The sequence below is a fragment of the Rosa rugosa genome, chromosome 1 (assembly GCF_958449725.1).
Source record: "Rosa rugosa chromosome 1, drRosRugo1.1, whole genome shotgun sequence".
In the NCBI taxonomy this organism is placed as follows: Eukaryota; Viridiplantae; Streptophyta; class Magnoliopsida; order Rosales; family Rosaceae; genus Rosa; species Rosa rugosa.
The window spans coordinates 46,567,582-46,638,689 of NC_084820.1; the positions used below are offsets into that span (position 1 = coordinate 46,567,582).

The 71,108-nt window shown below is 37.8% G+C and overlaps 6 protein-coding genes and 1 long non-coding RNA gene across 13 annotated transcripts in view; 4 read left to right on the top strand and 3 right to left on the bottom strand.

Annotated features, from left to right (window-relative positions):
• Positions 1 to 7,261: 7,261 nt before the first annotated feature.
• On the top strand, positions 7,262 to 9,590 carry LOC133739007 (uncharacterized). The gene is made up of 3 exons (XM_062166718.1): positions 7,262 to 7,519; positions 8,253 to 8,481; positions 9,105 to 9,590. Exons 1-3 carry the CDS (start codon positions 7,428 to 7,430, stop codon positions 9,369 to 9,371), a joined length of 588 nt encoding a protein of 195 aa, XP_062022702.1. The 5' UTR covers positions 7,262 to 7,427; the 3' UTR covers positions 9,372 to 9,590.
• Positions 9,591 to 10,999: 1,409 nt separating this feature from the next.
• On the top strand, positions 11,000 to 14,402 carry LOC133725133 (uncharacterized). Its single transcript, XM_062152263.1, has 3 exons — positions 11,000 to 12,165; positions 12,872 to 13,145; positions 14,231 to 14,402. Exons 1-3 carry the CDS (start codon positions 11,482 to 11,484, stop codon positions 14,284 to 14,286), a joined length of 1,014 nt encoding a protein of 337 aa, XP_062008247.1. The 5' UTR covers positions 11,000 to 11,481; the 3' UTR covers positions 14,287 to 14,402.
• A 3,860-nt stretch (positions 14,403 to 18,262) lies between these two features.
• LOC133739016 (uncharacterized) lies at positions 18,263 to 20,467 on the bottom strand. 5 transcript variants are annotated; one of them, XM_062166727.1, is made up of 2 exons: positions 19,490 to 20,467; positions 18,263 to 18,755 (listed from the first exon to the last, which is right to left on the bottom strand). In XM_062166727.1, exons 1-2 carry the CDS (start codon positions 20,127 to 20,129, stop codon positions 18,574 to 18,576), a joined length of 822 nt encoding a protein of 273 aa, XP_062022711.1. In that variant the 5' UTR covers positions 20,130 to 20,467; the 3' UTR covers positions 18,263 to 18,573. The 5 variants fall into 5 exon arrangements, with proteins under 5 accessions (XP_062022711.1, XP_062022736.1, XP_062022729.1 ...); XM_062166752.1 differs by having other exon boundaries at positions 18,670 to 18,791; XM_062166745.1 differs by having other exon boundaries at positions 18,688 to 18,824.
• A 2,971-nt stretch (positions 20,468 to 23,438) lies between these two features.
• LOC133729184 (uncharacterized) lies at positions 23,439 to 24,725 on the top strand. Its single transcript, XM_062156674.1, has 2 exons — positions 23,439 to 23,689; positions 24,257 to 24,725. The coding sequence occupies exons 1-2, from the start codon at positions 23,439 to 23,441 to the stop codon at positions 24,723 to 24,725; spliced, it is 720 nt and encodes a 239-aa protein (XP_062012658.1).
• A 12,313-nt stretch (positions 24,726 to 37,038) lies between these two features.
• Positions 37,039 to 41,711, top strand: LOC133739045 (uncharacterized). The gene is made up of 7 exons (XR_009860427.1): positions 37,039 to 37,535; positions 37,862 to 37,899; positions 38,010 to 38,077; positions 38,264 to 38,371; positions 38,474 to 38,529; positions 38,610 to 38,753; positions 41,387 to 41,711. It is a non-coding gene; the product is annotated as an uncharacterized LOC133739045 (long non-coding RNA).
• A 616-nt stretch (positions 41,712 to 42,327) lies between these two features.
• LOC133725134 (probable disease resistance protein At5g63020) lies at positions 42,328 to 51,536 on the bottom strand. 3 transcript variants are annotated; one of them, XM_062152266.1, is made up of 3 exons: positions 48,765 to 51,536; positions 48,471 to 48,685; positions 42,328 to 47,457 (listed from the first exon to the last, which is right to left on the bottom strand). In XM_062152266.1, exons 1-2 carry the CDS (start codon positions 51,469 to 51,471, stop codon positions 48,657 to 48,659), a joined length of 2,736 nt encoding a protein of 911 aa, XP_062008250.1. In that variant the 5' UTR covers positions 51,472 to 51,536; the 3' UTR covers positions 42,328 to 47,457; positions 48,471 to 48,656. The 3 variants fall into 3 exon arrangements, with proteins under 3 accessions (XP_062008250.1, XP_062008249.1, XP_062008248.1); XM_062152265.1 differs by having other exon boundaries at positions 42,328 to 42,961; positions 43,171 to 47,457; positions 48,471 to 51,536; XM_062152264.1 differs by having other exon boundaries at positions 48,471 to 51,536.
• Positions 51,537 to 68,850: 17,314 nt separating this feature from the next.
• Positions 68,851 to 71,108, bottom strand: part of LOC133729195 (uncharacterized) — a 3,090-nt gene continuing 832 nt past the window's right edge. Inside the window, exons 2-6 of the mRNA XM_062156684.1 lie at positions 71,067 to 71,108; positions 70,797 to 71,003; positions 69,667 to 70,651; positions 69,119 to 69,569; positions 68,851 to 69,022 (exon numbers count right to left, since the gene is read on the bottom strand). The exon at positions 71,067 to 71,108 is cut by the window's right edge and continues 469 nt beyond it. Coding sequence (XP_062012668.1) covers positions 68,851 to 69,022; positions 69,119 to 69,569; positions 69,667 to 70,651; positions 70,797 to 71,003; positions 71,067 to 71,108 — 1,857 coding nt within the window. The remainder of the gene's footprint in view (positions 69,023 to 69,118; positions 69,570 to 69,666; positions 70,652 to 70,796; positions 71,004 to 71,066) is intronic.

Below are 71,108 nucleotides of genomic sequence, written 5' to 3' on the forward strand. Positions count from 1 at the left end.
ATAAAATAGAAAAGACTAGTGGCAATTTGGCAATGGTAGTTTTAGCCACTGTAAATTGAAAAACAGTTCACTTTTCTCATGGTAAAATTGTCATACTATTTTTTGGGAGTGTTTGGGTCAGGGTCCTTGTCCCTTTTTTTAGAGATAAAGATGGGACGAGACAATTTGGAGGGAGATAAAAATCTTCAAATCAATGTCCCTTGTTTGGCACAATTTATCTAGGGGACTGCAAAGTGATGGGATTTTGACGTGGATCATATTCGAAATGAAAGGTATTCAAAGTTATGGAGATACATAAATTGTTAATCGTAGAGTGAATTGAAGTGCAATTTAACGCGGGATGTGAAAGAGTTTTTTGTTAAATATGTTCAACTAAATTTCAATCCTTGTCAAACACAAAACATAGCCATCAAACCTTGAGTACTTCCAAGAGGAGGCCTCCGAGCAATACGGAGCGACCTCGAGAGTGCGAAACCTAGGGTTTCGTGTGGCGGCGGCGACCGTGCGGTGTCCAGACCAGGGCGACAGCAAGAAGACGGAGCGGCAGGTTCTCTTTTGGCGACGTCGGGTTCTGGGGATTGTTCGAAGGCCCATTTCGAGGCGGCTTTCGGCTGAAGCATTCGAGGGTGTGCTGTGTTCGATCTAGTGGTGACGGGCTCTGATCGCGGCGGCTCAAGGCTATGGCGGTGGTTTAAGGCTTCAGGTTCAACAGATCGGATCCGTGGTGGTGCGGTGCTTGTTCTCGGAGGTTTACTGATTTACGGCGGAGGCTCCAAGGAGACGCCTTTGAGCGTCACCTGTTGATTCCAGGTCGGAGGTTAGGAGCTCTTCTCTCGTCTTCAACGATGGTGGAGGCCAAAGGGAGGCCGCCAGAACGCTGAGGTTGGGCTGCCCACCGGTTGGTCCTTCCGGCTGGATCTTTGGGGCCGAGTTGTGGGGTGTAGGATTGGCCTTGGGCCCCAGCTTCCCTGAGCTGCTGTCTGGTGGGCTGGTTCTTGTCTCCTTCTCTACCCTTTGGGTTTGGCTCGGTTTGGGCCAGTTAGGGGTAAGCCTAGTTTGTTTTTTTTGTTTTTTGTTCTGAATAAGTGCTCTTACCTTGTTCAGTCCTTGGTTTAGGGTTGGATAGGTGTAGGGTTTTATTTTCTGCATTTTTTTAGTTTTGGTTTAGTTTTTTAGATGGCTCTGCTTTATGCAGACTGAATTGTACTTTGCGATGTATTATGAAGGATTTTTGAATCCTTCTAGCTTGACGGAGAGACATCGTTAATATAATGGAACCTGATTCTGTTTCCCTAAAAAAAATTTCAATCCTTGTCCTTGTTCTTTTAAATTTATATGGTTTTGATAATAGAACTTTATCATATGACAAGGAAAACAACTCAACAAAGATGGTCTTGACCATGTTTTGAGAAGATCGACATTAACGCCAATAAAGGTGGTCGACGAGGAAGGCTTCGTCATGAATGTCTGTATTTCTCTAGTCTATTTTTTTTTTCAATTTTTCAGATTCTTTTTTCTTTGTATTGGATGGACGTGTAAATTTAATAGTTCCCAAAAAAAAAAAAACCTTTTTGGGATGTGCATCTATATAAGAAGGATGTACGTACAAATATAATCACTCTAATACGTTTGAAAAATCTGTACTTTTTGTTTATTCTTTATGAACCTTTTGTTTTTCCTAGTCACTCGTTGAGTAGGTGAAATTTCTTAGAGCTAAAACCAATTTACATCCATAAACTTTTGAAACCAAAACACCAAAACACATGATCAATACAAAGGAGATAGAAAAGTTGTAAAAACTACAAAAGCTAGAGAGAGAGAGGCGCCAAATAATCTTAAATTTGTTGAAACTCTTTGTTTCCATTTTTTTGATATAGATTGATTGAAGCTGCTCGCTTAAGGACAGTTTTTGATGGATTTTAAGGGACAAATTGGTAATACCGAAAATCGAATAATTGAATTTGGTAGAAATTATCAAATACCAAATATTTTGGTTGGCACATGGTAGCTCAATTTGAAACTGAAAATTTTGGTTTTAAAATTGGTAATGTCTATAACCGATTCGAACCATCCAAATGACAGCCTTAATAAAGAGTGATTTAGAAAATGAAAGATTTTCGATACGATAAGTTATCAAAGTTCGCACACCTAGCTCCATCCATTCCAGTCTTGTTATCAGTGGACAGTATCTGCATCCACACTCAAATCAACTCATAACCAGGTAAGCGTAGCAAGAGCTTCGACTACCTAGCTATACACACGAAACCGGGTCGTCATTGATCGAAATCATCGTTTGACCGGTGTAGCTAACCCTCTAGAGGTTAAGGGGATCAAACCCAAGGAAGTCAGTGACCACCCTTCACTCTCAAGCCATCAACAATCTCTCTCATGGAATGGTTAACTCGCATCATGGGCGTAGCTACATGGGTATTAGGATGGTCAATCGACCCTGCTTACCATCGATCTGGATTCTAATACTTATCTTTTCATATCATCAGAAGTCACGAACCTTTGGTTCCTCGAGTAATTGGAGTCCTTGATATTGAAATCAATCTACAACAGAATCCAAATCAGTAAGTTAACCTCTTGACGAAGAACACGACACTGGAAAAACTCCTCCCCTTTTTCTTCACTTTCTCAACAATTACTCAATTCTGCTACTAGAGTACTACCACCATCTATTCTCCCTCTTGTTGTGCTTTAAATGATTACTCGCAAGCGCACGAATTGATTGTAGTATAGTTTGCAAGAACGAGGTCGTTCCAACAAGGATTGAAACTCGAATTGATTCTAACTCAAATAACCAATTGAACACATAAATAAAAAACTATTTGGGAAGATTGTGATGATTGAAATTATAACTAGACAGCTAAGAATATAAACAAAAGAGTTCAGAGAGTTTTTCATAAGGTTGAAAACTATGAGAATTGAATGCTAAGACTTTCAATCCACCACCTAGTACTTCTACTCTATTAATAGCTGATAACCATTGAATTCCCTAGATTTCATGCTAAAGATTCTCATAGATAAGCCTTATTGATCCTGGACATATGGGAAAATTCTTCTAACTTATGAATTCCAACTTATTGATCCCGTATAGAGCTCAAGTATAGCTAAACTATAATTTACTTCACTTAATGATCTGGTTCAAGTAAACATGTTCAACTCTATTAAGCACAAAAGAACTAGGAAATCATGCAAACAAGAATATCAACTATGATCAAGCACTTGTATCCGTAATTTACAACTCTTTAATCACAAGATTGAATTATCTTTTGGCACCCTAGGAAACATCTACTCTTTGATCAAGCCTCATGTTCTCCAACCAAATAACTAGTAAACAAAACCTTGGTCTTATTGATCCTGAGCAAAGATTTTGAATAAAAGTTCTATTGAAACGGTGATTAAGAGTTTAACATAACAATCTAGAAATTTAATAGCAAACCAACTAAATAAATAAAATATTCATACTAGGGGTTTCATCTCAGCCCTAGCTTAGGAATTTAGCAAAAAGAAACGATAAAAATAACTAAGAAAAACATAGTGAACGAGAAATGAAGATGGATGTGACTCCTCTTGCTCTTATTGCGTCTCCAATCTACTCTCCAAGTCCCCTTTTTGCATCTCACGTTTCTGACCCTTTTATTTTGAGAGAAAGTCCTACCAACATAGCTTTCTTGGCTCTTACGTCTCTTTATCCAACTTGGAATAGGATTGCACTTTAATTGGAGAGAAATTCTCAAGATTCTTTTGGTACAAGAAGAAAACTCCTGATTGTATTCATCCACGTTTGTCTTGTTTCCATCGAATGCTAAGATCAATGGACTTGGGCCTCACAAATTGGATATCCGAAAAGATATGCAAAACTTGTCAGAATCTGCCTTCCCGAACTGGGTTCACTTAAATCATCATAACTTTCTCTAGAAGAATGCGAATGCACTTCCATAAAATTCCTTAGAAAGCTAACATCCGTGTCTTTCCAATAGTACATGTCTTGCCTGCTAGTTCCCTGTGAGAAGGTACAGTTTAATCCTCAAAGTTTATGCTCAGCAGAAGCAATTCTGGAAACTCAGGATAGCAAGCACACTTTCAACCCTGTGTTAGATTTTAAGCTCCAAATCTTTCTTTTCTCCTACTTAAACTACAAAACACAAAGACAAAGTAAATGACTCAAAAATGAAAAGAACTAAGCCTAGAATCTTACATTTAAGGGTATAAAAATATATGAAATTACGATGCTATCTGTTGTGAAATTTTAATTAAAACTCGCAAGCATACGAATCGTCGTTAGTATAGTGTGCAAGTACGAGGTCATTCCAATTGAAGATTGATAATTAATTTAAATCCTAACCTAATTAATCTAAACTAAGGACACATAAACACAATGAACAATCAAGAGAAAGAAGATATTGTTTTTAGATTTTCGAATAAAGAAATAATATGAAAATTCAAAAATTCTTCTATACACGGCAGTGCAAGTCCACACACACTAACTATGTAATCTCAGCCGTCCATATGTGGGGACCGTTATTTATCACTCAAAACAGTTCAATCTCAGTGGTGCGTGTATCTTCACGCCGTGTACCGAAGATTTTCCCGTGAAAATTAAAGAAACAAACAAACAAAATATAAGTTGAAAAGCAAAAATAATATAACCTAGGATTTTAGAATCAACCACTAACAATCCTATTTATGTTTCGATGCAATCAATAGATTCATTTGTTTCTCTAGATGATAATTCCCATATCTAAGTCCTTCTCAGGTACTCTAGACCATAGTTTTCCTTAAGTGTATGATGCTCTCCCTCTCAGGTAAAAGATCTTATAACCTAGCTATGTAGTCTATCCTTCTCAGGTATAAATTTAACATGCATGGATTCATTACGTTATAGAAAACAAGAGAATCAAGCAAACCGTTATTCTTTCTCAAGTTATGTAATTTACCACAATTAATCACAAGAAGCTGATCAAATTATATTGCATCTCTGCTTCAAATTTGTCTTCCAATTACTAAATGCAAAGCCCTAAGGTGATCAATCAAAAAACTTAAACATAAAGCATCAATTCAAATAGTGATTAAGCTTTCATCATAAAGAAACTATAAATCCATAAATATAACATCAAAGTACATAAACAATAATGATAGGGCATCATCCTAACCCTAGAAAAGGTTTAGCAAAATATATCTAAATAAAACATAGGAAAAACATAAAAATAATGTAAAGGGAAAAGAAGGGGAAAATAGATGAGTCGTCTCTACTCCTTCGGCGTCTACATTGTGCTCCCAAGACTCCTCCTCTTATGAAATTTGTGCTCTCTTATATAGAGAAGATTTCTACACATCTTTGGCTTCAAGTTTCCTTGTAAGGCTTGGATTAAAATTCTTTTCTTGATTTGGTATCAAAAAATCTTGAAATATCTCTTGTAGAAGTAGGAATACATGTGTTCTTTGCATCCTCATCTAAATCTTTGCCCTTGAAACACTAGGATTGATGATCTCGTGCCACGGAACTTGAGTTCTCCACAAACGTTTGTAAAATCCCGAGCAGGTTTCCTGTTCGACCTATCTTCACTCAAACAATCATAACTTTCTCTAAAGTGTCGAAATTGAGATTCGGAAAATTCTACATAAAGTAGACATCCGTAGCTTTCAATGCATATAGAGCTCATTGTCTGATTCGATCTGGTACGTTCCCAGTAATTCGGAGAAGTTGTATGTTCTACACTAGCAGATTCTAGGACTTGGGATTGCACATTGCCTTCAATCCTAGTTAGCTCATTCTAGTTTCTTTTCTTCTTTCTATGAAACAAACCTACAAAAACACTAAAAGATGTAAATGAATCATAAATAAGGAGGACTAAACATAAAAATAAAGATTAAGAGGCATAGAAATATAGAAAAATATGAGCACATCACTATCCCCTCTCATGTAGGTCAATCCGCCGCCGAAGATGCCCAAATTTGCTGAAGAACTGCTAGAAAAACGCAAAGCTTTTGGCCTCTGCTTCGTCGCCGTCTGTAGTCGATTGGTCACTCCAAAGCCACGGGTCGCCTCGTGCCGCCAAGGCGGTTCAATGGCCACCGGTTCGCCAACCTGAGATTGTCAGAATCGGAAGCCGAAGTTGGGTCGGTTCTCGACGTAGCTAGATCGTGGAATCGGTCGGAGACGCTGATGTCTCTCGAACAATCTGAATGAGTATGTTCATTAATCACAAATGAAGTGAATGAGCATGTTCATCCCATCCCCAGTAGCATCATAATTGTAAAAGATGTTACATAAAGGAAGTGTTCACCTAATGATAGCTATAGAAAGGATTGGATTGACCACCAAACCATGGCATTGGGTTTCTTTCTCAAAAAAAAAAAAAAAAAAAAACCATGGCATTGGGTTTCCTACAAACACAAACTACTAACGATCCTCAATTGCCTTAACAAGTATTTATTGACTAACGACAATTTCAATGTTGCTTGTGGTGTTTCAAATATTGATTAAAGAAGAAGAAAAAATAAAGCTAGATATGGGCTTTCATACCCAATTTTTGTTTCTGGGATTTTCAAATGATTATAGGTTCGTTTTGACGATGAATTATGTAATTGAGAAAGAAGTTTCGTATAGGCTTTTGGGTTCATTCGTTTCAAGATAAAAAGTTCAAAGATTAGCAAATTAAGTTTATGAGTTTGCTGTTGTGGTTTAGGGAATGTGGTTCGGTGCGGTGAGTGGTCGTTTGACTCATTTCCCCTAAAATATAAAATGATGCTAACATGCAAGCTGCTAATTTGGTGCAATTTTAAACATCAACATGGAGATGTAGTTTGGTTTCAAAGGATATGTCAATGGTTCAGGACAATTAGTCGGTGTTCAAGCAGGAATGCGATCCTTACTTATAGAATTTCGTTGTTACGCCAATTTAGCATCTCTGTTTAGAGAATGCTATGTCACATATTGTGTAAACTTCGGTCTTAATATATTATTATAATCTAAAACTAAAAAAGAAAAAAAAAACATTTTTACCTGTTTTTTCTGTTGGATATATATTTATATAAATTATTGTTCTGGTGTATTTTTTTTTTGTTGGGAGGTGATACATACACTCCATTAGTTTTTCAAAAATTACTATCCAACCTCTCTTTTGTATTCTATTTAACCACTAAAAGAGAGTGTGAGTAGTAATTCAAAATACAAAATGGAGTGTGAATATCACCTATATTGATAGGTAAAAGAGGTAACCATAGTGAAAAGAAAATAAAAGTTACCTCACATATGATTCGTGCAGTTGTGCTGCAAAAGAAGAAGAAGAAGAAGAAAAATTTTCAGTAGTGCCCCCGCGATAGCTTTCCGGGACCGCTCCGCCGCTTTCCGTCTACCTTTTCCCCCACTAGGCCCCGCCCTCTCTCTCTCTCTCTCTCTCTCTGAAAACCCATTTGCCATGGCCTCTTCAAGGAAATGGGCAACCACCATATCCTTCGCTGCTTCGTGTATCTATTTCACTGTCATCATCATTCAGATTCCTCTTTTCAGGTAAATCCCACCTTTTTGTCTTCTTTTCTCTTAATTGTCATCATTACACACCAATCTAATACACATTTTTATGCAATAAGCAAACCCAAATGCGCCTACATTCCTTTCCCAAATCCCATTTTCCAGGTCTCCGTAATGGGTTTACATTTTGATGAAACTGAACTGATATATATATGTAAATGTATGTAGTGCTCAGTTTGCTTTGCAAAGACCAGATGTGGGTTTTGTTCTGATTGGCCAAATTGTGCGAGCTGAGCTCATTTCTTTGTTATGATACAGGCCAAAGTGCTTTGTTTCCATTTGTGAGATCTGGGTTATACTCATTTTTTAAATTTATTGGTGCCATATGTGCTGTATGTGGTCAAATTAGCAGCTACTGAGAAATGATTTTAAAAGAGAAATTAAACTAGCTCCTGTTTTTTTTATTACTCAAGTGGGAACAGTACCATGTGCCCTTTTAAGTGCTTATATGGCAAATGTTGTTCTGCTTGCTAAGAATAAATTGGGTTAAAAGTGTGAGCATTGAGCACACATAAGTTGGTACCCAATGTTTAGTGGTCTATTTTGGTGGTTGTGGTATATTACTCATGCCAGCAGATTCTTCCTGCTTATTTCAGAAAGAACCAACAAAATGTAACAGACAAAGAATTGCCAATTTCATTTCCTGAAACTATGCTAGGCATTTACTATATTTCTTTATCAGAGTAAACATATTTATTTTCTATGTTTCCAGTGTCCCGTGTAGATCTGGAACATGTACATCACCAATAGCAGTCACAGCCCCTCAGCTGATGGCATGTGATCTGTTTCCTTTAGTTGCAATAAAAGCACTAGTCTACCCAGGTGCCATTGCAAATGCATTGGTGAAAAATGAAGCAATTCCAAGCTATAGTAACTTGAAGTTACATAACCCCTCTGCTGTAAAGGCAGCTGATGCAATTGCTGATCTCCAGCGCCTAGAGGTTAGTACGTTTATAACATTTCTCTCAACTGGATGTGATGTTGCTGAAAACTCTATTGTATCTGCTTTTCAGTACATAACTCTCACATTGAGCTTTCTAAGTCTTAGACTTGGTACATAAAATCTAAAGTGTTTCTAATCATTGTTAATTGGCTTTGAGTTTGCTATGCCAACCTTAACATAGTAACATCTGCCTGTCATGCCCAGCGTTCCGTGTCTGTGTATTAAATTCTTTGTCCTTCTCCACTCATGGCCTATTAGTTTTGAGTTTGGTGTTCCAACTTTTAACTTTTGATTAAATGACGTGCTAAAATTTGTAACAGGGTAACAATTTCAGCTCCACTGGTAATAAATTCTGAATTCTGAAGTATTAGAAATTGTTTCCAGTCCATTCTATCTATCATTCATCCTCTCTTCCTTATCTCTTTGATATCTTTGATCTCCTTTCGTATGCTCTCTTCAACAAAAAGAAAATGGAAAAAAGAGATGTTATCAACTGAACTTAAGAACAAAGTGAGTTATGGAGCATGCTGAATGAAACGGAAAAAAGAAGTGAGAGAGAGATAAAGTGCATGAACATTGCTTAAAGTCTGTAGTACTTGTTCTCACTCTGGCTTGCACCAGGTTCTGGTTGGAAGCTACCTGTCAGTCGCTGGAGCATTCTGTGGACTTATAAAACCATGGAGAATGAGCTTCTATGGAGTGCTTCTTATCCTATGGGGCCTTGTCAAGGAAATTATATTGAGCAAATCAGCTAGTCCAAATCTTATATACATCCACCCAGCAATGTCAATTGCCGTCTGTTCTGCCTTCTTGTCTCTAGCTAAGGATGTAAGGAGGATAATTCGAAGTTGCAGAGGTCTTCAGATTGTAAAAGAAAAACGTTTATGAGTACATGACGTCTTCAGAAATCATTAGTTTGTTTCGAACTCTTTTGACTAATTGTGTTTGAGGAAAGAAACCAATTTTGATGTAAAAAGTTCATCTTTCTTTACTCTAGTTCAAGAGAAAGGAACAGATCTACTCCTGTGATGCTAGCAAAACCAGTATTGTCGTTGAACTGACTGCATTTAGAGAGGAATTTTAATGGAGAGTTTTCTAAAGCTATTGGTTTAATATGCTGAGTAATCTATTACTAACATGTTTGCTTAACTTGGTGATCGTGCTTTCAATTTTCTTTGAATTTATAATTGCATTACATGTGTACTACTGCAGCTTCTGGGTTCCTCTTCTTTTCTTTTTGAACTATGACTATTCCTTATTGGAAAGGGAACAGAAATTATATATAATCTGGATTTTCCTCAGCTCAGTCTTTTTAAAATGGGTTACCCGGAGGTGAAGGAGTCTTAAGAGTTCTATGTAGGAAATGAGAAGTCACTGGTTTTCTTTTACGTATTTGTTTTGTATGAATCACTAGGTACAGATTACAGTTCACGCAGCATAAAGCCAAATCATATGGAAAACTTCTTTCTTGTTGGTTTTGGTTGTTTTCGAAGGCATAAACCATTATTTGAAGCAGAGCACAAATTGATACTTCTCTGGTTTTGTTGTCCGTTTTTCTTTGCTTTCTATTGTCTTAATGTCTGAACTATTATGACCTTGTAGGCTTACTGCTGGATTATTTTGTAATTCTATTTGAGATGCTTTTATTCTCAGTGGTCATTCGGTAGCATGCTTTCATTCTCAGTGGTCATTCGGTAGCATGCTTTCATTCTCACCTTACTTTTGCTTGCTCAGTCTTCTCTGTGATTTGTCCTACTTTGATCTTTGAGTGATTGATTTAGCGGGTTTTTGATTCCGCCGCAAAAATCCATTTTCTTTAACCGGCTGGCATGATCATGATGGATATGCATTAAGCTAGTTGAAACCAAACCCGCATAAAAAACCCCAAGTTTTCAAAGTGAAATTATTTCCAAAATTTACTGGATTTTTTCTCAGTGCTGTTGTAATTCAAGTAGTCCTTTTCCAATTCTCACTTGCACAGGAAGGTGAGTACATGTGGCCTCACTCATGCTCCATGATATGAAAATGTGGACCATATGCTGCTTGGCATCACTATATGTACATGGTTTTTGTGGATAAACTCACATGGAGGGTTCAAATACACAATCATATGCACATGACATCATCTGTAACTCTGGAACAACTTTGCAAAATCATATGTCATCCAGACATTGACTCCCCACCTTACTGTTAATTTTGTTGTTGTTATTAGTTGGTGTGATTCTTCTTTAAGATAGAAATTAAATAGAGTACTATGCCTCCAAGTTTATAACAGGGTAAGGACAGTCTAGGGTTTAGGTTATGAAAACACTCGAGCAATTAGTAAGGTAAAAAGAATCGAATTTTGACACCAGAATAAAGTGACCTCAGAAAGGATCCAATAAGGTGCAAATAATCCACATGCTGTTAATATTATTACAGTTAATTTGCATTCCTTTTCAAGTCCTGTTGGTCTGCTGGAACATGACAACATTTAGTGTCAAATTTGACACTATTTAGATCATTACAGGCACAAATATTTGTTCTCACTTCCTTGACTAATGGTCCATTGGTGAATTATATGTCTTTCTTGTAGGGCCATAAACTAAGACCATTAAGTGATTTATAATCCTCAAATCGTGAAAATTTCTACGCACTCACTCGCTTGCTCTACTTCTCCAGCTTTCTGATCGTGATTTTCATCTGTGTTCATGTTTTCTTCCTTGCATCTATCATAGAAATTAAGAATGATCTTGAGATTTCAGGTTTGGGGATTTGTGTAAGACTAGACAGGGAGAGTCTATGGATTTGGGAGTAATCTGTAGTTAAAGGATTGTATTTTGTTATGCTTGTTGACTGACGAAGCTGGGTTTCTGCACTGGACCCTCTGTGCAATTTTCATGTTACATGTTTATTTATTGAAAAATTTTATACTTTTTGGAGGCCAGTTGCAAAATTCAATAGTTTTTGCAGAGCTGTTTGCATGTAGGAGTGGTTTTGGTGTTGGTTTGATGGAAGTATGACAACTTCTTTCCACACTTTGAACTATCCTTTCCGCAAATTGGGCTTTGTAAATACACATAAAGCCCTCTACAAGACAAGGTGGAATCAGGGTTTAGCTCTAGCTCTATCCCCAGTTCTCTTACAAACTAGGAAGTTTCCAGAGTATAAGAAGAATTCGGGTTTGAGTACCGCCTGCAGCAATTCTTTTCTGGGTCTACCAAATACAATTGGTATAATTGGAGGGCAATCTGTCAATTCTACTGTTATTTTTCTGAAAAAACTAGTTCAGTGGAGTAAGAATGGAGAAAGTTGCCCTCCTTTTATTCTATGCTCTGATCCTGTGTTAAATAAAGAGCTGTTATTGACACAGAGAAGCTCCTTACCTTGGCTTGACAGTAAAAATAAACGGACTAAACTTGATCCTACTTCAGTTGTGGAGAATCTGAGGAGTAAGAGGATTTATCTTGAAAATTCTGGTGCTCGTTGCATAGTAATGCCTTGTCATATTTCACATTCTTGGCATAATGAAATATCTGATGGATGTTCTGTTCCTTTCCTCCATATGGGTGAGTGTGTTGCCAAGGGGCTCAAGGAAGCAAAGTTGAAGCCACTTGAAGCCAGGAGTCCTTTGCGGATTGGAGTGCTTGCCACTAATGCAACTTTGACAGCAGGATTCTATCAGGAGAAACTGAAAAGGGAGGTAATCTTCTGTTGAAGCTTTTGTTTCAGGTTATGTAGTGTTGTAGGCATAAATTAGTATCTAGTCCCCATATGTTTGTTAACTGAACTATGTTGAACAATACTGATGCAGAAGAAAATCTCAAGGTCATGAATAAATTTTAGATTTAAGGGAACTGGATATCCAACTTATTCTGTGTTACATCAGAAAATGAATGTGTTTCTTAGTTCCTCATTAAAATTTCATTGTGTTCACTAGTCCACTCACTCACACATACAAATTCTTCTGGTTGACAGCAAGCATGGTTCAGATTTATATCATTTCTCAGATACCTTAGATTGAAATGAAAAGACTTAGATTCCAGTTTTACATTGCATAGATGTTTTTGGTTACATCGCATAGCATTTTCAATAATGCAAACTTACACAACTTAACCAAGTCCTTGTGCTTGGGTAGATTACTTCCTTTGGGGGATTTTCACTATAGATTAACATGTCCCGCTCTATTAATATCTTTTTAGTTGGTGGTAACTTCATACAATTGCATTCTTTCCTGCCTGCTAAATATGAATTCCTTGGTGCACTAAAGTTGCAATCATGAGGCTTATAAGTTATAACTGAATACTATTAGCCTTGATTTATTTGTTACTGTGACACCTGGTTAGGGTATTCATACTAGCACTCGTTTTGTGACCAGAAAATATTACTCATTTTGATTGCAATTGCAGGGATTTGAGGTTGTGTTGCCAGATAAAGCGACCATGGAACACACTGTCATCCCTGCTATTGAAGCTTTTAATAGAAAAGACATAGAGGGGTCACAAAATCTTTTGAGGATTGCAATCCAGGTTCTCCTGGTGAGGGCTGTGAACTCTGTGATTCTTGCCTTTGATGATATGCATGATCTTCTTCCCCGAGATGATCCTCTTATTAAGAAATGCATTGACCCTATGGATGCATTGGCCTGGTCAACCATAAAATGGGCTACATCTGCTGAAAAAGGTACATGAAAATACAGTTCCTCGGGAATCTAAATCTGTATATCTATCATAAGACCTCCATTCTTAAAAATTGTATTATGTCAGGGAAATGTGTGTAGAATACTTTCCCCTGTATTCAATTGCTTATTTATTTATTCATATATTTATTTATTGCCAATTTAAGAAGCGTAGTGAGGAAAGAACTTCAGTAGAACTACCTCATTTTCCCCTGTATTCAATTGCTTATTTATTTATTCATATATTTATGTCATAGAAAATCATAATCTATCAACCATGGGTTTGGTGAAACATGGTATTTGACCACATTGCTGCAAGACAATATTGAGATTTGAGTATCCTTCATTTAGGTTATGTGGTATTCATGCTAGCTAGAAGAAATACCTAGAAAAATCCAGCATCTATTTTAGCCTCAATACTTTTAGTTTGACTCCAGAAATTCTTAATTCTATTTCGAGGATCAAAGAATGTCTTCCATATTCTAATGGGTACTTAGGTTTGCCCAGTATTGAGGTCTTAGAAAATCATGATATGTCACAGACTAAACTACGAGTAATGGCGAAAGCAACGAAAGTATTCTTAGGAGGGAGACATTTCCTTATGATCGTTGCCTTTGCTATCCTAGGTTTCCTTATGTCCTCTTTTCAATCTCCTCAAAGCTTTTGTCAGAAAGTCCAGTCTGTTATAGGCTTATAGCTCAGTTATGCTGGTTTCAGAAATGGTGAAGAAGGCAGGTTTCACAAGGGAAGCTAAACTATATCAACCTACCTTAAATACAAGGATGCTATGTAATTTAGTGATGTTGTAGAATTTAACAAAGCACTCTTGGTCAAGCTAGGGCCTTATGGGTGAAATTCCTAAAGGGATTTATACTTTTCACTGTCAAACTTTCCGAGGAAAACAAAAGCTCTAGAGCCTCTTTGCTTAGAGCAGTAGTGTCCTTGAAAAAAGAGATCCCATAGAGCATGGACTAGTGGCAGGTTTTGTTTCTTAGAAACATTAGATCATGGAATCTCACTCCCATCAAACATAATAACATATCATGTGCAATGTAGAAGCTTTTGCAATTGAGCCTATTGATTCCTGTAGGAACTATAAAGAAGAAAGACAGAGTAGCTGAGTCTCTGGAGAACAGACAGCGTTAAATCCCAAACCTTCAGAAGGAACTAGCCTCAGCTATGGCAATCATTCCAGCTTCATAACATTGAAATAAGCAGTAAACAGATAATAAATCTTATTGGCATACGACATATAGTACTTCTGTACAAGTAATATATTTCAAGTTTTATATCATGTACGCATAATACTCTATGGATTCTTATCAACCGATCGGAATACAAGATTCTGGGTAGTATTTAAAGCATTGGATGGAACAAAATGTCTAGTACAGCTTATTTGATTCCAAATGCACATGCAACTCCTTTTCTTGCAAGCAAGTAAAAAGATAGAACTAGCAATCAATGATTTTTGCAACTGTTGTAGCAGGTTCCAAAGTAGTTTTCCACATCAGATATACCTGCCACACAAGAAACAGCCACAATGAAATTTGGATGAAACTATATTGCAAAGGAAAAGTTTAAGTACGTAGCTTCTATTAGATACTCAGCTGAAGTAATCTGACATTAGGGCTTAACAGTCCCACACACATGTGACCCCTCTTTTTTGTGGTCATATGTATGAAACAAAGAAAAATAAATGGCCTCTTTTTGAGCGTCTACAAGTTCTTAGATGTCACATCTCGAATTTTTAGATTTTGGTCTCTAAATCTCTACTCTATAAGATTAACGGGTATTATCCAATACTCTATAGACTTCTCATCAGTGTCAAACTAGAGCTCAATTAAACATAAAAACAAGTACACGACATTTAAGTGAGAGAGATATGGAGTTAGGATTGGCTAGATAGGAAACTTACTGGTTGCAAAGTGCTTAAGGACTTTGTGTAACCAAATGTACTATAATATTGTTAATTTCTCATATAAGCAATTGGTTTAGAGTTGTGGGCCTTTTGATTGATGTTACCTCTGCTGGTAATTGGGCATATATATTATAGAAAGTGAAAATTTAATTGGCTTTTGATCTACTATTTTAGTTACATTACTCTTGTCATCTGATCAAAGCATAGGGCATTTTGTGATTGCTTGACCATCTGGAGGAAAGAAGGGTGGTTATACTGGTTCAAATTGTAATAACAGAGGTCAGTGATAGTGGTGTTCACAGTGATTGACTAAAGAATTTATGCTAAATCACCCCTAAATAACCGAGTTTTTTTTTTTTTTTTAAAAGATGATTAAATGATTTCACTCCTACCCCCATGGTAACTCGAACCCAAGACCTGGATCACCCCTAAATAACGGAGTTACTATAGTTCAATTTTATCTAAAAATAACTCCACCAATACTCTCAAAACTCATCTATCGATATGACAATCACCACCCAACTTCCCCACACATTTCTGTATATCAGAAAGTCACACACGCGTCAAGGTGCATAGAGTCAAGTGAAGATTTGTTCAACAAAAGAAAGAGGGACAATTATTAGGTTCACCCCTTAGGTGAATGAGCATATTCACCCTCTCTTGCGATTAAGGCATAATAACTTTATAATTTTCTAATCCGACCATTCATGTTGTATAAGTGTATAACGTAATACAAAGATTAGCTAAGTAAAAGTATGTTAATCGACGAGTTCTTAAACTTGAGAATTGTTCAAGAACTCGAAGATTTGTTCAACAAAAGAAAGAGTCAAGTGAAGAGTATTCCACTACCATAAAATAACGACCAATAAATATGGTAGCTCTTATTCTTTGCATCGTCTACATTAGCATTTTCAAAAAATATTACATCGCTTAGATTTATCCTTGCAATGCATGCATTATTCGTTCTGTTGCTCTTCAGATTTCAGGCCTAGAGAAATCTATATTCAAGGTAATAATGTAATATGTTTGTCTTCTACTTGAAATCGCTTTTTGCTCACACATCGCACTCTTTTTTTTTCTTTTTCTTTTTTTAATTTGTTGCAGGAAATCTAATATTTATGTGTCTAGTTCAAACAAGGTTACTTAGCCTAACTGTATTCTCGTAGATATCCTATTTATGAATATTAGCATTTCTCCACACATGCTCGATATGCAAGTTATTTTTTTTTTCTTCAGAAAATAAAAAAGAAAAGAGTTGGTTATTGCAGACAAAAGATTATGGGAGAGAGAAAAGTGGGTTGTGGTTACTTTTAAAAAAAAAAAATTAATAAAAATATATTTTGTAAATGTCTTAATTATCCTTGTGATTTAATTAATTCTCAAAATTTATTAATCTTTTAGGGTCAATTCTGTTAAAATTTTAAATTTTGGCTAACAAAGACTCTTCTCTTACTATTATTGATTCATTCTTTGCTTGTACTCCAAGAATATTGTACTTGGAATCCTCTATATATAGAGGCCCTCTATTATGAATGAATAACACAACAATAATCGCCTGAATGACTATGTATTTCACGTACGAAGATCTCTGTCGTATCGTGGAAATGAGAGCGGAAGATAAAAATAAAAGAAAGGCAAAGGCAACAGCACCATCCCCCTCTGTCAACCCACCGTCTGCTGTGAAGCCATGAATGATGCTTCAGATTATGGAATCGAGAAGTCTGTGCAGAGATGATTAGTTAGTGTGTGTTTTAATTTGCTGCTTAATTTTACACATCGTAAATTTTGTTGATTCAAGCATGCTTTGTGAATTTTATTGGGGAAAAAAAAACCAAAGAACAGAGTACAACATGGTTTTACAGCCATGAAGAATAGCTAGGCATATATATTCTAGCAAAAGAAAGTAACTTGGAGGAGAGCACATCAAAGAAAACAAACTCAGCTCAAAGGCATTTCCTACTTGGAAGCAATTAATAATACTATTAGCCGCTGAAAGTGACATTTTGGAGCGCAAGAAATACTTGACGGCTTGAGGCCATAATCGAGGACACTAGTTCATCTCACACTTGACCAAGACATGGTTCCAAACAGCAGCGGATTAAGGGCACCCAAAAATTAAGTGAAATAAGCAATTCTGTCTAGAGTCAGAGTACCCAACTTCCCCTTAATGGCCAACCACATAATGAAGCTCATTCTAGGAATGTTTAGGCAAAAGTTAAAACTAACCAAGCAGAAGCAGCATTATACGATTCACAACTTGCTATCAAATAACTGCAAAGTTAGCACTTCAACCCCATCTGCAGCTTTGAGTTTTACTATTTATATTTAAGCATGGATATTACCTCCCCTTTCCCCTCTCAAACAAATTGAAATGATTGAAGTTTTTCTATTTGGGTCTAATTCCTATTACTTTGGCTGGATTATTTGTAACTGCATATTTACAATACACATACGTGGTAGCTGTAATACCACAAAACCTACAGTATTTAGAATACTAATCATCCATCTGAAAATATCCACAGTATATAGAATACATACCCATGAGATAACTGTATCCCTTCCGAATGCTAAAATCAAGCCCTGTTTCGTTATGCAGACCCGAATCTACAGGCAATATCTGCAACCATGAGCAACAAATGCCCTGTATTTGCAGCTTTTAGTGCTACTTCGTCAAAGAGAAGACATGCTATTTGCTACAAATAGCATGTCTGCTGACCTTTCTATTCCAACCATGAAAAATTACAAGTGGAGTAAAACATTAAAGTAGAGATAGATCATGTATTGGCTGTAAGACAATAGTAGGAACTGCTCCGGTTGTATGTTATGCTACCAGCTACCCTTGAGCAAAAGAAGTAACAAGCATTACACATTTTTTATTGACAGTATCCACAATCAATAGTCCCAGACTCCCAGCTACCTTGAGCAAAAGAAGCAGTACGCATAACAAGTTTACACATTTTTTGTTCACATCAACCACAATAAATAGTCGGAAGAGGAGCATAACATTGTGAATGCTGGCATACTCATAAGGTGAATTAGAGAAGCCGCATGCAACAATGCAAACGCGCACGCGCGCACACACACAGAAGCTTATATTAAGGACCATTCTTATAGGTACCAAATAGGATGTTGTGGAACTAATGAGATTTCTAAGAATTTGCACAAACATAATTTTGCCACATTAACCATTCACAAAGCATCTAGTAAAAGGAAACCATACACTTTGCCAATTGAACAAAATTCAGAAAAAATATATTCCACATCCCTTTTTGTACAAAATTCAGAAAAAAGATATTCCACTTTAATGTATTCTAGTGAAATATAATTTTCCTGATTCAGCAGAGCTGGCTTCCTATGAACCGTGTCCAGAATACCATGCCATGCCTTGAGAACAAAATCAGTCCCTTATCCATTCATCAAAACTAAGGTGTTAGAGGAAAACACCACACACTTAATATCCATAGAAGCAAACAGAGAAACAGAACCAATAAATCTTTTCCATGAAGTACTCAGACTCAGAATTCCATCTTCCTATGTACAAGAGGAATTTCTTCAATCCAATCAGCATAGATGCGACTCATTTTCTCAAGTTCATTCCAGTTGAAGTTGCCGTCCATAAATTGCAATTCCCTAGAAGTAGTAAAAGTCTTTAAATGTTTAGTCTCCATGGTAGTGTAGCCACAGAGCTTCCTGAGCACTGTAAAACCATGAGACATCTCACAATCTTAGTTCTCTGAGAATCATTGTACATCCCATAAGATTGAGTCTGTCTTTAAGCAAGTAAAGGGGCATTGAAGAATGGGAATAATCAGAAATTAAGGAATTACATATGTTCTAGATATCATGAACTGATACAAATTCATCATTTGACGTGACTAAACGATAATGGATGCAATCTTTCCAATGACAATATAAAATGTAGGTTTATGTACTAAAGTTCAGGGAACACAAAATGGATGCCAGTCCACAAAAAGTGATACATAACATATGGATCTTTTCTATAAATTTTCTACAACTAATGAACGTTGCTCTCCAAATCCCAAGTCCTGTAAGCAGTCCAGTCTATTGCCTGTATTGATGAAGTCATTTGATTAATGTCAAACAAGTTTTTCCACTTATTGATGCAAAACCAGAAGTTGTTTTATCTATCTAAAAAAAGGGGAAGTTCTTTTCATCTTTGTTTCCTTTTTTGGTTGAAAAAACCAGAAGTTCTATGTAACATAACCTATTCCCAGCTACCAGTCTTCTATATAAAATAAATGACTCATACCAAGGATGATATGACATCTAAATGTTCATAACAAAAGGTAACACCATCAAAACAACGTCATGCACATCAAAATATGCCGAGAGAAAATGATGCAATCATATTAAATAAGAACAATGAGCAAAGTGTTTTAGAACATATTAAACACAGAACTGTTCTATTACCGGCATGTCCATGAGCAAAGCTTCCACTAGCCATGCAGGTATTACTCAGCATCCCTCTCCCAGCTGCAACAGAGCTTTGCTGCCTAAAATGCCTGCCTCCACTCACTCCATTAGTGTCAACATCCAAACCCAGAGACCTCTTGCCCCCAAATTGCCCAGAGCCACTAATTTGAGACCCTTTAGACCCACTAGTCAAAATGATCACTGACTCATCTCTGATACTTTTCGGAATCACATGACGAAAGCGGCATTTCTCTCCATATGTGCATTTCCCCTCATTCAAGAACAACTTGCAAAGTCGAAGTTCATCACAAGTTCTGTGATGAGCATACTCAGTCCTACCCAACAAGCCCTTCTCATTTTCGGAACTACCCAAAGTGTTGCGGATTTCTTCTATGCCGTGAGCATAGAGACATGCCTCACCATAAGGGCAAAGACCCCGTTTGAAGTTGTTGCACAATCGGGTCTTGTAATGCAACCACTTATATCTTCTCTCAATAATCATCGAGTCTGACCCAACCTTAGAGACTCTGGGTTTCTTGAAAGCTTGGTGGTGTTGAATGTCCGATACTGCTTCGAATTCTTTACCATCTCTCGGAAATGGAGTGAAGAATTGGCAGGTTGATCGAAGATTACTCATGTTGGTACAACTTGAAGCTTAAACCAACTCAGAAGATTAAACTTTTTGGTGGAATATCAAACAACCCAGAAGCAAAATTATGGGGAGGGCCTGGTTAGAGCTGAAATCTAAGAAACCCAGATGCTGAAATGAGACCCATTCTCATTGTACAGGTGAAGATGATGAGTTGGGAATGGACTGGACTCCATGGAAGTATATATCAAGAAAACCCAGATGTAATTTGACCCAGAAACACGAGGATTTAGTGAAATGGGAAGGTAACGAAGGAAAGCTCTCTAACTATGCAATTGATATGAATTATGAAGAGACATTACGAGTCTCAGCAGAGAGTAAAAGAAGAAAACCCCTAAACCCCGAGTAGAGTGAGCGATCAATTTTATTGGTTTTTTCTTTCTAATTTCTTCTAGCTTGATTAGTTGATTGAAAATCGGCCAATTAGAACGCGCCACACTCGTGCCAATTTCTTTCATTGGCCTTTTTTTTTTTGTCTAATTTCTTCCAGCCCAATTTTTTTTTTTTTAAATTAACTGATAAATTTCAATTTTTTTATGCTGAAAAAAATAAAAATGAAAAACTAATTTTGTTCTTATTATTGTTGTACTTTGATGTCCTTAGAAAATATAAGTTATTTTCATATAGCTATTCATTAGAATGATTAGATCAAGAATACTTTTGAATTTTTAAAAATTTAACCATCAATTAATTTCTCCGTTGCGTTGGGTGTTCATAAACTAAAACCTCAGTTTTAGTCAACCAAAATCTGGTTGTTAATCTCTTGTACAATTATCGACTAAATAATCGAAAGATTAACTTTTCACCCATAGATGATGTTATAAGATCTCTCTTTATTTATTTTGACTTAAAAAAAATGTGCATCCATTCTCTTTATTTATGGTGTTTTGCTCATCGCCTGAACTGTGTCACCTGGAATCGGGCCCTACCAGTGAAGGTGGCAGAGCGGGCGACGTCCTCCGGCGAGTGGTGGTCGGTAGCGGGGCAGGGCTTTCTTCTCACTTAGAGTTTGCCCTAGGTGGGTTGATTGGGCCTAGCATTGGAATTGGGCTGCGAGAGCTTTGCTTTGGGCTTGGACAACTGTATTGTTTCCCATTTTCATTTTCAGTTTGGGCCTTCATCTTTTTGTTCTGAAAGATGATTGGCTTGTTTATTTCTTACTTTGAGTGGGAAAGATCGCAAAGAAAAGAGAGACCCTGTTGAGCCTCGCTTTTCGGGGTGTTATTTTTAATTCCTCAGGGCTCTACTCTTCTTTGTTCGGGTTTAATCTTAGAAGGTGGGTGTACTAGGAGATTACTAGTTTGGTTTGCTCTTTTAGTTAGGGTTGGCTTTGTAGTAGTTTCTACGGAACGGTTCTTTCTGTCGCCCCCATAGGGAGGGGATCGTTTTTGTACTGCTTGCTGAGCTGCATAATGGATGACCTCTTCTACTCAAAAAAAGATCTCTGTTTATTTCTGTTGGCTCAATTAATGGTTTTGATTTGAACTTTGAAATCTCATTTGAGATTTGATTATGGTGCATAGCAAATTAGTAATTTCTAAAAGTAAGTTGGAGGTCTATTAAGTGGTGAGGTCCAAATGTTAATTTTGAAGGTATGAATAAGAGCTCCCTTAGAAATATGTAATGTCATGTCATTTGTTCTTTATATTGATTTTTTTTTTCTTTAATAAAGAAAAGTTTAATCTAATTATCATTTCAGATTACAAATATGTAATGTCATGTCATGTCATTTTCCACATTACTTGGTGTTGTGTTGACATCATTTGAACAACGGATCCAAACCGTTGAACATTTTAAAATCTAATGGCTTACAAGATAAAATATGGTATCCCATGATCTGAACCCATTTTTAATATTAAATTAGTTGATAACTATATATATTTTTTTGGATCAATTTTCTTCCATGTATACCCATTTGAGTCTATTCAGTTCCTGTATCCTACCCAACCACTGAGTCATCAACAGATCTGAGCAAGTCGACTCGGACCAAGTCAATTTTCACAACATCATGCACTCTGGCATGATGATGACTCGGCGGTCGGGAGAGGAACATGCAGTAGCTTGTTGGTAATGGGGTTCATGGGACGATGAAGGGTCCTTTACCAACTTCGGCCTTTTCACTCTCTAGACCCCCGAATTATAGTCTGATTTTGGGTTTTTTTGATCAAATAGAAAACCCAAAATCAAAGTTTGAATCTTTTCGAGCTTTGGGTTTTTTTAAATCAGATTCTGTCATGGGCTCTGAGCAATGAATTTGATCTGGAGGTTTGGTTAGACAGAGAAAGAGAGAGGTGGGTAATATGTAGAGAGAGGACAGCTGAGTCTAAAGACGTGGGTTGCGATAATTTTAAGGACTAAATTCAGTTTGCCTCCTCCAACTTGGGGGGCGAACATCATGTCAATCTCTGATTTTTTTTTTTTTTTTTATCAAGATCATCCTTGAACTTCCCGAATGCATCATCCGCGTCCAAATCTCATAGAGCAAGTTCACCCGTTGAGTCAATAGGTTAAGGTCACTGGGTCAAGACATTGTTCATTGCCACTGGACATATGTTTCCACCCGTTCTATTTCTTGACCGGTCAGTTATTGTTCATTGAATTTTTTATTAATTTATTCATTGTAAAATTGAAACCTATTTTATGTATATAGATGGTAATCTTGGACATTTATGGATAAATGTTGTAGAATGGATGACAACAAGGATCGAAGAGCAGGTTGATCGTGAAAAAGGAAAATTCGGTTTGCTACAAATCTAGCGTTTGGTGTCAGAATTGTGATTGCTATACCTTTTCGGAAAGGGAACGACCCTAGGAACAAAACTCGTCGCTTCTCCACGACGTGTGGGCTTTTTCGGGCTTTTGGGATCGTTTGCGGCCTCAAAACTGCAATTTACTATTTTTCAACAAATTATGAGCCACCTACATTTACCAACAATTTTACTTGAAATGAGTGAAGCTACCACCGACAATTTTTTTTGAAAAGATAAAAAAAACTACCGACAACTTTGAACGAACCAGATTATTTGCATACTATTCAATCTAACGGTAATTATCAATGTAATCTTATCTAAGATTTTGGATAAGATCACGAATGTCGATGTCTTGACACGTGTCCTAGTTGGAGGATCATGTTTGTAAATAGAGGAAATAACAGCACTACATGCACACACAATCTGATCTTCATCAATCTCCTCCTTTTTCATATCTCTAGAGTTACACATTTCCTCTCCTTCCCTCATTTCAATGAAGAAATTGTGGGCTAAGATTTGACAGTCTCGAGATGAAGAATATCAAGAGATGTGTGCGACTAATGCCGTTGTGATCGCAGCAGTTGCTGAAGCTGAATCTGCTAATCAAACTCGACGACGGGGTTCCCGATCGGTTCGTGCACTAAACGAGGAGCAATTTAGGGAAGAAAGAGGCAAAAACATGATGGAAGATTACTTTGTTGAACGTCCAGTTTTCAATGATGAGGAATTCCGAACATGCTACAGGATGAGTCACAACGTCTTCAACCGCATCTCTGGTGACCTTTGCCGCTATGATCAGTACTTTGTTTAGAAATCAGATGCTACCAAGAAAGTCGGACTACTTTCCGGAGCAGAAGATGACATGTTCCTTACGAATGCTTGCTTACGGTGCTGGGGCAGATCAATGCGCTGAGTATTGTCGGATGAAAAAATCTACCGCCATCAAGGCTCTTTAACAATTTACAAGAGGAATCGTTAATCTCTACTAGGCAGAATGCCTCCGAGCTCCTATTCCGGCAAACCTCAGAAGACTGCTTGCCAAAGCTGAGAGAAGAGGTTTTCGTGGGATGATTGGAAGCATCGACTGCATGCACTGACAATGGAAGAATTGCCCAACCGGTTAGGCTGGAGAATACATTGGTCGAAAACATATCCCCACTATCATCCTCGAAGCAGTCGCATCGTACGAAACATGGATATGACACACCTTCTTTGGAATGCCCAGAGCATGCAACAACCTCAACGTCCTGGCAAAGTCCCCATTGTTTGACGAGGTTACTGCTGGTCGAGCACCTCAGATCCAATTCCAAGTGAATAACAAAATTCACAATTAGGTTACTATCTCGCTGACGGTATCTATCCTAGATGGGCGACTTTCGTGAAATCAATTCCAAGGCCTACACGACCCAAGGATCTCAAGTTTTTCCAGGCTCAAGAGGGGTACATGAAGGATGTGGAAAGATGTTTTGGTATTTTACAATCGCGCTTTAGTATTGTTAGAGGAGCTGCTCGTGGGTGGGATATAAAAGACCTTCGATACATCATGTTGACTTGTATTATATTACACAACATGATAGTCGAGGATGAAAGACCTGAGGACAGTGATGAAGACTTAGAGTCAGATGAAGAAAAGGATAACAATATGAGGCCCAGGTTGGCTACGGTTTGGGAAGGACCGACCGGTGATGACTTTGATTCTGTTGGTAGAGATGGTCATAATTTCAACCGATTCATGGATCGATACGATGCCATTAGATGTGAGTACACTCACTCAAACCTTCAAGAAGATCTCATAGAGCATTTATGCAACATTCAAGGCAACTTGCAGATCTAGATCTGCAAATCTAGATCTGGTAGATATTTGAATAATTGGCTAATGTCTTGCCAAACTAACTCCCAGTTGTGCTTTTTTTTTTTTTTTTCTTATTGTTTGTGTGCTTTTTAATTTAACTTGTATTATGTTGTTTGTATGCTATGATTTTTAATATAAGGTGTGTGCTTTAATAAATGAAATTTTCAAATACAATTTTTATTTCATAACATTTATGCTTACATAATTGAAATACATAATCACCTAATTATTCTCATCCTCTCTAGGAATCCAATTTGTGTTTGAAGGGTCATCATTAGAGTGAGGGTCGGTCGATTCACCCGTAGAGAAAGGTGAAAAGTGTGGTTGTGTAGGGAATCCACCTGTGTAAGGTGTTTGCGGATAGTAACCACCGGTGAAAGGAGGTTGTGAGAATCTACCGGTGTAAGGTGGTTGTGGGAATCCACTGGCGAAAGAAGGTTGTGGAAATGCACCACCAAAATGTAATTGTGGAAATGCACCACCGAAATGGGGTTGCGGATAGTATCCACCCATAGAAGATGTTTGAAAACTTGACCCACCGTTTTTTTCATCATCTTCTCTCTCCGCTATTTTCTTTTGCTTTCTTGACCAATAACGCTTTTTTGTTGGCGCTATTTGACTTGTATCCATCTCCATAATTCGTTCTTCCCTCTCTTGAATTAGAAACACCTCTTTTCGCATATTCATTTGCAAGCGTATACACTCTCATTGATGTTCTTTTTGGGAACTTCGAGCAAATTCCTCATCGAGTTTTTTCTTGATAGCGGTTGCCTCTTTTTGGTTTGCTCGCCATACTCTCGACAGCGGTTGACAAAGAACTGGAATCATTGGCTGCCTTCTTTCCTTTCCGAATTGCTTCTTTCGTAGCCTACCTTCCTTGAGGCCTCACCAAAGGTTCTGCAGTTTCACCGACAATTACCTTATCTACATCCATGTCCAAATTAATGGGAGAATTCAACAGGAGGTTGTGTGTGCATATGTTGACTTCATTCCTTTAATATTCCTCTGGTTGTATGGCTAAGGATGTCTCTAAATTGTGTGAATCCCTTTACAACCTCGTAACATTCAAAACTCTGAAAATTGTATTTTTTTTTTCCTTCCCTTTTCTCTTCATCCCGACATGCCACAATTTATGTGCTTCATCAATCTATATTATTTAAAAAAGAATAAAAAATTCAATTAGTACAAATATAAACACCATTATTTTATTTTATTTTTGAACCAAGGGAATTCATTTCATTCATCATAAGCTAGAATGACACGGATACATACATTCCCTTGCCAACTCAAAGGCAAGTTTAGGACGTGGTATGCTAGCACCACCCATTAGACAATCAGCGCTCACTTATTTTAAAGCGAGCCTAAGAACTATGATAACAAACATAGTAAATAGGCTAAGTTCAGAAAGTAAAAACTAAACTTAAATTTTCTCCTTGCCCTTAACATTTGGGCTAGGAGGTTTGGAAAGACCGTAAAAGTGATTTTCTGTGTCAATGCTCCTAGATTCCAAAGCGAAACCCTGAAGAAACCGAGCCCATTCATGAAGTGATAGAATTCTCCGGGGTGCCAAATACGAAACCCTAAAGGACCCAGGCTTATCAATTTGGGCCACACTAGGGTCCAAAACCAAACAAAATGCCCACCTACTAAGGAAACAGCAGGCCTGTTTGATTTAGGCCACCCACATGAAATGGGCCACCTAAATGATTTTGACACCCCACCAGAAGTAGGGATCCTCTCACCGGTGACCATTGTAACTTCCGCCATCACTGACCTCTCTGATCGGAGAGCAGTGTTTGCTACCGCCGCTCCATGGGACCGGAATCCTTCGATCACAGTCACAGTACGATGGACGACTTTATCACACCAATTCAAAGCCGGCATCGATTCACCTAGCCACGGCTGGCCTGCAATCCACTTCAAACCCAGTGCCAAGCTGGCTCGCCATTCTTTATCTCCCAATTCAGCCTTAATCCACATCAAGCCTAGCCTCTGACTGCCAGACCTCTCACCTAGAAACAATCTAGATCGATTCCAAATCACCCTCGCAGTCATTATGTTAGCCCACACAATTTGATCGAATGAGGGTTTGAGTCATCCCTTCCGTGGTCGAATTCAAAAGCCAGACAGCCATGCTCGCCAATTACCGATCTCATTCAGATCTGTCCGGTGATCACTATCATCTTCAAGTTCACACCAAGGAGATATGGTGATGATACCCTGAGCGCAACGCGTTGACAAGGCTAAGAGGTCGCCGAAACAAGCCCGCGTTGGAGAGTGGGTGCAAAAACCACCAAGTGTGGAGAACAAATCCCCACTTAGGATAGAGACCGGAATCAGTCGCCGTATTAGAGAACCATAGCTTCGGCGGCTAGGTTTTGAAGAGAGCCAGTGAGCCATTCTTACGTATACATATAAACACCATTATAAGTAACTAACTATTATCAAGTAATAATTTTAATTACAATGTATCTCACTTTTTTACAATAAAAATCAATTAGTACAAATATAAACACCGTTATAATAACTTCATTATTTATCCAGTAATAATTTTAATTATAATGTACGTCGTATTACAATCAAAATCAATTAGTACAATTATAACGGTATTATAATTACTACATTATTTTTGACAAGTAATAATTTTAATTATAATGTATCAATAAATTAAATTATTTATCAACACATTAATACCTCATCAACCGCATTTGAACCGCTCTTGTACCAATTTTGAGCTTGCCTTAATGCACAATGCCACTTATAGAGTTCAATCTTCAAATTTTTCCACCTCCCTTGAAAAGTTGAAGTTGATCGTACCTTTCCACTCCAATTTGCGACATAGTGGTGCTTCATGCCCTTCCATATATCAGTTTTCTTTCGATCTTTACCCAAGATCGGATTTCGGCAAACATATTTCCAAGACTTGCACAATTGAATGTCTTCCTCATTCGTCCATCTCGTCCCAGATTCGGCATTTTCATCTACGCCTTCTTCACCATGTGCGACCATATTGAAAAAAAAAAAATTTGGAAGATGAAAGCTATAGGAAGAGGAGGAAGAAAAACTTTGTCTAACTATGAAAGATAAATTTTTGGGTGTGGAATGTAAAATAAATGGTAGGTATTTATAGAGAAATTTTTACAATTTTTTAGAATTTTTTTTGTTACCGTTTGTTACCATTTACATATACATTCAGACTTATTAATCACAAACCGTAGGATCTGCATATTAATTGAAACCAACGGAGGAGATTAGGGATGCGTTACATCTAGGTTTTCATGGGTTTTATTTGCATTTGATCTCTTTTCTGAGATTTTGGTGAATGCTGTAATGGTTTTGATTTCAAAGTTTTGAACTTTTTAAGAGCTGAAATCTTGTAAGCTTGACTTTTTGTTCTGTGTCGAGCTAGAATTTGCCTTTTCTCTTTTCTTTTCTGTGATTTTAGTGAATGATGTAGTGCTTTTGATTCAAAATTTTGAAATTTTTGTGGAGAATAGCTTTAAAGATTGATTCTTTTTTGAAAATACAAGGACAGAATGTGTTTTCTGGAAAATGGGGATTGCAAGGCACGTATCAATCCTTACTGGGCAGAAACCAAAAATAACGAACAGAACACCAGATTTTTGGTTACGCAGTGAAAACCTCAATCATGAGATTAAAAACACTGCGGGGCTCTTACACTTGAGAACCCAGAATAAGAATTAACTTATGATGAAGGATATGTTCTTTACAAACTTGAATAGCACTAGCTCGGCTACAATGATTAGACAAAAACTAATCCAAAGCTTGTCTTCCGTCTCAAACTCCTTCTTCACTTGAACGATCACCAAATATCGCTCTCCTTTCTTCACAGCTTCTCTACTGATCTCAAGAGAATATATGCATATGAAAGATGATCAAGAACACTTAAACATGGACCAAGTGTTTTGACTCTTGTGAAGACTCAATCTCAAGCAAACAAGCAAGACTCTACCAATATTCTTGCATTCCAAAAAAACCCACCTATGGCTGTATGTTTTCTCAATATCTCAATAGGTGCCATTCCAAACCCACAATATATGAATAGGTGTCGTGCAAAACCCAATCAAACAGATTTCTAACCTAATTCCACTTCTACAAGGAAACCTTCTTTTGTGTTAAAGATAATTAACAAATAAGGACACCAAAACCTAAAATACTTAGGCAATCAAAAATCCAATTTGACACACAGAAAAATATCTTTAAATAAATAAAAGATATTAAACCCATTAAACCGCAAAGATACTTTCCTAGACCAACACCTAATTTATGCATGTATGCATGGATGCATTTACCTGAGATTCTCTCGGATCAGCTTGTAAGATACTTCAAGGTTTTGTATGGGAATGCTAACACACCATAAATAGTTCTTTTACCTACAATCTCCCCCTTTGGCATTCCTATACAAAACACATCTATTCAACGCAAACTCCCCCTCAACAAGTATAGGAGGAGAGAATCACAATCCATACTTTTCCTGAAACACTTATCACACATTGGTAAAATGCATAAGATAGAATAACGTTATCACAGTCACAGATCCACTTTCTCCCCCTTTTTGAATAGGAATGACAAAGATAACATATGTAGCGGAAGCTATGTAGAAGGAGGATCACAAAGAGATGTGGCTCAGTCGAATCAATCAGAGGAAGATAGTCCAAGTATTAATACCCCCCCTAAGTGTGATCATGTTATGAGAGATGCAAGAATGAAATGCAAACACACAATGAGTGAGTTGTATCCAAATTAAATGCTAAGAACAGATTAAATTCGCATAGCTTTTCCAACAAGAGCAATACCACTTAACCATAAACAAGAGTGCAACAAAATAAGTTCACACGAGTGAATTAATTCCGACAATCACAAGGTAAGATAGAGGGTGATCGAATATTCTATACCTCTTGTTGTGAAGAGTGAACATATCTCAAGATGGGGTGTGTAATATTTGTGGAAACCTGAAAAACAAAACTCACATACGAAATAATTTGAAGCACATAATCTTTATTCCCCTTATAACACCGTATGGGCATGATTTTGAATTTTTTCTTTTTGTCTTTCACACAAAGTAACATTTTTGCTCAAGAAAACTACGACCCATGTAACGAGTATTATGCTAGCAGCTCCCAAGTCAGATGACTTTAGGGTACTAGATGTAACAAGGACATCCCAAAGAGCACATCTACTCGAGTCAATAGTTTCACAATCCACCGGGGTGACCAAACCATTCCCGTTTCTTCCCAATCCTCATATCGTTCGTCACGACCGAGGCTTGTTTACTTTGGGAATAGCCTGGCCATGCTCCATAAATCATTCATTTTTGTTTTTTCAAGGAGCAGCAAAAATAAGAAAATTTTCCGTACAAGAGTATTGAGAACAAGCCAACCAACAAATATGACTTACCACCACTTAGAGTATGTGTGCATGTGAGGATTCAAGGTGATAAAGAATATGTTGTTCAAGCTCACAATTACAGAGTGATGCAAGGGCAAAATCAAAACGTGCTAGGCACCTCATTGTACATAGATTTAAGGAAAAGAGTACGGCCCTTGTCAATCTAAGTTCAAAATAATCTGTCAGACACTTGGGGATACAAACCACCATTTCAATCCTGAATTTCCAGAAACTGAACCTAACAATGCAGAAACGTAAAGAAAATGAACCTATACTATCATGAAGACATACAACATGAATGCATGCAAAATGTATCAAGCAAAGTGAGAGTATCAATACTTAGAGCATCCACCAACGGTGCTTCTAAGTAATTCAAATTGAGTTCGGTCTAACGGCCTAGTAAACGAATTAGTAAATTTGTGTTCAGTAGGAACGAAAGCAAGCTCAAGCATATTATCAAGATTATTCGTATGAGCAGAAAAATGATTATTTGAACCTTTTTAAATCCAGATTTGATTATGCTTCAACTTCTGCACTTTGGGGATTGCAATACACTCTGCAATCCTGCTAATCAACTTCAGATGCTCTTTCAGCTCAGCTTGCAGCGATGCAGTTGGGCTAATTTTTGATGTTTTTCTCTGATTTTGAGTGACCATGCGAAGTATATTACACCTAGGACGTATGTGTCCCAATTTTCCACAATAATGACAAGTGGGAATAAAGCTTTTAGAGTTATGAACGTATCTGGGCTGACGCACAGACTTGTGACTGTCAGAACTTACCTGAGCACCTTTTTGATGGGTTTGAAGGGCTAAATTTGCCTATGATCTTTTGGGCAACTTGGGACCAGAATCATTTTTATTTGAAGCTTGTGATTGATCCAATGAACTTTCACATTCCACACCTTTAACAAAGGTTAAAGGCTTGCAAGACTCACCTTCATAACCTAACCCTTCTTTGTTGCCATGAGTTTTACCAAAGCCCATCATCTTGGAGACCTTTTCAGACCCTATAGAGAACTCGTTGAAGCTTTCCTTGACTTCGAGTAGCTCATCCTGTAATTTTTCATTTTCAAGGGTTAGTGAAACATTTAGAGTGGACTGAGCCTTGACTTCAACCTGCAAAACTATAATTTTGTTAATAAGATCACCATGTTCCTTGTCCCAATCCTTAGACTTGACATCACCCTGCAAAACTTTAATCTTGCAAACAAGGTCAGTACGTTCTTCATCCCATTTTTTTAAAGAAGTTTCAAATTTTTGCTTAATCTTTTCTTTTTCCACTCTCAATGATTCAACTTCTTTTTCAAGTTTGTAATTTTTTCGAAGAACAATTTTTGAAGCATTATACAATTGCTTACACTTTTCATTTGTTTCTTCATCAAGAGTATCATCTTCCAAGTCAGAATCATCAGATAAATCAATATTAAGAGAGGAAGTAAGAGCAAGATTTACCTCTTCACCATCTGATTGAGACCCTTCATCACTATCACTCCATGTGGTCTTTAAAGCCTTGTTACCACGTGAATTATACTTCTTGTTGTCACAATCGGCAGCAAAATGTCCAATTCCACCACACTCAAAGCATTTAGGTTTGTTAGGAAAATTTTCGAAGAGTTTCCAAACGAGTTTTTGTTTTTCAGAAAATTTTGAACTCTTTTGTCAACAACGATAAATCCATATAATCATCATCAACATCATCTTTCTTTTTAACAGAAGAGAAAGCAATATTTTTTACCTTTTTCTCGGGCTTGATCCTCATCTCAAAGGTTTTGAGATTACCTATAAGTTCGTCAAGAGAATAGGTGTCCAGGTCTTGAGTCTCCTCTATAGCCGTCTGTTTGGATTGAAACTTTGATGAAAGAGACCTAAGAATTTTCTTGACAATCCGATGCTCTTCAAAAGGATCACCAAGACTATGACACTGACTTGTCATGTTCATTAGACGAGCATGAAAGTCATCTATTGATTTCATCCTCCCCCATTTGCATGTTTTCAAACTCTAAGACAAGTCTATGAAGTTTCTGGCCTCTAACCTTTTTGTTGCCTTCATAAGTGACCTCAAGAAGATCCCATGCTTGTTTTGCCATGTCACAGTGACTGATTCTCACCCTCTCCTTCTTGGATAAAGCTGTGTATAAGGAATTCCGTCCCTTGAAATCACAACTTCTATTTTGAAACTGCTCAAGAAATCACCCTCTCCTTCCTAGGCTTAAGAACTCTTGCAGATGTCCCTTCTACTTTCTTTGAGTCTTCTGCCTTGGTTGAGTGTTCCCATCCAGTCTCAACTATATTCCACATATTTTCATCCTGAGAGTAGAGGAATGCCCTCATCATGATCTCCATTGTGAGTAATCTTCACCATCAAACAAGGGGGGGGGGGGCAGTTTATCGAACTGGAGGCTCTGTTATATTCACGTTCCATCATGTCCTCGGATCTACTATAAAGCTTTAGAACCTGCTCTGATGCCAAGTGAAAATACAAGGACATAATGTGTTTTCTGGAAAATGGGGATTGCAAGGCACGTATCAATTATTACTGGGTAGAAACCAAAAATAACAAACAGAACACCAGATTTTTGGTTACGCAGTGAAAACCTCAATCATGAGATTAAAAACACTGCGGGGCTCTTACTCTTGAGAACCCAAAATAAGAATTAACTTATGATGAAGGATATGTTCTTTACAAACTTGAATAGCACTAGCTCGGCTACAATGATTGGACAAAAACTAATCCAAAGCTTGTCTTCCGTCTCAAACTCCTTCTTCACTTGAACGATCACCAAATATCGCTCTCCTTTCTTCACAGCTTCTCTACTGATCTCAAGAGAATATATGCATATGAAATATGATCAAGAACACTTAAACATGGACCAAGTGTTTTGACTCTTGTGAAGACTCAATCTCAAGCAAACAAGCAAGACTCTACCAATATTCTTGCGTTCCAAAAAAACCCACCTATGGCTGTATGTTTTCTCAATATCTCAATAGGTGTCATTCCAAACCCACAATATATGAATAGGTGCCGTGCAAAACCCAATCAAATAGATTTCTAACCTAATTCCACTTCTACAAGGAAACCTTCTTTTGTGTTAAAGATAATTAACAAATAAGGACACCAAAACCTAAAATACTTAGGCAATCAAAAATCCAATTTGACACACAAAAAAATATCTTTAAATAAATAAAAGATATTAAACCCATTAAACCCCAAATATACTTTCCTAGACCAACACCTAATTTATGCATGTATGCATGGATGTATTTACCTGAGATTCTCTCGGATCAGCTTGTAAGATACTTCAAGGTTTTGTATGGGAATGCCAACACACCATAAATAGTTCTTGTACCTCCATTTTTTTTTTTGAAGGGTTAAAGATTGATTCTTTGTTCTTATTGAAGTTTTCTAGGTTTTGTTCTGTTTCTGTGATTTCCTTGTTTAATGAGTTGTTTATCTGATGCTGGAGAGGTCTTACAAGTTCATGGTGAAACATGTTCAGCTATGAAAGGTTGCATTTCACAGTACTTCTCCTAGATGGATTTTCAAGAGAAACTGAAGAGTTAGGGATTGAAGAGCAAGTGCAGAGAAAAATTGCATGTAATTTCATGTTTTAGTTTTTTTTTTTTTTTTTTTTTAAGGTTATTATGAGAATTTTGCCCGCGGGTTGAAAAGCTGAAAAGTTGACCCTCACTTCAGTGCCACATCATCATCTAGTCAAATAAAATAAGATTGAGAGTGAATTTTCTGATAATATCACTATGCCAAAAAAGCTATCAGACAACAGAGTTCAGACGACAGAATAGTCATTTTCTGTCGTCTGAGTGTTTCAGACTAAACTCAGACGACACATAAATTAAATGTGTTGTCTGAATACAATGAGAAACCATGCTTGTTTCATTTTGAAGATATGGTCAGACTCAGACGACACTTAAATGTCGTCTGAAAAGATGAAAATTTTCTTAGCAAAAAGTTTAGATTTCCCTCCAACAAGAATAAGTCTTTTCCCTCCTAAATGCCCAAACCCTATCGGTGACCAGTGAATGTAAAACTATTCAGACAACAGAGCTAAGAAATTCTGTTGTTTGAATAAGGTGAGTTTGACTTTTTTTATTTGAAGTCTGTTTTGACATAACACAAAACCTAGCTGCTTCGTGTTTTTCAATATTCCCACAAACATTACTTCTCTGTCTAAACTCTCTTACCAACCAGAAACTCTATACCTCTCAAAAATCGGCCATCTCTCAAATCAAATCTAATTTCTGAAACCCAGTCCTCTCTCACCCAGATTTCTCTCCTAATCTCCTTGACGAATCGATGATCGACGGCGGTTGCATGACGGGCAGCGACACATCTCTGCTCCCCCATCGCTGAACTCGCCAACTCGATTGGAGACTTGGAGTTCTCCCGACTCGGCAACCCATCTCCAGCCTTCGATCTGGGCCTCCAGCCTTTCAAGCCCCACTGGCCACCGCCTCCAGTCTTTCAATCCCCACCAACAACCCGTCTCCGCGGCTCCGCCTCCAGGTATCTCACCATCTCTCTCTCCCTCTCCGTTTTCTTCTCCTTCTCTGTGACGGCCGAAGGCTCCTTCGATCCTCCTCTAGATCTGTAAATAATCGATTTCTAATCTTGTATTCTTGTAAATAATCAATTTCCAATCAGTAAATAATCGATTTCCATTTGATCTTGTATTCTTGTTGGTTTTTAACCAAGGTAATGCCATAATGGTATAGTTGAAAACTTGAAATGGGTAATGGGTAATGGGTAATGGGTTCGATTTCGGATTTGCATTTGATGTTGATGGTATAATTGCAGACAATCAAAAGACTCAAAATGATATAATTGCAATTAGGATTTAATGCCGTTTGCAATTAGGATAGGATGCTTGTGTTTTGCTGTGAATCTGATAGCATAATTAGGATAGCATAATTGATACCAATCTGATAGCATGTTTGTGTTTTAGGCATCCAAATGACCAAATATAAACTCTAGTTGTTCTATTACTGAAACAGGAATTTGATAGCTTCTTTGACTCAGAAGTTGACCAAAATTTTAGATAGTTTTGGTTTTCTGGGTTTCAGAAGCAGTGAAAATGAAGCATGTTTTATATGTTTTTAGTCCGAAATCAAAATGTATGGGTCATTGAATCTATGGTTTTGTGTTGGTGGGTTCAAATTCTTATGAGATTGGGTTACTGGGTTTTTTGTAGGTGAAGTATTCGCAAGAGCCGGACAACAATACCAAGTGTAAGTAATTTGTAGTTTAACCAATGTGTTTGTTTCGTGGGCTTATTAGTATGAGTTTGAGTGTTTTTGAAAATCTAATGGTTTTTATTGTTTTGCAATGATGAATCAGCCTGCAAAGCCAGAGGCAGCGATCTCCGCATTCATTTTAAGGTACAAAAGAACTTGATATTCAAAACCGGCCGGTTCAAAAGAAGTTGACCAAAATTCTAGATAGTTTTTACTTCAGCTTGTGGATATTTGTAAAAAAAAAAATTATTATTATTCTTCACCATTACATTTTCTAAAATGATACCTTTTTTTTTCCCCTCTCAAATTGATATTTTCCTGTACATTAATCTCAAGAGGAACAAAATCACCAACCCAAAGTTTATCTTCACTTCTTTTAAGTCTTTCTTTGTAATCTTTTACTTGCATAAAGCAATCATGTAGCTGCAGATAATAAAACAACATGCATTAACTTTAGGCAATGTTCCAGAAGCACTGGCATTATATATAAATGCAGCACAGACCCTCTTATGTGCCATCTAGGCAGTAGCTTGAGAGAGCCAAAAGACAAAGCATTCTTATTCTTTTGTGCATTCTTACCTCAATTCTATGAATTCAATTTGGACGCTGTCATGTGTTGTTGTTAGTTGTTACTGACCTATACTTGGAATTATTGATTCAAAGGAGTTCTTAACCTGTACTTGGAATTATTTACTCTTTAGGTTGGAGATTGTGGATTATCAAGAATCAATCACAATACTCTGGTATCTGGTGATGTGCGAGGAAAGCTTCCATGGATGACACTAGAATTGTTGAACGGTAGCAATAGCCGGGTTTCTGAAGAAGGTTAGTAGGACTTTATATATTTTTATATCCTATATTACTGCAAAAGGAAAAAGGCATCATTTGCCAATGAAATTAGCATTCTGCTATTATCTTTGACAGGTTTATATTTTTTCATTTGGAATTTCAATGTGGGAGATTTCATTTGTAATATTGTTTGGAATAACTGAATTGGTATTCTGTCATATTCTTCAATCGTGCTTCTTCTAGTCACTTTGCTATTATCATTCAATTTGGAGAACTTGCTTGTTTACTGACTTATTTCTTTAGCTTCTTTAAATCTTATATCTGTTAGAATGTCAACACATGTTAATGTGTTAGTTGTTTTGCATTGCGACATATCTGAAATATATGTGCAATATATATGTGCAAATGTGCATTCCATTAGTCTGAGTGAGAGGGAGATGGGGCATTGTGGGTTGGGGGTTGAAGGAACCTGTCTATATTAACTTAATCCAAATATCATAAGATATAATATAGACATGAATTCTTGACCTGAACAAACTTATCAAATTAAACACTTATCAACAAATTCATTATGGATGTCATTAAATGATTTAATTCTTGTATGAGTATGTTCTGGCATCTCTGGCCGCCTAATGCAATTATTAAATGATATTAATATTTCTTTTATCTTTGATAATTACATTGTGTGGCTTATCTAATGTTTTGATACATCTGTACAGGCCTCTCTCAAATCAAATCTAATTTCTGAAACCCAGTCCTCTCTCACCCAGATTTCTCTCCTAATCTCCTTGACGAATCGATGATCGACGGCGGTTGCATGACGGGCAGCGACACATCTCTTTTCGGGTTGCCACAGAAAGTCTAGAAATCCGTAGAGCAGAGAATCGTAACCCACCCGTGTACTTGCTCTGTTTTTAGCCTCCACTGACCCTTCCCGAAGTTCCATGACTTCTAGATGTTTACCGTGCCAAATCTATAGATAAGAGAAAAGCATCGGAGGAGAAGAGGTTTTTCATCGGAGGTGATGTTTTATTGATGTTTGTAGTTTTGTGGTTTTGAATCGGTGGATTTTGTTGTGGTTGGGTTTCAATTGATCTTGGTTTTTATGTTTTGTTGAGGTAATGATTTTGGTTTCTATGTGTTTGGGTATGGTTTTGTGGTTTTCAGTGGGTGGTTTTTGTTGAGGTTTGGATTGTCAGTTTTTATAGATGTTTGGGTGTTTTGTTGTTTGAATGGTGATGATTATTTTGTTCTTATTGTGTAGGTTTTATGCAAAGGAGTATTTGGCTTGTTCTTTTGGTGTTGTTAGTTGGTTTTACTTGATTGTGCTGCTGTGAATCAGGTATTTAAGTTTTGTTTTCTGATTATTGATGAATCTTCTGTTCTTTAAATCAGAGGAAAACAGAAAGCGAATAAACTCGATGAGAGTTTCTTCTATTGAGTTGGAATGACTTGGAAACAAGGAGATTGAGCGATGAGCTCGCTAGCTATGTCAAATTAATGTCTGACAGGAATTGAAGTACTATAGAAATGTAGGAAATAGATTCTATATATATATATATATATATATATATATATATATATATATATATAGAGCACATATATTAAACCTCTTTCTTTGGTTAACATAAATGATCTCTCTTTAACTTGACGTCTTCATGATTGTAGGTTTGGATTTCTCACTAGAACAACATCACTGCAAGAAGGTGATTGTTACTTTGATAATTTCAATTATTGGTTTAGCAATTGATTTTGGTTTTTTTATTTTATATATATATTTTTTATTTATTTATTTTTTATTGAATTCTGATTCCAGGTTTTAGGAATTGATCCGTTGCCATCTCACTATGTGGACTTGCTGTTTACAGTGTTATAATTATAGATGTGATTCTACTTCCTCTTTATTTGTTTGCTAAGGCTGTTTTTTTTTTTCTTTTTCCCTTTTGGTTCTTTGTTGAGGGTTTTGTTTTCTTCTTTATCGTTAACAGTTAAGTATATATTGCTTGAATTAGTTATATGTATTCATTTAAGAAGCATTCTTGCTTACATGTATGTTTTGACATGTCTCAGGAGTGACGAACTCAGTTTATCATGGGGCTTTGCAATTCAGGTTTGAGCATATAAGCTTGGTGTCTATTGGCTTGCTGGTGAAGTTTTCAGGGGCTTAAAATTTATCAGGTATATATGAAGCTATATTGTATGCTACTTGGGTGCTGAGAAGTGAAAATTACAAAATACGAAAACTTTTTTATAGTCTTATGTACAATTGCATGTTTACAGGGTCTTGAACTTGATATTGACCGGTTTGATCTCCAGAAAGTAAAATTACCGGCCAGGTAAATATATTTGTTATTGCCTCTTCTATATATATTCTTCCACAATCTGATTTTAGTCTTAATATAGTTATTGATCGTAGGTTGGTAAACATGAACATGAAATCCCTATATTTTGGTAACAGATGGATTCAAGTTGAGAACTTGAGATCTAAACATGGTCTTTGATCTTTCATTCTTTCATATAATGCAGTTCAAGCTTGATATGCTGGACTGTTTGAAGAAAGGTATGTTATATATGTTAACCTTATTCCATATTCCCATTGCAGTTGTCAAAATGTTTTCTTGATTATTGTGTCTTACTGCAAGTAATATAGTTTGGTTTTTTATTACGTCCTTCAATTTTATTCTTCTTTAGTATGAGTCATGTGATTACAGATAAAGAAAATCACCATAATACATTTATATGCTATTTACTTCTGAACAGATGATGAGGAAGATGGTACAATATCTGCGTTACATGATCTAGAAGCTAAAGAGTCTAACTGAGTACATACATATTAACACCTGAGTTTCAATATGTTATATCGGGCCACACTTTAACACCTGAGTTTCAATATGTTCTCTAAGCTTCTTTCCAAAGCTGTTTTCTTCCATAGGAACTACTTGGATACTTACAATTTCTCTACCTTCATGTGGAAGAATTTATCATCTCTGATTTATATTGAGTTTGGGGGGTTATGTGCTGGCTTTTATACTTCAGTTTTTTATGCTCTTGCAGATGATATGAAGACATTGGTGTGATGCCAGTGGTGTCCTCCAATTTGGCTGAAAGAAGGTAAGCTTTATTTCATTTTCTTAATATCTTTGTCAATCTGCATATTAAGCTGGATGAGGGTCAGGAATTGTGTGAATGTCACTCTCCTTCAACTTATTGAGGTCTATGACTTTGTTTATAGGCTAAAATGTTTTTTATACGACTCTTTGTTTATAACCTGTGAAACTCTCGGTACAACTGATCTCTGCATTCATCAATAGGGGTGGCAGTTATTGAGTTATGTCTCTTTTGTTTCAAAACTTCTTCATTCACTAATGATATCAAGCCCCTTTAAAGTTTTAGACAAAAATATATTTTTTTAAAAGCGAAAACAATTTCAAACGGGACCGAAGTCTATCTTAACTAATGAAAAATGTTGTTTTCCAGTACAAATGAACGAGAGCTGAGCTCTGTGGCTTTAAGCATTTCTTAGAGTTAAATAAGTTGATAGTTGCTCGGCCCCATATGGCTCTAGGCCTGTCATGCACCATTCAATGAAGAATTAAGAATATGTGGACATTGAGTTTACTTGCTCTGTTTTTGGTGAGATTTGGATTTGAGTTTTGGCTTTTGGGTATTGGATGTGTTTTGGTTCTGATTTGGTTATGAATTGGGTGCATGGGTAGAACAGAAGGGCTTGCGTTTTGAACCGTTCAATTCAAAACCATATGGAAAGAATGCGGCAGAGTGCTCTGGTTAATGATGGGGTGAGTTTAGAAAACCACAAGGTTTCGTTCTAATTGAGTTTGGGTCTACGTCATTGAGCAATTTAGTTTGAACTTGCCCAAGTTGTGTGGTTATCAAAGACTAATGATCATGACTTACTATGTAGCTATGTAGTCTGAATTTGAAATTAGTACAGTGTCTGAATTTAAATTTAGTTGTATGGCAGTTGTGACCAAGTGACTAGATAGCTGATCAAAATTGCAATTTGATCTTCTTGTTTTTTTATTAGTTGTTCATTCCAAATTGTGTATGAAGATGCATTTAAGCATGAAAGAGAGAACATAAATTTTGATTGAAGTATATGATAAACTGATAATATAGTGATATAAGGAATGTAAAACAAAATGTCAGTGATACTGCAGTCATAATCTGGCTGAAATTCATTTTGTTGGGATTACAAATTTACAATGCTGTTTTGGATATATACCCTCTCAATATGCAGTTATCAATTGTATTTCCTTTGTTTTTTTTAATTCTATTTCTTGATAAATAAATCAGCAGATGAATCAGTAGTTACATTTGCTTGGACTTAGCCATTTGCTTTTGTATTGTGATTAGTTACATTTGTTTGAATTTCTTTTCATGAGTCACTGAAACGGATTGATTAAACTAAATCGGTCTTGCAATTTAAAATGACCTTACTTGGTCTTGCAACCTGGTCAAACACTCCTTTTATTCTTTTATTTCTCAGCCTTTCAATTTTCTTGCAAGTGCATCAGATGAAAAGGAAAAAAAAAAAATAGATTAAGACAAATGTACTGCAATAGTCTCTGAACCATAGACCCATTATACATCATCTTAAGTTTTTTCCACTGCAGAGTACAGGTTTGCTGACTGCGGTGCATAAGGACTACTCTACTATATATATGATATCAGAAGCAGGTGTCCAATCCCAGCCTGAAGGTATGGATAGTTTCTTTTCCTGTTATCTTTAGTTAATGTATTGCTTGCTTTGTCTTTTCATCAATCTTAGTTCTCATTGTGAAAAAAAGTATCTATTTAAGTCATTCATCTCATCTCCATGAACTGATGTAATTGCATTGAACTTTTTTTGACTAATGCTTTTTGTTTACTTAGAATAGTGTAAATTGAGAATGAGTGTGTGAAGAGTAAATTATTTTGTACTGGTCTATATATATGCATACAGAACATTTTGTCACTTCATAAACCAAAGAGCAACATTTTTTTAATCAAATGTACAATTTCCCTCGCTACTTTTGCTACCAAAAGTGAAAAGCTTTTCCAGAAGATTCGTTCATTCTACCGGCTTAGACAAAGTAACCAAAAGAAATGCATTTGCTTGAGAGAAGAAAAGTGTTTCATTGAGTGCCTTTGAATTTTTTATTTTTTGGTAATGGTTTTTCAATTTCATGCTAGGATATGTCTGCTGGAGCAAAGGACAACTTCCAAAACCAGTTTTGGGCTGGAAACCAAGATAGTGGCAGCATCCATTCCTTTTATGATGTCGCTGCTAATCCAGATTCGTATGGCAAAGGCACCAGATTTTTGAGACAAGTAGAACAATGTATAATGTAGTTTTACTATATCTAATGTATCTATAACGTAATTTCGATGTAAATTCAACCATATCAATAGTATACCCGCAGCACCGCGCGGGCATTTTGCCTAATAGGAATATAAATGTGACATTTGAAATACCATGCAACCACTAAATCAAAGTCAAAATATGTTGTTGGAGCTACTTAAGAACAACAGAATTTAGGAAAAATCTATTGTTATATTCCCACTCAAACAACAGAAAATTGTGGTCTCACAATCAAAACAAAGACAAAAATATATAAACTTCTGTTGACTCAAAATAAAAACAACGACATATAATTGTATTTTAAATGAATGTACAACAACAAATAATTGTTTTGTGTTAGTAGTTTAACTAACAGTTAACTGTTAGTTATTTTCCCACTCAAACAACAGAAAACTGTGGCCTTACAATAAAAACAACGACAAAAATATATAAATTTTCGTTGACACAAGACAAAAACAACAACATATAATTGTATCTTAAATGAATGTACAACAACAAATAATTGTTTTGTGTTGGTAGTTTAAATAACAGTTAATTGTTATTAGAATACGAAACAAACAACAGAAAACTGTTGTTGTAAGTCATTATAAATAACAGATAACTGTTGTCTGAATTCTCTAACAGACAACAGATGACTTGAAAACCTTCTGTCGTCTGATAAATAAGACGACAGAGGAAATCTGTCGTCTGATGCCCCAAGAGATGGCACCGTACTAGACAACAGAAATTTTTTTATCAGACGACAGATCTCCTCTGTCGTTTGATTGCTTTTTTGGCATAGTGTATTATTCATCTCACAGTGGAGGTATATAAAGGGGATAGGAATACAATTGACTTACGTCCCTATTCTCTACCATACATAGAATAGGTACGTAAGTACTAACTACGCTATAATTACAATATATTTTATTCCTAATGTTACACCATGACTCACGCTAACACTCCCCCTCAAGTTGGTGCATACACATCAACCATGCCGAACTTGCTTAGTGAGTCATAAAACGCCTTCATGGAAACTCCTTTGGTAAGTATATCTGCAAGTTGCTCTTCAGTTGGAACAAAAGGGAAGCTAATAATTTTGGCATCTAGCTTCTCCTTTATAAAGTGACGATCAACCTCCACATGCTTAGTACGATCATGTTGTACCGGATTATGTGATATGTCAATAGCTGCCTTGTTGTCACAATACAACTGCATAGTACTTTTGAGCTTGAAACCCAAATCACGTAACAGATTTCTCAGCCACAGCAATTCACACACTCCGTGAGCCATACCTCTATACTCAACCTCAGCACTAGACCGTGCCATAACTTTCTGTTTCTTACTCTTCCATGTAACCAAATTACCTCCAACAAAAGTGAAGTAACCCGATGTCGACCTCCTATCTGTAATATTTCCAGCCCAATCTGCATCAGTGAATCCACAAACCTCAAGAATGTTATTGTGTTTAGAAAACAGCACTCCCCTTCCTGGAGCTGACTTCAAGTACTTCAAAATTCGCATAACAGCATCCATGTGACTCTCACTTGGGTTATGCATAAACTAACTCACCACACTCACTGCATATGCAACATCTGGTCTAGTCTGAGCCAAATAAATCAAGTGCCCAACTAACCTCTGATAGCGAGCTCGATCAGTAGGTACCTGATCTGGATACTCAGCTAAACAATGGTTCTGCTCAATAGGAGTATCAATAGGTCTGCAATCCAACAAACATGTCTCTGTCAGCAAGTCAAGAACGTACTTCCTCTGGCACAAGTAGATCCCTTCTCTCCCCCTGCCTACCTCAATTCCTAAGAAGTACTTAAGTTCACCCAAGTCCTTCATCTCAAACTCAGAGGCTAGTTGTCCCTGCAGTCTATCCATCTCAACAGTAACATTGCCAGTGATTACCATATCATCCACAGAAATAATTAGAGTTGTTACCTTCCCTTGTTGATGCTTGAGGAACAAGGTATGGTCTGAGTTGCTCTGTCTGTAACCAACCTTCCGCATGAACTGTGAAATCTTCCAAACCAAGCATGAGGTGACTGTTTGAAACCATACAGAGACTTTCTCAATTTGCATACAAAATCACCTGGAGAAGCAACTACATACCCAGGTGGAAGGCTCATGTACACCTCTTCGACTAACTCTCCATGAAGGAATGCATTCTTAACATCAAACTGTCGGAGTGGCCAATTTAAACTAGCAGCAAATGAGAGCAGAACCCGAATGGTGTTCATCTTGGCAACAGGAGCAAATGTTTCATCGTAGTCTATACCATACGTCTGAGTAAACCCCTTTGCTACAAGGCGTGCTTTGTACCGATTCACTGATCCATCTGCATTATGCTTCACTGTAAATACCCAACGACAACCTACAGCCTTCTTGCCTTGTGGTGGAGGCACAAGTTGCCAAGTATTGTTCTTCTGCAACGCCTCCATCTCTTCCTCCATTACCTTCCTCCACTTTGGATCCCCCAACGCATCCTGCACTTTGTTAGGTACTAACACAGTAGATATTTGATTCACAAATGATTCATATGACTTAGACAACCTCCTAGTGGACATATAATTGGCTACTGGGTATTTCGATTTGATAGTAAGAGTAGGTTCATATCTTTTGGCTGATTGACCTCGAGTTGTCCTATTTGGTAACACATATTGCCCAACAGTAGACTCAATACTACTAGTACTAGTGGGTGGACATACCTCAAATGAGTGATCTTCAGTACCAGGGAGCTGTGGGCCAGGGGTAGAAGAGACGGCAGGAGGGGCAGTTGTGTCTTCAGCTTCACTTGAAGGGCTTGAAACTGGTGCCTGGATGTCTGGAGCTTCTGCGTCTGGAGGTGACTGGTTGACGTACTCAATCGGATCCGTCAAAATACCTTCTGCTTGGGTGACTTCTTCTTCCCTGCCTTTTGATTCCTCTTCCTCTCCATGATACAGCTCTTCAAAATATGAATTCTCCCCCTGAAGTGCTGTATCTGAAGAGGAAAAATAGCTCATGTCCGCAAAGAAAGTAACATCCATGGTGACATAGTACTTTCTGATAGGTGGATGATAGCACTTGTACCCTTTCTGATAACCTCCGTAGCTCACAAACACACACTTAAGCGCCCGGGCATCCAACTTAGACCTCTAGTTTTTAGGAATATGGACAAAAACGACACAACCAAAGACTCGAGCTGGAAGATTATGAAATGAAGGTAAGGAGACATGAGATGCAAGAACCTCAAATGGAATTTTTCCTTGAAGGACACTAGATGGAAGACGATTGATAAGATGAGAGGAAGCATGTATAGCATCGCCCCAAAGATACTTAGGCATATGAGCACTAAAGAGAAGTGCACAAGCCATATCAAGTAAATGACGGTTTTTCCTTTCGGACACTCCATTTTGCTATGGTGTTTGTGGACATGTGGTTTGATGAACAATCCCATGGGTTTTAAAAAACTCTTGGAAAACATGATTAACATATTCTCCTCCATTATCAGGACTTTAATGGTGCTATGGTATTGTGTTTGAACAAGAGTACGAAAAGTTTGGAAAGCTGGAAAGACTTCATCTTTGGTTTTAAGAAGAGCAACCCATGACAATCTCGTACAATCATCAATAAACAACACAAAATATCTCATACCCGATACAGTAGGCTCTCTAGAAGGTCCCCAAACATCAGAATGAATCAACTCAAAAGGAATAACACTTTTATTAGGAACACTAGGAGAATAAGTAGCACGATGACTCTTGGCCAAAACACATGTTTCACAATGTAAAGCAGACTCATCCACACCAATAAACAAAGTAGGCATGATTTTTCTCATAAGACTAAAAGATGGATGCCCAAAACGGCGATGCCACAACCAAATTTCACTTAGCTTATCAAAATTCGAAGTCAAAGCGGTGCGGGACTGTGCTCCTGGTTTCTCCCCTGCGTATGTCTGATCCAAATGGAACAATCTGCCCCTTAGATACCCCCGACCGATGATCTCCCTGGTGAGAAGATCTTGAAAAATCACATACATAGGATAAAAGGTTACGGAGCATTTAGACTCAGTGTTTAACTGTGGAACATATATAAAGTGATGAGACAAGTCAGACATATATAACACATTATGCAGTTCTAAAGTAGGAGTAATACGCACTGATCCTGACCCTAACACAGGAAAAGCCTCGCCATTGGCATCAGTTACATAGGACATAGGTGGAGAAGACAATTCAGTAAAGTACGATTTGTCATAAGTCATATGATCAGAGGCACCAGAATCAATAATCCATGTATCAGAACCAACAAAGTTAGAAACCTTTAAAGCCATACCAATCTTACCACGACCAGCTATAGAGGCTGAAGGAGCAGCCCCACCTGTGGTATGATGATCTTGTCCAGCCACGCCATAGAAGTCTGGTTCTTAGATCAACTGAACCGCAGCAGCCTTTGCCTTAGGACGATAACCTTTCTTTTTGGGGTACCATTCAGCTTCCAACAAGTCTCTCGAACATGTCCAAGGTCGTTGCAATACGAGCATTGAGGACGAGGGCGGTTGGTGAAGCCTGGAGGAGGACCTGGCTGATCCAGAGGAGCCGAACTCTGTTGCTAAAGGAAAGGTGTCGGTGACTTAGCCTGAATGGCTAGGCTAGACACTTCAACCTGTGCATGCTTTACACTTCCCTGCTGAGACTCATCCTTACGGATGTACGTGAAAGCTGTGTCTAGACTAGGAGGGTCTGTCATTCTGAGCAATTCTCCCTTGGCACTGCTATGTTTCTCATCAAGCCCTCTCAAGAATACATGAACTCTTTCAAGCTCCTTCTCCTTCTAGTACCACACAAGATCTTCCTGATTCTTGATCTTGCAGGGACGCTTCTGATCAATTTCAGCCCATACATTCTTCAGTTTGGTGAAATACACAGCTACTGGTTGCCCATTCTGTTGCATATTAGCAGCTTTGCACATCAATTCATGAACCTGTATAAAATCAGACTCATTGGTATACAGATCCCCCAATGTCTTCCATATCATTTCAGCAGTCTCACACTCTTCCACCAACTGTAGCACATCTTCAGTCATGGCTTTGAACAAGAGAGCCATCACAGATCCATCATCATCCTCCCACTTAGCATAAGCATCTGCATCTTCCTCACTAGGAGCTTTGGTTGTTCCATTCACATGCTTCATCTTGTGTATGCCACGAAGATGGACAAACATAATCTTCTTCCATGTTCGAAAATTGGTACCATTGAGTTTTGGACCACCAAAAGAGCCACCATCTGAATTTCGGACAGAAACCTCAATCTTTTGGACCTCATTGATCTTAGAACTCTGTCCTTCATTTGCATCACCACCCATTGTAACAATATAGTAGTAAAATCACAAAATCACAGAGTATGCAGCGGAAAAAATAACAGGAATTCCGAAATAATAACAGAACGTGCAGCAATTTAATATATATATATATATTTTTTTTTTGAGATTGACCTGTTGCACGGGTAGGACTGGACTAAGGCCGACACCGGCCTGAACTGAAGAAGTGAAACGGACGGTCGATCTGTGACTAACGGATTCGACCCAGATGTTGACTGGGCTAAACAAATCCGGTCGACCTGTGAGCAGCGACGAACTGAAGAACCCGGTCGGTATGTGGGTGAGAAGGAGGCGACGATCTCGAACGAATCGTCTGCGACGGTCTCGGACGAATGGTGAAACCGGTCTGGGCAAGAGGAGCGTCGGCGGTCTTTGGCTGAAGACGAAGCCGGAAAGCGATCTGAGCAAGAGGAGAGCAACGGTGACCTTCGACTGAGGACAAAGCCGGAATCGATCTCGGCGGTTTTGAGCAAGAGAATAGGACGACTGGGTCTGATGCGCTGGAGAAGATGACGCCGAAGTCAAAGAAGAAGATGATTAGTCGTTCTTTGACAGACGCCTAGTGATGCAGACAAATGACGACAATAACAACGTCGTTAAGAGACAAACTCCTCAATTCAGAAAACTGAAACAAACAAAGAGACAAAGTCCTTTCGGATCTTTGCTCTGATACCAAGTCAAATAAAATAAGATTGAGAGTGAATTTTCTGATAATATTATTCATCTCACAGTGGAGGTATATAAAGGGGATATGAATACAATTGACTTACGTCCCTATTCTCTACCATACATAGAATAGGTAAGTACTAACTACGCTATAATTACAATATATTCTATTCCTAATGTTACACCATGACTCACGCTAACACATGTGACGTCACGATTCGATGGATTTATGATAATTGGATGCGGATGATGCATTTGAGAAGTATAGGGATGATCTTGATAAAAAAAGAAGATTAGAGACTAACATGATAATTATTGGAGGAGGCAAATTGAATTTAGTCTTAATTTTAATTGGTAACAGATTGGGGAGAGACAGAGAGAGGGGGGGGAGAGTGAGCACTAAAACAGTAGGCTTATCTGTGTGTCTCATTTTCAATGTCATGATGTTGTGGAGCACATTGAGACTCTGGTACAACATCGAAAATTGACTCGGGCCGAGTCAAATGGACGAGCTATGCTGATAACTCGGTGGTCAGGTGGGATACGGGAATTGAATAGACTCGGGCATACATGGGGAAAAAAGGGACCCAAAACAGCATTTATATTTTATAGTTATTGTTTAATTTAGTATTAAAATTTATGAGAACTTGACACATGTTCACACTCATACACACTCAATGACTCAAACGTGAGTTTGAGCCCAACACTCCCATTCTCAACAACATTCCAGTTGCTTTTGGCTAAAGACGAAAAGTGATCACAAGTCTTTGGTTACAAACTTAAAACACCACACAATGCTTTCAAAATGGTAAATAAAGAAATTTTAATTACTTGGCAATCTTCACATGGAACTGAATTCATACAATTTATTACAGGCGGGAAATTTATTAGAATAAGAAGAGGTACCTAATGAAGCACACTCATTCAATCAATCAATCCTGAGACAGAAACAATGAAAGTTGACAGAGATTGTCGGGGAGGAGTAGAAAATGGTGGCATGAATCTTACAAATGCAAGACTGTTCGGATGATCAACATTAAAATCAGCCAGGTAGTTGTTCATACCGCCTGATTACCCCTCACCGTGAGGGCCTCACGTAAAATATAAGAGATGTGCTGGAGCTGCATACAAGATAAAATTAAAAGAGCCCAACAATTATGGCAGTGCACCAAAAGTATCCGAGTGGGAAAAAAAAAAAACCTGGAAGTGTCGCCCCTGTCGATCTGAAGAAGGGAAGGAAAACATTCTGAGCCAGTTGGTCTTCCCACTTTAAGCCATCCCACCACGCATCCACTCCTTCAATGAGGATTGTGTAGCATCCTTGGGCACAGCTGGAGTTGAATGGCAGCTTCTCCAATGATGGACACCCAGATATACAGATTTCCTTTATATATGGAAAATTCATAGGATTATTATATATGCTCTTCAACACAGGCAGCTGTGACAAAATCAGATGTGTAAGTTTTGCAAATGGCTTCCACTCTTCTACCATATGTTCTACCTTAAGCAGTTTTTTCAAATCAATAATTGTTTTCATTTCAGAACATCCGTCTACGCTTAGATACGTGATATTCTGAGCATTAGCAATGAGCCATGTCAGGTCTGTCAATGACGAGAAGCCACTTATCACTACGGATTGAAGGCCAAGCAAGCATAATCGGTCGATCACCATTGAGTTCCGAGGTCCCTTAGCTGCTTGTCTTGCCCAATAATTCTCCACTTGTTTAAACCTACCATAATTCGAAATTTCAAGGAAATCAAGATCTTTACTTTTCATAGTTGGTAGGTTGACATCAAAGTTGACATCAAAGACTTCAATATTGAGATTTCGAGTGCAGGTTAGTAACCTCCGGTAGGAAACAAATCTTTCTAAACAAGTGATACTTCTTACGGTCAAAGTAAAGATATCAAGCTGTTTCAAACCCTTCAGTTCCTCTATCATTGCCTCATTATCTTCAGAAAGCAACTGATAATTACTACCCGACATTCTCAATACTTCTAACCTCCGAAAACTCGATAATGTATTTGGTGGAATAAACTCGAGCTCAGCTGTGTACTCCAAGTTCAAATAAGTGAGCCTTGTTAAGGCCTTTAACTCAGTGGGCAACTCTCGTATACCAGTTCGTGACAAATTGAGATGCTGCAACGAAACCAGCTTCGAAACTCCAGATGGAAGCCTGATTAGGTCCTTATTTTCAGACAAATCCAACACTCGCAAAATAGGCATAAAGTCAATGAAGCTTTCGGCAATCATCTTCAAATTATTATCCCTAAGAAACAACGTCAACAGATTGGGAGATTTGGGTGTTTCAACTAGATTTTCAATGCGATTAGCAACAAATGACACCCTTTTCGAGTTCTCCCACTTCCCGAGAGTAGGTGCTTCAATTAACTGGGCACCTGTTTGCACAAGGAAACTCTCTTTTGTTTTCTCAGGATCACTAGCCAACCACAATGCCATGTCACGAATTACATCATGCATTTTTACAATATCTCCTTCACCTTCCAACAAACATGCATTGAGAAGAGTACCTAAGATATCATAAACCTCATTCCGTGCTTCATCTACATTAACATACTTATTCAATATTTCTTCAGACATCCAACAATACAGTAACTCATCTATACTTATGGAAAAATCTTCTGGAAATAAAGCACAATATAAGAAGCAAGATTTGACTTTCTGGCACGGTAAATTGTCATAGCTAAACTTTAAGAGAGGAAACACCTTATCTCCCATACCTGAAAACTCTGGGGCAGATTTTTTCAAGACATGAATTGCATGATTCCATTCTTCAGGTGTCTTCTTGCAAGCCATGGCCCGACCAACTGTAACTAATGCAAGGGGCAGACCACCACACTCCTTTGCTACAGCTTCAGCTAGTTTTGGGATATCGGGATGAAGAGAAAGTGTTTCCTTTCCAACTTTCTCTTGAAACAAGTTCAATGCTTTATACCAGTCCAAGCACTTCACTCTAATCTTCTTTTGAGCTCCCATACGACCACAGACATCCTCGGAGCGAGTTGTGAAGACTATCTTGGAGTTGTTCCTTTGGTTAGAAACTGGAACGCCTACTTTAGTTAAGTCAACCCAATCCCACATATCATCTAATAATAACACAAATTTCTTTTTGCTCAAGATGCCGAAGATTTCTTGAGCTTTTTCATGCTGTTCTTTATCCTTCCACTTGTCATCGATTACTCCAACCTCTTTTGCAATCTTATCTTGAATGATCTCAAGTTTGATGTCCTTGGAGACGACTATCCATATCACAATATTGAAATCATTAGGAGCGTGTTGGAAGTTGTTATTGATATTTGTAAGGAGGGTGGTCTTACCCACACCTCCCATCCCATATAATCCAATCACTCCCAGATCTTCATTTTCAATGTGACTCCAGACCTCATCAAACATAGTTTCCATGCCCACGGTTGGCTCTAGAAGTCTTTCAATGACTAAAGCTGGTGGTAATAAGGTTTTTGCTGCCACCTCTTCAAAATGTTCTCCTCTGTTCTTCAATTCAGATAGTTCCACCAACTTTTTGGCCACTTTTTTCCCATACTTGTAGCTGGATATGTAGTACTTTGAACAATACCCTCCACAGCACAATTTCTCAATCTGTTGAGGACCATCGTTGACAACTTGATTGACTTGAGCCTCTATTGTGTCCACCCTTGAAATCCATATTTGTACCTGGTCTAACCGCTTCATTTGCGGCTGCTGCTCAGCAACCTCAGCCCTTCTCTTGACATCATTCTTTAAAGAAGTTAGATCCTGCAAAGACGAATCCAGAGCTTCAAGGTCTTCTTGGAGCTTACTTACATAATGCTTTCTTCCAACAAAGGAGTCCCAGCAGCGAAAAGCAATGGCATCACATGATAAGGAGACTGAGAAGAGGTTACCCATTCTATCAGAAAAATCAGGGAAGATTTTTAAGTGTTTGGAGAAGTTGTGAGTCAGGAGTTCCTGCTTCAAACTGTGATCAATGCCGTCACTGGTTGTGTAAACTAAGGGAATCGGTTTTGATCACAATATTCCATTACCCAATTGCCAAAAACGAAAGGAAACAAATCACAACATGCCAGCTTCGTGATATTGAATTTTTAATGTATATTCCACCAAAGGATAAAATATGATTTGCTTCCCAAATGTGACCAAGTATGAAAATTTATCAACAGCATACGTCACGTTACTGGGTCACTAACACCATCAAATAATTCAATTGCATGAACTCCGAACATTTTAATTGTTTCCTAGTAGTTGCAGCTTGAAGACAGTAGGATGTTTACATCAAAATATATAAGTCAAGACAGCCAGCATATTTAATCCTTTTTTTTGTCTTTTTTTTTTTGTCTGAGCTAGGTACCTTTAAATTATGTACTATCCTTTTGTTTAACCGTGGCAACTATGGCAAAGAAGTAGCCAAGCTCAAGCCAGGGCATTCGAAAGCGGAGCGCGCGTGCACTGTCCAGTTAAGTATTGATGATCCTGAAAGACAAACGAATCGTTGATACATGATGATTATGTTTTCATGTCTACAAATTTAGTTTTCTATGATGTTACCTTAGACAAAGTTGAGTGCTTAGTGTTTTCTTAGTGGAAGAGGAGAGATTACTTAGTTTAAGTTGTGTTTGTAACTAATGAGGTTTAGTTAGAAAGGTAATTCCCTGACCTGAGAAACTAGCAATAAGTAATAACCAGTTAACCACAATTTTTCTCAAGACTAAGAAAATAATGCATGTGATAATTAATTGAATCCAAAAGTCCAGTTTGGTGTGCTAAATATTATAGCAATTTGCTAAAATATATCTCTTTTCAATCTACACGCCTCCAAACCCAGAAATAAAGAAGTCGTACATCAACCTCATCTTTTTGTTTCTACATTTCAAATTGCACAGCAAAACGTGGAGGGTAGGTGCTTAATTAACAATTGTAGTACATTGCTTCTAGTCTTCAATTGCAGTTCGGCACTAAATAGAATATTGTTTAGTCTTCTGCTCCCACTATGATCAGGATGTATTAACTACTTTGAGGGAATCTACTGCTTAGCAATTAGCTGCTGTCCTAGCTGAAATCTCTGATTCAATCACCTCTGCTGTACTCTTAATAAAAATCTACCTAGCTGTCTGAAATGTTACTAAAAGAAATGTAATGTTATGCTCCTCTGAGAGAAATATTTCTCTAGTCGGAAACTTGGGTATTAAATAACTGCAAACTTAGTAATTCAAACCCATCTGCAGCTTCGATTTTTAGTAACTCAATATAATTAATACCATGAAAAAGGATCTAGTATGAAGAATACTAATACGAATCATGATGACCTCAAAATGAGTTCTCAAAATTAACCCTGTACAGCAAGTAATATATAGCAAGTAGGGATCGTTCAATCCGGGGATTGAGGGTGCTCCTGTCATTTAAGCATCAAAGAAAGAATATTAATATAATTAGGCAATATTTACGAAAATTTACAAAAAATTAACAAGGGATTTCGAAAATTGTTTATTCACTAATCTAATTATCTAACTAACTAATTACAATGACCAATCAACCAAGAATCAAGATGAGATGGACGGATGAGAATGTATGATGTAATTAACAACCTTTAACAAGAATTCAAGGATACAAATCATAATTTTCGAATCAAAACACATACTTGAATGAAATTAATCAAGAACAAACCATGAACACATGCATAAGTTCTTTTTACTTTCCTTAGTTAAATTAACTAGATGAACGCATCATAGTTAACCCTATTAAACATGTTATGCTAATGAGTGACCAATCCAATAACAAACATATTCAACGCATTAAACACATAGAAAGTTTGATTAATTCAAGAAAAACACACAAGTTAGAACGCTAATCGAGCATGCAATTCTCTTTGTTGATTTACCTAAGTAATTATAGGTTTTCCACTCTAATTAACAAGACCTAGAACGCTAGCATCTCATTATGGATTCAATCATGCAATTCAAAACCTAAGTTGGTCATCAAAGAAATCGAAACATGAAAGATGGGATTGAAGAACAAAACCAACAAACATTCAAGAACATATAAAGATTTCGAAAACTATAAATCTGAAAATCCTAAAACGAATTCATGCTTCAAGATTATTGGAAACTAAACATCAAAACATATACTTTAATCTAACATGAAATCGCAATATCCAAGCAAACCAAAAAGATAGAACGCTACACAATTCGATTTCAAAGTTACAAGAAAGCAAAACCGAAAACAACGTTCTAAGGTTCATGGTTACACTTTTAAAGATGCTTCAAGAACGCAAGAAGGTCTTTAAAGGTGGTGGACGGCAAGGATAGCTACGGCAAGGATGAAGAATGGAGGAAGAACTTGCTTCACGGCTTCAAAATCTTGAACACTTGGAGAGGCCGAAACTTTGAGAGAGTAAAGGGAGGTATTTGCGATTTTCATTCAGGGTTTCATGATGATCTTCACGGCAAAACATCCTTCCTTTATATAGTGCACGGCGTAGGGTTAGGGTTTCCTAGGAATTCTCCCTTGTGACATCATTCAACCAATAAGAAAATTCCTTTTCGAATTAGAGAACAAGTAAACTTCTCTTGGCCGAATTCTTCATGTATTTAGTCCATATTTCGGCTTCCTTAAATGTAGAATCATAATTCAATACTTCTTCCTCTATTTTCTCTTCACAAATTCCAAAGAAAACCGAAAATATTCCTAATTGGACTCTTGCCGAAATCTTCATGAATCTTCTATTAATTTTCGGCAAAAACCAATAATAATCGATTTAGAGTTCTTCCAAAACGTCAAGAAGGATCTAGAAACTCATGTGCAAGTCACATGCTTCAATCTTTGGGCCAGACTTCTCAATTGGACCAATTTCAAAGCCCAATCCTTTGTTGCCGAAATTTCTTGTGCATTTTGAGAACATTCTTGAACTATCTTGAGTCATCTTGAAGCCACAGCATCTCCTAGCACCACCAGGACTCCTAGTGTCATCAGGTTTCCTAGTCCAACTAGGACTCTGTCATTTCTCATTTCCGAACATCATTTTTCCGAGCTCACTCCTAGTCGAGTTAGGATTCCTACTTCAACTGGGATTCCTTTTCCTGGTAGGATTAGGAAAGCTTCATTTCTCCATTTCTTTCCCATTTATGCGCCACATTTCCTCCTTGCCTTCATTTATTTCATTTCTAGCTCTTCTTAGCTCATTTCTTGCCTTTGAAGCTCATTTCTACCTAAATACAACAAAGTAAGTTAGAAATGACATTGTTAAAGGAATAACTAAGTAAAATGTAGGAAAAATGATACTAAAATCATAGAAAATATTACTCCGATCAAATCAGGTGAAAAGATGTTAGTGTCATATTTGTGTAATTGGCATTTCCTAAGCTAAACAATCAAGAGTCATGTCTATGTCCTTACTCATGGAACTCAGAAGCTTGGATCACATACGAGACCCGCTACTCAACTCACCTCAGCACCTTCAAAAGGTAAGTCTGCATTCATATGTGTTTGATTACTTTTAGGAGTGAAAAAGTTCTTCTCTCCTAGACTAGGATAGCACAAGTTTTTATTTGCTGAGTTGCTGAGTCAGACGTACATTGAAATGTTTTTTCTATTTGGGAGTTAAGTGTGTCTTAGTGTGGTAAATGGGCTTGTTATGAGATAGTTTATTATCCATGCTCTTTAAAAACATTTTAAAGCTCATGCACAACAGGAAGCCTAGCGTGGCTCCAGTGTCTCACTAGTATAAATACATGTTGTTTAGCATGCTAGGGTTATGGCTTTTTTCAGATAACTTTGAGCCTAAAGAGATCTTCGAGAATTCTTCATGAGTTGTTCCATGTTTAACTCTTGAAGGATAATCAAAACTTTAGATATCTTCTTTCAAAGATTTGGTTTATGCTTCCATGTGTGAGGCATTCACATGCATGGTTCGTGCCTTGAGGTGATTGACAACCGAGTCTAGTGTTGTGCCATTTCAAGATTGATGAAGGTGATCAAATCTGCTCTTCAGATTCAGTAGCAAAGACAAGATCAAACTGCCTTTCTAGTAGGGTTCTAGTAATGTGTGAGTTCTTAATGTACTAATCTTTTATTAGTGGATTGTTTACCGGCATAGTGCCCGCAGTTGTTTACCTCTTTGGAGGGTTTTACTACGTCAACATATTGTGTGTTGTTGATCTACTATTTATACTTAACGTTGGCCTAATGACAACATCCCATTAGGTTGGGTAATTCTGTTTCTGCAATTTCAAAAGATCTACATTATAAAGAATACTAACCCATGGCATAACTGTAGCCCTTCTAAAAGTTCAAGATCAAGCTCTGTTTCACCACTGAGAATTAGGCTCTATAGTTACAACTACTTTATGCAGAAGCGAATATACAAGTAATATTTACAACAAGCACCAAAAGCCTTGCACTTGCAGCTCTCACTGCTAGAACTTCATCTAAGAGACAACCTGCTACAGATATCCCATGTCTGTTGACCAATCTATTTTGAGTTTCTGACTACAAAAGCTATAAGTGAAGAAAAATCTCAAAGTTGTTTAAGGAAAATAGATTTCAAGGAGATTGTAGAGAGAATTGGTGTATCTTTCATTGATAATAAGAGCCCTATATATAGGAAGTACAAGTACATAATCTTGGAGTACAAGGAATCCTATTCTAATTAGAACTAGAAATCTATAACATTCTCTCTTATTACAACTATAGAAAGTATTCCTAGTTTGGTAAGACACACATAAATCAGATATCTTTCAACACTCCCCCTTGTGCCGTCCAAACATGATGTCATCATGATACAATGGCGTTTCAAACGTTGCCTCGTTAAAAATCTTGCTCGAGTAATAAAAATCCTATGGGACAAAAACAACCTTGAGGAGTAGAAAAAGAGTACAGCACGCCCTTCAGTCTTCGAGATTAAACATATAGACATCATACCTCCCCCTGATGACAAAATCTCTCCCTGATTGTTATAATCATGGGAGTTCAGATAATTTCCTCATTCCGATACTCTTCACATGTTTCTCGAAAGTGGATTTAGGTAACAACTTAGTAAATAAGTCTGCTACATTATCCTCTGATCATATTTGATGCACTTCAATCTTTAGAAGTGTTTTTTGTTACTGATTATAAAAGAACTTAAGCGATATATGCTTGGTGTTGTCGCCGTTGATGAAACCTTGCTTCATTTGTTCAATGCGGCCTACATTATCCTCATAAATGCACGTAGGTTCATATGTGGTAGACTTCAAACCTCAACTTCTTCAAATGTGTGCAACTATGGATCTTAACCATATGCATTTACAAACTGCCTCATGAAGAGCAATAATCTCTGTATGATTCGAAGAAGTAACAACAAGGGTTTGCTTTGTAGACCTCCAAGATATCGCGGTGCTTCTCATGATAAAGACATAACCAGTTTGGAAAAGATCATTGTGAGGGTCAGAGAGATACCTTGGATCAGTAAAACCCATCAAAACATCACCATCGTTTTGACGTAGGGAGGGAGGACGCCGGCCACCCTTAGTACATGCAGTGGCACAGGCATCGTTGCCGTGTCCAGCGGCGGCCGTGTTGACGATGGCCTTCGGGCCAATGGAGTCTGATTCCATTCTTTCGTTCAATCTTTTTTCTCTATAGGGATGGAACAAACCCATATCTATCGTACCCTTTAACTATCGAAAGATTGTCTTTACACCAGTCCAATGGCGTCGCGTTGGTCCAGGGCTACATCGAGCTAAAAAGTTTACAACAAATGAGGTGTCTGGTCTTGTATTGTGCTAAGTACAATAATGCGCCTATTGTACTTAAGTAAGCAATTCTGCTATTAACACGTCTTCGTCATCATCCCTAGGAGGAAATGGATCCCTCTTAGGGTCAAGACTACAGACAACCATAGGGGTGCTTACAGGCTTGACTTCATCAAAATGCCTAAGCATCCATTGACACGGTTTTCAAGTTCTAAACCGAGACAAAACTGTGTTCTCCTAGAGTGTGTTTGGATGAGGGAAAAAATGATGGAATTTAATTGAAAGTGAGGATTTCATAATTCCTACAAGCTAATTCCCTCATTTGGCATTATCAGATTGGAAATTTTAAATTTCTCTGTGGAAAAAAAAACGAAAGAATTCATTATTTGAATTCTCCACTTCAGTTTCCACCAAAATATGTGTCATTTACGAATTCATTTGCAGTATTCAATTTTCATTTCCAAAATAAGGCTTTTTTCTATTTTATTTTTTTATTTGTTTTAAACTTTCTTAATTTATTACATATTTCAAATCCTAAATAGATACAACCAAACAACAGAAATTGCACTTAATGGAATTTTAGATTGATGGAGTTAGAGATTCCATCATTTATAAATTCCTATGGATTTCATAATTTTCTCATCCAAATGCACCGCTAAGGTCCTTCATCTCAAACTCAGATTTCAGGTGCTCAGTGGTTTCCCTTAATTCATTAAGAGTTCCAATTATGTTCATCAACATAAACTGCGACAATTGCAAATCCATAATTTGTCACGGAATTGTCACGGAAATGCGCGGGCATAGTTCATCAAATCCCTTCCCAATCAAGTAGTCACTTAGTGAGCGTTGCAACCTCATTACAAACGCGCTTCATGGTCTAGAGCCACTTGATTTGGATAAATGAAGTCCATCAGGGACCTTCATGTATATTTTTGTATCTAGATCCCCATAAAGACACGTACTGACCACATTCGTAAGCTCATGTTCAGTTATTTGGAAATACCAAACTGAAAAGGTAGTGGAGTGCAATGACATCCATTACGGGAGGATATCTATGTCTCCTTGTAGTCGATTCAAGGGCGTTGTGAGAAGCCTTGCTCCATGAGGCGAATCTATAATCTCTTTTTTCTCATCACACTTTTTAACAAAGACCTATTTATGACAACAGGTTTTATGTTAAGAGGTGTCGGCATCTCAGGCCCGAAATCCTTCCTCTTCGTTAGTGAGTCCAATTCAACCTGGATCGCATCTTTCCATTTAGGGAAATTTTCTCTACGTTGGAATTCTTCAACAGAGCAAGGTTCAATGTCATTGGTCTCAATAATCCCACGTCCTCATGTACACTAATGTAGTTTCTAGAGACCTCTATATTCTTAGGAATTGGTTCTAACTTTGGGGCGTCCCCAACGATGTCTCTTGGACATAACCACAATCCAGAATATTCTCATGAAATGGATTTTAAGTATCAATGATCAATAGATCAGGTTGTGCCAAACTCGCTCTCTTCCTAGGGCGAGAATCCATCGAACCTATGAGTGTCATACGATCCCTAGAGGAACCCATGGCATGTGACGCCATTATGCCATCTTGTGGCAACACCATGCCACCATCCATGGTGGCGGCACCGTGCCCAGCTCCTCTGGGTGGCGCCATGTCCTCTTGAGGGGACATCAATCCTTGCAGGCATGTTTGCAGCAGGTATATGTGATCTCGTCACTTTTAGGGGATCAAGATGAGACATAGTGGGGATAGACCACGACAATTCATGTCGTTCCTGTTGAACATTAACGTTCTAATCTCCCCCTAATGATGGGAAGACTGTCTCATCAAAGTGATAATCCGCAAATCTAGCGATAAAGAGATCGCCTGTCAAGGGTTCTACATAGCGGACTTATAGTTGGAGGTTGATATCCAACACAAATATATATATATATATATATATGCATTCATTGCTTTTGACCCATTTGGATGCGCTTGTGGTGACACAATTGGCTCATAAACCACGCACTCCAATATGCGTAAGTACGAGATATTAAACTCGCACCCAGTCACTAGCTGTAACGCAAAGAAAGGTGAGTGGCAGTGGGTCGTAGACGAATTAGCATAGCTGCATGCGATATCTTGCATAACCCTAAGCGGAAATATTGGTGTGCATTCCCAATGTCTAGGCTACCATCGTAGTCGTTTAGTGGTGGCATTCCGCGATACCATTTGAGTGTGTACATGGAAATATGATGCCCAACATCAACCCCCAATGATATGCAATAGTCATCGAAAGTCTTCGATATAAACTCTCTAGCATTATCAAGTCAAATTGACTCAATGAGATGATCTGGGCAGTGAGCTGGTAGCTATATTATTAGGGCTAGGAGTTTATCATAAGCAGCATTACGAGTGGATGATAGCGCGATACGTGACCAGCGTACCTGCTCATCAACCAACACCATAAAACATCTAAACAGTCTGCAAGTTGGTTGAATCGGTTGACAAAATTCCCTCGGATTCTATGAGAACATATGTGTCCTTTGCATAGGATGGTATCGATCCTAATTTAGCTAAAGAGCAGGCTTCGTAAAATGAGCGATGGGCCTTAGAAGCAACCAATGAAGATTTTGGTTGAGCCACAAAGTCACAATTGACTTGAGAAGTGCAAAGATGAGACAAATCATCATGGATGGTGTCAAAGCCATCCTTTTGCCGTAGAGGGATGATGGCGCCGGTATTAACCGGCTGGTGGTGGATGGCGGCAGTGCCGTGAGGCGCAGCGGCGGTCCGTCTATCTCTTTGAATCAACCTTTGATTCATACTTCTTTGAATCAACCTTTGATTCATACTTCTTTTCGCTCGAAACAAAAGATGTCTGTGTGAAGTCTTTAATATACGGATCATCATATCATGACCTGGATGTCCCAAATGGTCAAGCCAAAGCCTATATATGTTGGTGTCCCAAAGGTCATCTCTTATGACGTAATTGGACTCAATTACTCGAATAGCGGTTACATATAACCCACTAGAGCGACACATAAGCTTCTCTAATACTCGTTTTTCATCCATAGTCATTAGAGGTAATGTAAAGGAACTCTTGTCCATTCTCACTATGTATTTCCACATGAAAATCGTTGGCTTTAATATCTTTAAAATAATAAAGTTCTAATTAAGATATGTCCAAGACATGAAATAAAATAATCGACACTTAATTAATAATAGCCAACGATTACATCAAGGTTTCTAATCCAAATAGTAATTATAATCAACACTCGACTAGTGGTCGTTACTCAATCCTTTCTGTAACTCCAATTAGCATGACTAGAAAATTGAGAGGAGATGTCAGTGGAGTGAAGCTCGCTTAAGTACCACTTATCTCAACTACTTTCCTAGACATCGTACTTAATTGGATGAGCCTAGTTGTGAAAGAGTTATCACCATTGTCATTATTGATAATAGTTTAAGGCAAATGCCATTACATAAATTCTTGGAGAAAGACTATGTAAACAAAATCTGCGGAATCCATATTTCCATCGCTAGATTAGAAGTCTTTAATTGTAAGATTGGCGTCATTGCCATCTCCATCATCTCCTTCAGTTGTGAGATAAGCCTCTTGCTCTCTCATATCTTTATACACCTTGTATTGTGCAGCTTGTTTTTTAGTCGCATTATAGCGCTTAAACCAATGCTCTGAAGATCCACATCTATAACATACCTCACCCTTTAATTGAGATGCACATTTGTGCATTAGGACGTCCCCTAGGGACATTGGTGGCACCGGCCTTGCCTCTCCCACGTTGTCCAACATTGCCACGTGTCCGCACATCATTCTGGCGGTTTCCTTCCCTTGTAGGGCGGTTATATAGACCCACACGTCCTGATTGATGTCCCTTAACTTTAGGGTTGCCGGCCTTGAATTATAGTTCTTCACGAGTATGTTATCATGTTTCTCAGCAACTGACATGACAGTGATAAGCTGATGAAACCTCATTATTATATTCAAGCCTATATAAATTGAAACCAGTAATGCAGAAACATGGAAGGTTGAGAGAGTTTTCTTAATTAAATATTCTTGATCTGTGAGCTCTACTCCACAAAATCCCATTGGCAGTGAGGTGATTCTCGACGTAATTTACCCATCGGTGATATCCAACGTCACTCGAATCTAGTTTAGTGAAGTCGAGTTTTTGCATGTTTGCATTCAACATTCTAAAAACGAAGGAGAATAAGTTAGTTTCGGAGCATAATACTTCCACGACAACTAATAAAGATTTCTGAGTGTCTTTGCTTCCAAGAAATCAGATTCCAAGAAATTTGGATTAGACCAAAACAATGATGTTTGAATGGTGGTCAAATTTTGATGCTCACGAAACTCTTGTTCGTAGCAAATTTAATTTCTCAACGAACCTCTTGTTCGGAGGAGCACGAACCCCCACAGTTCGGCTTTTATCAAATCCCATGTTATAAGAAAGGTGGGAGGTAAAAGAAGGGAGGTTGCAAGTCCCTGGAGATAAAGAAGAATAAATAAATTCAAAAGCAGGAACTCTAATCTTAAAACTTACTTGGTGTTTCTTGCTGCTTGATTTTCTTGTTCTTCTTGTAATCTTCTTCAAAGTAGCACGCAGAGATGGTGGTAGCGTGCAAGAAGGTGGTGCACGGCACAAGGGAAAATCCTAGGTAGGGTTCTATGGTTTCACGGCTTAGAGAAGAAGAAAGAAGGATTTTTGGTTTCTGATTCAGGGTTATGGCTCGTGCTGATAACGTGTTTAAGGAAAATAGATTTCAAGAAGATTGTAGAGAGAATTGGTGCATCTTTTATTGATAATAGGAGCCCTATATATAGGGAGTACAAGTACATAATCTTGGAGTACAAGGAATCCTGTTCTAATTAGAACTAGGAATATAGAACATTCTCTCCTATTACAACAATAGAATGTAATCCTATTTTGGTGAGGCACACATAAATCAAATATCCTTCAACAAAAGTGGAGATAGATCGACAATTGGCTACAAATACTAGGAACTGCTTTGCTTGTCTGCTGCTGCTATGATTGGCTGCTGCTATGATTGAGAAAAAGAAGCAGCAAACATAATTAGTACTCTACAGTTGTTCACGTTAGCCACAATGAAAAGTATGAAGAGGAGCATACATTGTGAATAGTCTTCCCAATGAAAATGCGAAAAGCTTAATAATCAATTGCTGATCAAAATGATACTTAAAAGAAACCCCAACAAGTCGTATCATTCACTGCATACTAACTATAATTATCTGACTGCCGCATTCTAACTAGGAATCATTGATGCTGGCAAGTCATAAATGGATTTTGAGAAGCCACAAACAACAATGCAGGCGCCGCGCACACACACACACCAAGACAAGCTTACACTATGACCATTCTTAGATGTACCAAATAGAACTATGTTGAACTTCCATGTTTTTAATATATCTCACTCAAACAGATGTTTTGCTACATTCACCAGTGGAAAAACATCTTGTAAAAAGAACACATACACTTTGAATTCTCCTGATTAGACAAAATACAGAAAACAAAAGACATCCAAATTCCCTTTCTATAGATGCTTCAGGTAGCTTGTCTTCTAGTCAAATTAAATTCCCCTGATTCAGCAGAACTGGCTTCCTATGATGCATGTACCAAGTAATGTGTTGAGATCAAAGTCCATCCCACATCCATTCAACAAAACTAAGGTCTTAGAATGCGCATTACTCAACAAACTTTTAATCCATATTTCCAAACAGAGATGCAGGACGCCAATCTTTTCCATGACGCATTCACACTCAACTTCAGCACTCTGCCTTGCTATGTGACAAGGGGAATTTCTTCAATCAATCAGCATATATGCGACTCATTTTTTCCAGTTCATTCCACTTGAAGTTAAGAGTTTGTTCCTTGCACTTGTTTATAACCAGTACAAGTCTTCGAATGTTTGATCTGCACAGTTCCAGGCTCCACGGTAGTGGAGCCGCATAGCTCCCTTAGTGCTGTAAAATGATGAACATCTCACAAACTTAGTTCTCTGCGAATAATTTACATCCCACAAGATTGAATCTCTCTTTAATCAAGTAAAGGGCATTAATGAATTGGAATAATTAGCACACAGGAATTAGATAGGTCCAAGATATCATGAACTGATTCAAATTCGTCATTAGACAGTAAAAAGATGGTGGACGATTTTCCAACGGCCAATATAAAATGAAAGTTATGCACTAAAAATTCCACGTAACACAAAATGGATCCCGGCCAAATTTCATGAATCATTAATGCACAAGAAATGGATCTTTTCCATATATTTTGTACAAACAATGGAATCCAAAAGCCTAGTTAACTAAATCTTCAGTCCAATTTATGGCTATAGTTGAGAATCTTCTTTGTGCTCATTGTGATTATGAATGTTCAGATTTAGAACCTAGGCAAAGGACTATATACCTTCCATGGAGGATTACTTTAGTGTATACAGGCGTTTTGCCATTATGGCATAGAGTTGTGTCTATTTGCAAGCGAAAATTCTTTGATACACTGAACATAAAATTTATTATTGGCGAGAAATTAATTACAATAAGAAGACTATACCAAACGGACAACACTAGATCACTCAGAACAGAAACAAGGAAGTTGGCAGAGTTGGACAGGCAAGAAGCTTGAATCTTACGTGCCAAGGCATGACTGTTTGGATGATCAGCATTAAAATTCGCCAAGCATTTCACTTAAAAAATAAAAGACCTTGCATAGCTGCATCGAAGATTAAAGAGAACCAAAAGTATGCCAGTGAAAAAGAGAAGTTATAATACCTGGAAGTGCCAGTGAACCAAAAGTATCCGAATATATATAATAGCTGGAGCATGAGAAAAAGAGAAGTTATAATACCTGGAAGTGGGTCCTTAATTTGTCGATGGTGTGAAGAAGGGAAGGAAAGTGAAAACACTAGATGGAACTGGTTTTCTATAAATTATCCTTGCTTGAACAACATAATGGAAATCGATCAAACCTAACGCAGTGTAAACCTCACCACAGAGGAAACATCACTGCAAGGCTGTTTATGTAGCCCACACACAGAAAACAATCCACTATGAAATCAAGGTTTTACGAGATACAAGTTGTGATATTCAACGCAACCACTTTACAAGCAATATAGCTAACTTGTTTACAACTTGAACAACCTATTCTACACAAGAATAAACTGATCTATTTCAATAATGCACACTGACAAGTCTTGTCTTCTTTTTGAATCGAAAGCTCTCTTATATCATGTAATATAAAGAGGATGACTTGAGCAAACACAAAAATCAATCAAGGAGAGTTTATTTCATGAAAACTGTTTGTGAAGACCATGCAACACACATAACACACTTAGATCTCAAAAACTCTGAACACTAATACAGTTTGAAAACCTTTTTATATAGGAGCATGACTCCCCCTCAATCAAATCTCTTCTTATCACAAAATAAGATAAACACGGAAAGGTTTTAAAACTGATTCCGATATGCAATCAAATCTTCCTAACTGTAAGCAAACAAGATCTTTATCTGATATGCATTTAGAAAACCATGTAATGCAGATAATGATTTCAGATCAAATAAAAGATATGCATATCAATTTAGAATCATGCAAAATTATATGAAATGTAAGTCACATTTATCTCAGGATCAGTGAGCATGATTCCCCTTAATTTGCTCTTTGTAATCCGATTCTGCAATCTTCTTCTGTCCACCGGGAAAGTAGGAGAAATACTCTCCTAGTCCTTTGCAACCTCTTATCTCCTAGTGTCCTTGGGAAAGTATGTGTTGAATGGTAATAGCCCAATGTACTTACAATCTCCCCCTTTGGGCATTCCCATTCAACACATAGCTTTCTTTCTTCTTTTTAACCTGCAGGTTTGTCTTCACATAAACAAAACACTAACCACACAAAGTTCAACAGATGTACCTATAAGTTTCACTTGAATCAAGGGAATCAGTTTCCATCCTTTTCCAGATCCAAATAAAAACCAAAATAAAGACTAACAAAATAAGCAACCAATGCAGTTTGTGCTTATGCACTTACACACCAAAATAAAATTTGTCCAAGAAAAAATAAAAAGAAGAAGGAAGAAAAATAACAGAAAATAAAAAAAACTTTTACTTCTCCCCCTTTGAATGGGAAAGCTCGGCAATCTCCTCCTTGAGTTTGGTGATCCGATCATAGATCTCCTCACTGTCCTGCGAGTCACCACTGGTCGCGTCAAGATCCTCCCAAGGAACATTAGGAACTGTGCGCTTGCGAGTGGCAACCCTCTTGCTTGTCTCAGCCTCCGGATGGGGCTCCTCTTTGAGTGACGCAGCCTCCTTTCGAGGAAACCCTGGGGGATAACTCTGCATGTTCTGGACTTCCAGGGCGAGTTTGTTCACGGCAGTGTGACAGCGGATCAGAGAGAAGTTCATGTCAGAGATGTAGGTAATCGATCATGCATGTGACCCGCCAATCGGTCACCATAACACCCTCGCGAAGAGAAGAACGCAGAGCATCAATGGAGTCAGTCAACCCTTCCAGGGTGGCCGCAGGCTGAGGGGCACAAGCAGCCTGGGAGGACGAGGACTCTCCGAGATGCAGCCTGGGAGAGCGACGAGGCAGAGGAGGCAGACTGCGGATACCCTCAAGAGTAGGACGACGGTCCCCAGGGTGAGTTAGGCCAGCGCGAGCGGCCGCTTGACGACCTTCTTCCTCCAGAGAGAGAGCACGGCGTTGGTTGATTCCCATGCGAATGGTAACCTTGGTGCAAACCATGATGAATGAGAAGCGGAGAAGAAAGAATTGGAATCTGCACACTTAGACAAACCCTAGTGAAATCTGGAGGAGACAAAAGTGCTTATATATAGAGTACGAATAGGGTAGAAATCTCAACAGGCACACGGTTTTAACATAGATTCTCCGGGAAGGAGAAGAGTTATGACAGTTCATGGCCCAAGAAACATGCATGTACATGAAAAACTCCTCCTAAATTTATGCTTCATCAGTAAGGAAGGTGCATGCAAATAGAGGTCCAATAAGACTAAAAAGAGATCAGAAAGTATCTAGAAAAAAAATCGCGAGATCTTGCATTGATAGCACACAGGATATGCCTTGCTTAAGAATCTAGATACATAAGGTTCTGTCACAACTGTCAAAGAGTAAATAAAGCATAGTTCAAGCACAGAGATACACAACTGATTAAAAGTGATACATATTTTAGTTAGAAGAAATAACCATGATGTATTCCATCAACAAACAGGATTTGAACTCAAAACCAGATACCAATCAGTAAGGCTGTGATGGATGTGAACATAGAGAATAAATGGAGCTTGGATACAGAAAAGAGAAAGCAAGACAGTTCAGTAAAGAGAGTGAACTGAGTATTGTGTTCATGTGGTCGTTTCATTCAATCAATGTATCGCAGTTCAAACTCATGTAGCAAGGGACATCTCAGTAACTCCCAGATCAGATGATCTTAGGGTAATAAGCATAACAAGGATGCTCGATGAAATGTACCTCGAGTGACTGCCTGTATATTCAATAATAAACTTCTTGTAAGTACTTGACCAATCTCAGTTCTTGCAAGCCTTGGAAAGTTCACCACAACCAAGACCTGATTACTTTGAGGAAAGGCAATTGTAGATCCATTCGACCTTGTTTTGTTAAGTTGTACTCAGTTCACCTACTATACCAAAAAGCTCATCCCTCTGATCTAATAACATGCCACCACTTATAGTTATGTGTGCTAGTGCAGGATGAGTGTGACTGACTGATAACCAAGAAGAGAGTACAAAAACATTGTCCAGAATAAGACATGGCAATAGGAACAGTAAACTGAAAATATGAACAACTTGTAAAGGAAGTGGTCAAAGTGCACTAAGTTCTGAATTCACTTCCTGACAGTTGGACAAAAATGAAGCACCCTTAAACCTTAACACAAATGCCAAGAGCATTCCTTAACATCTCAAATCTAGCAGTGTCGAGCGGCTTAGTGAAAAGATCAGCTAATTGATTGTCAGTGGGGACAAAACTCAATTCAAGAATTTGTTGTTCAACTAAATCTCTAATGAAGTGATATCTGAGATCAATGTGCTTAGTTCTAGAGTGTTGAACAGGATTTTTTGTGATGTTTATGGCACTAGTATTATCACAGAAGATAGACAACTTACCTTGAGAGATCCCATAATCCTTAAGTATTTGCTTCATCCAAAGCATTTGAGTGCAACAGCTGCCAGCAGCAACATATTCTGCCTCGGCAGTAGACAACGAGATGCAATTTTGTTTCTTGTTGTGCCAAGCAACAAGATTGTTCCCAACAAAGAAACAGCCTCCTGATGTGCTTTTCCGATCCTTGAGATTTCCTCCCCAGTTAGCATCTGAGTAACCAGGAATTTCCACATTAGTATCGAAGCTATAGAATATTCCACAAGAAACAGTACCTGAGATATATCGTAGAATTTTTTTGACAGCTTCCAAATGGGATTCCTTTGGATTTGCTTGAAATCGTGCACAAACACCAACACTATAAGAGATGTCTGGTCGACTAGCAGTAAGATACAACAAACTGCCAATCATGCTCCTATAGAGGGTAGGGTCAATAGACTTGTCATCCTTGTCGTCACTAAGCTTGGTAGTAGTGCTCCTGGGATTGTTTACCACCTTTTTGGACTCAAGTCCAAATTTCTTGATCAGATTCTCATCATATTTGATTTGAGAGAGAAACAAACCTGTGTTAAGCTGCTTTACTTGTAATCCAAGAAAAAATGTTAGCTCACCAAACATACTCATTTCAAATTCACTTTCCATGACAAATTGAAATTCTTTGACAAGATGTTTAGATGTAGAACCAAAAACAATGTCATCAACATACACTTGGGCAATGATAATGTCATTTTTTACTCGTTTTACAAATAAAGTCTTATCAATTAATCCCCTAGTATAATCTTTTCCCACAAGATGAGTGGAGAGCCTCTCATACCAGGCTCGAGGAGCCTGCTTCAGACCATACAAGGCTTTCTTGAGTCGGTAGACATGGTCTAAGTTATGTGGATCTTTGAAACTAGGAGGTTGTTCCACATGAACTTCTTCCTGCAAGATCCCATTCAGGAAGGCAGTTTTGACATCCATTTGAAACAGTTTGAACCTGAGATGACAGGCTACAGACAAGAGTAACCTCACTAATTCTAATCTAGCAACAGGAGCAAAAGTTTCATCAAAATCAAGACCTTCAACCTGAGAATAACCCTGAGCCACTAACCTAGCTTTGTTTCTAATTACATTCCCTTTTTCATCACTTTTGTTTCTGAAGATCCATTTAGTGCCTATGACATTGCAATTTCCAGGTCTAGGTACCAAGTACCATACATCATTCCTAGCAAATTGATTTAACTCTTCCTGCATAGCACTAATCCAGTCATCATCCAACAAGGCTTCCTTCACATTCTTTGGTTCAATTAGGGAAACAAAACCACACTGGGATATAACATTCATAGTGATCAGATTTTCAGTGATAAAGCAAAGCAATGCATTGTCTCGACTTACCTCATCCAGACTTACCTGTGGAGCAGCTTGGCTTCTAGTTTTGAGGCCATCTCATATTTTTCCAATGACATTCTCATTTGAGGAGCTGGCTCGAAGATGCTATCGACATTCTCTTCCTGAGCTGATGTGTCTTGTGAACCTGAGCTGGAAGATGATGATGTATCTGCAAAGACCTCCTCCTGTCTAATATAATGATCATCAATAGACACGTTAATAGATTCCATAACAATCCTAGTTCATTTGTTATAAACTCTATATGCTCGACTATTGACAGAATACCCAAGGAAAATACCATCATCACTTCTTGCATCAAATTTGCCAAGTTGCTCTCGATCTCTCAAGATATAGCATGGGCTTCCAAACACACGAAAATGACCTACGTTTGGTTTCTTACCCTTCCACAGCTCATATGCTATTTGTTCAGTTCCAGGTCTCAAAAAGACTCTGTTGATGGTGTAACATGCAGTACTAATTGCCTCAGCCCAGAAATTTGTGCTTAGACCTACAGAGTGTAACATTACTCTTGCCATGTCCAGCAGCACTCTATTTTTGCGTTCAACTATTCCATTTTGCTGTGGAGTAATGGGAGCTGAAAATTCATGAGAAACACCTAACTCATGGAAATAGTTAGCAAAAGCAGCATTTTTGAATTCAGTGCCATTATCAGACCTTACTCTTACCAAGCACATATTTGTGGATTGTTTTTCCATTATCATTCTCTGACTTAATCCTTTAAAAGATTCAAAAGTTTCAGCTTTGTCTTTTAAAAAATTAACCCCAAGTATACCTGGAGAAATCATCGACTACTACTAGCATGTATTTCTTACCTCCAATGCTCTCAGTTTGAGCTGGTCCCATGAGATCCATGTGTAGCAGTTCCAGTACTTGTGTGGTAGTTGCAAAGTTTATTGTCTTGTGAGGAGACTTAGTTTGCTTCCTAGTCTTGCATCTTCCACAGATCTTGTCAGTCTTGCCACTTAAAGTTGGCAGACCCCTGACACATTGTTTGGTGGACAACTTGAGCAGATCCTGATAGTTCACATGTCCCAATCTTCTGTGCCATGTTTCAAAAGTCTCCTGTGCAGATCTTACGGAGAAGCAAGCCTGCACATTCAGAGACTCATTAGCTTGAATGTGATAACAATTATCTAATGATCTCTTACCTCCCATAATACTTTCTCCCTTTTTATCGAGAACCACACATCTTTGCTTGTTGAACCAAACATCCTCATAATCATTAGCCAAGTGACTGACACTGATTAGATTAGCAATTAGACGTTCACCATACAGAACATTTTTGAGGTTAGGCACTCCAGGAGTATTAACAGTTCCTCGTGCAAGTATTTTAGCTTTCCTTCCATCACCAAAAGTAACTGAGCCGGTAGTGCATTCATCTTGAAATGAGGAGAACCAAGTCTTATCTCCAGTCATGTGTCTGGAGCATCCACTGTCAACATACCAGAAGTCCCTTCGCTTGTCAGCCAAGGCAGTGAGTGCTACCAGGCAGGTTGCTTCAATATGTGTAGTAGTGGTATTTGTGTTTAGACATGACATGAGACAAGTGGCATCAATCGTGCTACGTGAATCAGATAAACCATTGTGATCAAGAAGACAATTATTTGACTCTTTCCTAATCCAAATAGGCTTATTCTTTGTTGTCTGTATGTGCACATTAGCGATCAGATTTGCTAATTTGTTAATGAACACTTTCTGTTCTCTAAGTTCATTATGCAAGGCTTCTACAGACAACTTTTCCTCAACAGGCAAACGTTTTGCAAGTCTCTCATTACTTCTAGGTCTAATGTGTCCCAACTTACCACAGTAATGACATGTAGGAATAAAAGATAGACTTGGAGTTAGAATACCTATTTTGACAAGTTGATGTTCCTTGGTCAATATTTACCTATTTGGCATTCTGATCATGTTTAGGTTGCTCACCACCTTTGTTCTCATGTACTGTGTTGGTTTCCTTGATAACCTCAGTAACCAGGTCATTTTTCGCTGGACTCATCTCTTTTACAAATCGTGTACTTTTGGTACTTTCTCCAGAGTAGCCTAGTCTGAAAGTATCATGATGGGCTTTTCCTGAACCAAATAATTTTGATACTGCACCCGAGATTATTTCAAATTTTGTGAACTTTTCTTGAGTAGACTTTAGTTCTTCCTGCAATGATTCATTTTCAGTTAGCAAATTCAAATTCAAATTCAAAGCATGCTGTCCTCTTACCTCAAGTTCCAGTACTTTGATCTTGACTTTAAGCTCAGCCTG

What these genes read in the sequence shown, in the direction of transcription:
- LOC133739007 (XM_062166718.1), top strand. Translation starts at nt 7,428, where the DNA reads ATGGCCTCTTCAAGGAAATGGGCAACCACCATATCCTTCGCTGCTTCG. An exon ending in ATTCAGATTCCTCTTTTCAG is followed by an intron (nt 7,520 to 8,252) that starts GTAAATCCCACC and finishes CTATGTTTCCAG; the next exon opens with TGTCCCGTGTAGATCTGGAA. An exon ending in CTGATCTCCAGCGCCTAGAG is followed by an intron (nt 8,482 to 9,104) that starts GTTAGTACGTTT and finishes GGCTTGCACCAG; the next exon opens with GTTCTGGTTGGAAGCTACCT.
- LOC133725133 (XM_062152263.1), top strand. Translation starts at nt 11,482, where the DNA reads ATGACAACTTCTTTCCACACTTTGAACTATCCTTTCCGCAAATTGGGC. An exon ending in AGGAGAAACTGAAAAGGGAG is followed by an intron (nt 12,166 to 12,871) that starts GTAATCTTCTGT and finishes TTGCAATTGCAG; the next exon opens with GGATTTGAGGTTGTGTTGCC. An exon ending in GGCTACATCTGCTGAAAAAG is followed by an intron (nt 13,146 to 14,230) that starts GTACATGAAAAT and finishes TGATTCCTGTAG; the next exon opens with GAACTATAAAGAAGAAAGAC.
- LOC133739016 (XM_062166727.1), bottom strand. Translation starts at nt 20,129, where the DNA reads ATGAGTAATCTTCGATCAACCTGCCAATTCTTCACTCCATTTCCGAGA. An exon ending in CTTTGCTCATGGACATGCCG is followed by an intron (nt 18,756 to 19,489) that starts GTAATAGAACAG and finishes ATGGTTTTACAG; the next exon opens with TGCTCAGGAAGCTCTGTGGC.
- LOC133729184 (XM_062156674.1), top strand. Translation starts at nt 23,439, where the DNA reads ATGTGTGCGACTAATGCCGTTGTGATCGCAGCAGTTGCTGAAGCTGAA. An exon ending in GACCTTTGCCGCTATGATCA is followed by an intron (nt 23,690 to 24,256) that starts GTACTTTGTTTA and finishes TATCTATCCTAG; the next exon opens with ATGGGCGACTTTCGTGAAAT.
- LOC133725134 (XM_062152265.1), bottom strand. Translation starts at nt 51,471, where the DNA reads ATGGGTAACCTCTTCTCAGTCTCCTTATCATGTGATGCCATTGCTTTT.